The 70,627-nt window shown below is 36.7% G+C and overlaps 6 protein-coding genes and 1 long non-coding RNA gene across 13 annotated transcripts; 3 read left to right on the top strand and 4 right to left on the bottom strand.

The window, feature by feature from the left end:
- Positions 1 to 17,026: 17,026 nt before the first annotated feature.
- On the top strand, positions 17,027 to 21,016 carry LOC148691820 (uncharacterized). Its single transcript, XM_088682471.1, has 2 exons — positions 17,027 to 19,688; positions 19,764 to 21,016. Exon 1 carries the CDS (start codon positions 18,072 to 18,074, stop codon positions 19,113 to 19,115), a length of 1,044 nt encoding a protein of 347 aa, XP_088538597.1. The 5' UTR covers positions 17,027 to 18,071; the 3' UTR covers positions 19,116 to 19,688; positions 19,764 to 21,016.
- A 7,030-nt stretch (positions 21,017 to 28,046) lies between these two features.
- LOC148691819 (uncharacterized) lies at positions 28,047 to 29,194 on the bottom strand. The gene is made up of 4 exons (XM_088683426.1): positions 29,137 to 29,194; positions 28,960 to 28,995; positions 28,778 to 28,803; positions 28,047 to 28,136 (listed from the first exon to the last, which is right to left on the bottom strand). Exons 1-4 carry the CDS (start codon positions 29,192 to 29,194, stop codon positions 28,047 to 28,049), a joined length of 210 nt encoding a protein of 69 aa, XP_088539552.1.
- Positions 29,195 to 41,857: 12,663 nt separating this feature from the next.
- LOC137736070 (U-box domain-containing protein 35) lies at positions 41,858 to 49,352 on the top strand. 2 transcript variants are annotated; one of them, XM_088682469.1, is made up of 10 exons: positions 41,858 to 42,079; positions 44,836 to 44,909; positions 45,039 to 45,160; positions 45,486 to 45,697; positions 45,824 to 45,878; positions 46,281 to 46,605; positions 46,898 to 46,999; positions 47,091 to 47,516; positions 47,987 to 48,745; positions 48,956 to 49,352. In XM_088682469.1, the coding sequence occupies exons 1-10, from the start codon at positions 41,953 to 41,955 to the stop codon at positions 49,055 to 49,057; spliced, it is 2,304 nt and encodes a 767-aa protein (XP_088538595.1). In that variant the 5' UTR covers positions 41,858 to 41,952; the 3' UTR covers positions 49,058 to 49,352. The 2 variants fall into 2 exon arrangements, with proteins under 2 accessions (XP_088538595.1, XP_088538594.1); XM_088682468.1 differs by lacking the exon at positions 41,858 to 42,079 and adding an exon at positions 42,791 to 44,714.
- LOC137736657 (Pentatricopeptide repeat (PPR) superfamily protein) lies at positions 45,223 to 53,366 on the bottom strand. 4 transcript variants are annotated; one of them, XM_088682470.1, is made up of 7 exons: positions 53,355 to 53,366; positions 51,981 to 52,097; positions 50,370 to 51,698; positions 50,156 to 50,278; positions 46,263 to 46,764; positions 46,020 to 46,142; positions 45,223 to 45,901 (listed from the first exon to the last, which is right to left on the bottom strand). In XM_088682470.1, the coding sequence occupies exons 1-3, from the start codon at positions 53,355 to 53,357 to the stop codon at positions 50,541 to 50,543; spliced, it is 1,278 nt and encodes a 425-aa protein (XP_088538596.1). In that variant the 5' UTR covers positions 53,358 to 53,366; the 3' UTR covers positions 45,223 to 45,901; positions 46,020 to 46,142; positions 46,263 to 46,764; positions 50,156 to 50,278; positions 50,370 to 50,540. The 4 variants fall into 4 exon arrangements, 3 of the variants coding, with proteins under 3 accessions (XP_088538596.1, XP_068331993.2, XP_068331994.2); XM_068475892.2 differs by having other exon boundaries at positions 45,223 to 46,142; XM_068475893.2 differs by lacking the exon at positions 53,355 to 53,366 and having other exon boundaries at positions 51,981 to 52,400.
- Positions 53,367 to 56,840: 3,474 nt separating this feature from the next.
- On the top strand, positions 56,841 to 59,199 carry LOC137738268 (FCS-Like Zinc finger 14). Its single transcript, XM_068477897.2, has 2 exons — positions 56,841 to 57,674; positions 58,900 to 59,199. Exons 1-2 carry the CDS (start codon positions 57,184 to 57,186, stop codon positions 59,057 to 59,059), a joined length of 651 nt encoding a protein of 216 aa, XP_068333998.2. The 5' UTR covers positions 56,841 to 57,183; the 3' UTR covers positions 59,060 to 59,199.
- Positions 58,707 to 61,370, bottom strand: LOC137736069 (uncharacterized). Its single transcript, XR_015954609.1, has 3 exons — positions 61,125 to 61,370; positions 60,925 to 61,003; positions 58,707 to 59,073 (listed from the first exon to the last, which is right to left on the bottom strand). It is a non-coding gene; the product is annotated as an uncharacterized LOC137736069 (long non-coding RNA).
- Positions 61,371 to 62,200: 830 nt separating this feature from the next.
- CAC2 (acetyl Co-enzyme a carboxylase biotin carboxylase subunit) lies at positions 62,201 to 69,341 on the bottom strand. 3 transcript variants are annotated; one of them, XM_068476154.2, is made up of 17 exons: positions 69,044 to 69,248; positions 68,710 to 68,767; positions 68,389 to 68,450; positions 67,417 to 67,742; positions 66,545 to 66,686; positions 65,708 to 65,806; positions 65,548 to 65,604; positions 64,826 to 64,897; positions 64,477 to 64,566; positions 64,290 to 64,349; positions 63,931 to 64,116; positions 63,747 to 63,839; positions 63,587 to 63,668; positions 63,215 to 63,321; positions 63,042 to 63,117; positions 62,645 to 62,754; positions 62,201 to 62,543 (listed from the first exon to the last, which is right to left on the bottom strand). In XM_068476154.2, exons 3-17 carry the CDS (start codon positions 68,431 to 68,433, stop codon positions 62,505 to 62,507), a joined length of 1,584 nt encoding a protein of 527 aa, XP_068332255.2. In that variant the 5' UTR covers positions 68,434 to 68,450; positions 68,710 to 68,767; positions 69,044 to 69,248; the 3' UTR covers positions 62,201 to 62,504. The 3 variants fall into 3 exon arrangements, with proteins under 3 accessions (XP_068332255.2, XP_068332254.2, XP_068332256.2); XM_068476153.2 differs by lacking the exon at positions 68,710 to 68,767 and having other exon boundaries at positions 69,044 to 69,341; XM_068476155.2 differs by lacking the exon at positions 68,710 to 68,767 and having other exon boundaries at positions 69,049 to 69,336.
- Between the last annotated feature and the right edge of the window lie 1,286 nt (positions 69,342 to 70,627).

The following is a 70,627-nucleotide window of genomic DNA, read 5'->3' as shown; positions in this document are numbered from 1 at the left end:
TGTCATGTTAGAAAATAGACATAAAAAAAAGTAATGAAAAAAGACTAATGATAGAAAACCATCGAATATATTTTCATCGAATATATTTTCATTTCATCAAATATATTTTCATCAAAAACCATGGAGCTCCTTTCTTAACCTATTTGCTTCTCATATTCAATTTTATGATATCGGTGAGCTGCATCTGCAAGAACTTCATAGTAAATTCACTCATTCGAGATAAGGCGATCTTGAGGATCAAATTCTTTATAACCCACATTAGCACGACATAAACCATTAAGGGATGCCAGACAAGACACTAGTTCAAAACATGAGCAACATGAGAAACAACAGTTTCTTTGGTTTTACCCCAATTTTAAGTTTAAAACAAAGACTACTGGGGTAAGTGTGTTATATATGTCAGGTTTTGTCTATGTGCATATAAGTTGATATATTTCTGCTATATATATCAGTTCAATAGATGGTATATGTATGTTTCACGACCATACAGGAAATGATGGGGTAGTGGACGAGAGGTTATTTTCAAAGCACATTAAATTTGTTTACACAATTATAGGAAGCAAGTATTCCATGTATACAATGTGTATTATCAACATATATTTTAACCTTTATCACAACTAGTTTTATCCACGTAGGATTCTTGTAGATAATTCACTAGTAGTTGGCTCGATGGAGCACAAGAAACTCCCGAATCCACGATGGCAATTTGCGGTCTTACTGTATTTCTTTGCTCAATCAACGATAGCATTAAAAGAATGCGATGTTTTAGCTACACTCTTTATATGTCCTAACATCTAATGCACATCATATTGATCATGCGACCATGTTGTTCGTGTTGGAGGATTCTTAGAAATGCGTTTGAGTTTCTTTTCTTCGAGTTTAACTGTATACATAAAATTGGAACCAATTAGTATATTACATATACTATAAACATAGTCAAATAATAATCAATGGTAGTTAAAGATAAAGAAGTATTACTTTCACTGGAATATACCATAATCTTCAGCAACAATTAAGGCATCTGTCAAAACCACCAAAATATTAGTGGTTCCCCGCCCGTTCTGTATAATGTCCTTACCCTAAATGTGGTTTTCTTTGCATGTTACAATAATACAATTAAAAAAGATGAGCACACAATCAGATTATGTAATGTCATGTTAGAAAATAGATTTAAAAAAAAGTAATAAAAAAAGACTAATGATAGAAAACCATCGAATATATTTTCATCAAAAACCATGAAGCTCCTTTCTTAACTTATTTGCTTCTCATATTCAATTTTATGATATCGGTGAGCTGCATTTGCAAGAACTTCATAGTAAATTCACTCATTCGAGATAAGGCGATGTTGAGGATCAAATTCTTCATAAGCCACATTAGCACGACATAAACCAACAAGGGATGCCAGACAAGACGCTAGTTGAAAACATGAGAAACAAAATTTTCTGTGGTTTTACCCAATTTTAAGTTTACAACAAAGATTACTGGGGTAAGTGTGTTGTATATGTCAAGTTTTATCTATGTGCATATAAGTTGATATATTTCAGCTATATATATCAGTTCAATTGATGGTATATGTATTTTAACGACCATACAGGAAATGATGGGGTAGGGGACGAGTAGTTATTTTCAAAGCACATTGAATGTGTTTACACAATTATAGGAAGCAAGTATTCCATGTATACAATGTGTATTATAAACATATATGTTAACCTTTATCACAACTAGTTTTGTCTACGTAGGATTCTTAAAGATAATTCACTAGTAGCTGGCTCGATGGAGCACAAGAAACTTCCGAATCCACGATGGCAATTTGTGGTCTTAGTGTATTTCTTTGCTGAATCAACGATAGCATTAAAAGAATGCGATGTTGTACCTACACTCTTTATATGTCGTAACATCTAATGCACATCATATTGATAAGGCGACCATGTTGTTCTTGTTGGAGGATTCTTAGAAATGCGTTTGAGTTTCTTTTCTTCGAGTTTAACTGTATACATAAAATTGGAATCAATTAGTATATTACATATACTATAAACATAGTCAAATAAGAAGCAATGGTAGTTAAAGATAAACAAGTATTACTTTCACTGGAATATACCATAAGCTTCAGCAACAATTAAGGCATCTGGCAAAACCACCAAAATATTAGTGGTTCCCCGCCCGTTCTGTATAAAGTCCTTATCATAAATGCGGTTTTCTTTGCCTAGAAAGAAGTTGTTAATAATAGATTACCGAGAGAAATAGGTAAAAGAAATTTCCATCCAAGATTCAATAGTTGGTCCATTCTTAGCCTCGGTAAAATCCATGTTGTTGTGAGGATACAATTAAGAAAATGAGCACACAATCAGATTATGTAACGACATGTTTGAAAATTGATATAAAAAAAAGTAATGAAAAAAGACTAATGACAGAAAACCATCGAATATATTTTCATTCCATCGAATATATTTTCATCAAAAACCATGGAGCTCCTTTCTTAACCTATTTGCTTCTCATATTCAATTTTATGATATCGGTGAGCTGCATTTGCAAGAACTTCATAGTAAATTCACTCATTCGAGATAAGGCCATCTGGAGGATCAAATTCTTCATAAGCCACATTAGCACGACATAAACCAACAAGGGATGCCAGACAAGACGCTAGTTGAAAACATGAGAAACAAAATTTTCTGTGGTTTTACCCAATTTTAAGTTTACAACAAAGATTACTGGGGTAAGTGTGTTGTATATGTCAAGTTTTATCTATGTGCATATAAGTTGATATATTTCAGCTATATATATCAGTTCAATTGATGGTATATGTATTTTAACGACCATACAGGAAATGATGGGGTAGGGGACGAGTAGTTATTTTCAAAGCACATTGAATGTGCTTACACAATTATAGGAAGCAAGTATTCCATGTATACAATGTGTATTATAAACATATATGTTAACCTTTATCACAACTAGTTTTGTCTACGTAGGATTCTTAAAGATAATTCACTAGTAGCTGGCTCGATGGAGCACAAGAAACTTCCGAATCCACGATGGCAATTTGTGGTCTTAGTGTATTTCTTTGCTGAATCAACGATAGCATTAAAAGAATGCGATGCTGTAGCTACACTCTTTATATGTCGTAACATCTAAAGCACATCATATTGATCATGCGACCATGTTGTTCGTGTTGGAGGATTCTTAGAAATGCATTTGAGTTTCTTTTCTTCGATTTTAACTGTATACATAAAATTGGAACCAATTAGTATATTACATATACTATAAACATAGTCAAATAATAATCAATGGTAGTTAAAGATAAAGAAGTATTACTTTCACTGGAATATACCATAATCTTCAGCAACAATTAAGGCATCTGGCAAAACCACCAAAATATTAGTGGTTCCCCGCCCGTTCTGTATGAAGTCCTTACCATAAATGTGGTTTTCTTTGCATGTTACAATAATACAATTAAAAAAGATGAGCACACAATCAGATTATGTAATGTCATGTTAGAAAATAGATATAAAAAAAAGTAATGAAAAAATACTAATGATAGAAAACCATCGAATATATTTTCATCGAATATATATTCATTTCATCAAATATATTTTCATCAAAAACCATGGAGCTCCTTTCTTAACCTATTTGCTTCTCATATTCAATTTTATGATATCGGTGAGCTGCATCTGCAAGAACTTCACAGTAAATTCACTCATTCGAGATAAGGCGATCTTGAGGATCAAATTCTTCATAACCCACATTAGCACGACATAAACCATTAAGGGATGCCAGACAAGACACTAGTTTGAAACATGAGAAACAACATTTTCTGTGGTTTTACCCAATTTTAAGTTTACAACAAAGATTACTGGGGTAAGTGTGTTGTATATGTCAAGTTTTATCTATGTGCATATAAGTTGATATATTTCAGCTATATATATCAGTTCAATTGATGGTTTATGTATTTTAACTACCATACAGGAAATGATGGGGTAGTGGACGAGTAGTTATTTTCAAAGCACATTGAATGTGTTTACACAATTATAGGAAGCAAGTATTCCATGTATACAATGTGTATTATAAACATATATGTTAACCTTTATCACAACTAGTTTTGTCTACGTAGGATTCTTAAAGATAATTCACTAGTAGCTGGCTCGATGGAGCACAAGAAACTCCTGAATCCACGATGGCAATTTGTGGTCTTAGTGTATTTCTTTGCTGAATCAACGATAGCATTAAAAGAATGCGATGTTGTAGCTACACTCTTTATATGTCCTAACATCTAATGCACATCATATTGATCATGCGACCATGTTGTTCTTGTTGGAGGATTCTTAGAAATGCGTTTGACTTTCTTTTCTTCGAGTTTAACTGTATACATAAAATTGGAACCAATTAGTATATTACATATACTATAAACATAGTCAAATAATAATCAATGTTAGTTAAAGATAAAGAAGTATTACCTTCGCTGGAATATACCATAATCTCCTGCAACAATTAAGGCATTTGTCAAAATCACCAAAGTATTAGTGGTTCCCCGCCCGTTCTGTATAAAGTCCTTACCATAAATGTGGTTTTCTTTGCTTGGTACAATAATACAATTAAAAAAGATGAGCACACAATCAGATTATGTAATGGAATGTTAGAAAATTGATATAAAAAAAAGTAATGAAATAAGACTAATGGCAGAAAACCATCGAATATATTTTCATTAAAAACCATGGAGCTCCTTTCTTAACCTATTTGCTTCTCATATTCAATTTTATGATATCGGTGAGCTGCATCTGCAAGAACTTCATAGTGAATTCACTCATTCGAGATAAGAGGATCTTGAGAATCAAATTCTTCATAACCCACATTAACAAGACATAAACCATCAAGTGGTGCCAGACAAGACACTAGTTCAAAATATGTGAAACATGAGAAACAACATTTTCTTTGGTTTTATCCCAATTTTAAGTTTACAACAAAGACTACTAAGGTAAGTGTGTTGTATATGTCAAGTTTTATCTATATGCATATGAGTTGATATATTTCTGCTATATATATCAGTTCAATTGATGGTATATGTATGTTTAACGGCCATACAGGAAATGTTGGGGTAGTGGATGAGTAGTTATTTTCGAAGCACATTGAATGTGTTTACACAATTATAGGAAGCAAGTATTCCATGTATACAATGTGTATTATAAACATATATGTTAACCTTTATCACAACTAGTTTAGTCTACGTAGGATTCTTAAAGATAATTCACTAGTAGCTGGCTCGATGGAGCACAAGAAACTCCCGAATCCACGATGGTAATTTGTGGTCTTAGTGTATTTCTTTGCTGAATCAACGATAGCATTAAAAGAATGCGATGTTGTAGCTACACTCTTTATATGTCGTAACATCTAATGCACATCATATTGATTATGCGACCGTGTTGTTCTTGTTGGAGGATTCTTAGAAATGCGTTTGACTTTCTTTTCTTCGAGTTTAACTGTATACATAAAATTGGAACCAATTAGTGTATTACATATACTATAAACATAGTCAAATAATAATCAATGGTAGTTAAAGATAGAGAAGTATTTCCTTCGCTGGAATATACCATAATCTCCTGCAACAATTAAGACATTTGTCAAAATCACCAAAGTATTAGTGGTTCCCCGCCCATTATGTATAAAGTCCTTACCATAAATGTGGTTTTCTTTGCTTGGTACAATAATACAATTAAAAAAGATGAGCACACAATCAGATTATGTAATCGAATGTTAGAAAATTGATATAAAAAAAAGTAATGAAATAAGACTAATGGCAGAAAACCATCGAATATATTTTCATCAAAGACCATGGAGCTCCTTTCTTAACCTATTTACTTCTCATATTCAATTTTATGATATCGGTGAGCTGCATCTGCAAGAACTTCATAGTGAATTCACTCATTCGGGATAAGACGATCTTGAGAATCAAATTCTTCATAACCCACATTAACAAGACATAAACCATCAAGGGGTGCTAGACAAGACACTAGTTCAAAATATGAGAAACATGAGAAACAACATTTTCTTTGGTTTTACCCCAATTTTAAGTTTACAACAAAGACTACTAGGGTAAGTGTGTTGTATATGTCAAGTTTTATCTATGTGCATATAAGTTGATATATTTCTGCTATATATATCAGTTCAATTGATGGTATATGTATGTTTAACGACCATACAGGAAATGATGGGGTAGTGGATGAGTAGTTATTTTCAAAGCACATTGAATGTGTTTACACAATTATAGGAAGCAAGTATTCCATGTATACAATGTGTATTATCAACATATATCTTAACTGTTATCACAACTAGTTTTGTCCACGTAGGATTCTTATAGATAATTCACTAGTAGCTGGCTCGATGGAGCACAAGAAACTCCCGAATCCACGATTGCAATTTGAGGTCTTAGTGTATTTCTTTGCTAAATCAACGATAGCATTAAAAGAATGCGATGTTTTAGCTACACTCTTTATATGTCCTAACATCTAATGCACATCATATTGATCATGCGACCATGTTGTTCGTGTTGGAGGATTCTTAGAAATGTGTTTGACTTTCTTTTCTTCAGTTTAACTATATATGTAAAATTGGAACCAATTCGTATATTACATATATTATAAACATAGTCAAATAATAATCAATGGTAGTTAAAGATAAAGAAGTATTACCTTCACTGGAATATACCATAATCTCCAGCAACAATTAAGGCATCTGGCAAAACCACCAAAATATTAGTGGTTCCCCGCCCGTTCTGTATAAAGTCCTTACCATAAATGTGGTTTTCTTTGCCTGGTACAATAATACAATTAAAAAAGTTGAGCACACAATCAGATTATGTAATGGCATGTTAGAAAATAGATATAAAAAAAAGTAATGAAAAAAGACTAATGACAGAAAACCATCGAATATATTTTCATCAAAAACCATGGAGCTCCTTTCTTAACCTATTTGCTTCTCATATTCAATTTTATGATATCGGTGAACTGCATCTGCAAGAACTTCATAGTGAATTCACTCATTCAAGATAAGGCGATCTTGAGAATCAAATTCTTCATAACCCACATTAACAAGACATAAACCATCAAGGGGTGTCAGAGAAGACACTAGTTCAAAATATGAGAAACATGAGAAACAACATTTTCTTTGGTTTTACCCCAATTTTAAGTTTACAACAAAGACTACTAGGGTAAGTGTGTTGTATATGTCAAGTTTTATCTATGTGCATATAAGTTGATATATTTCCGCTATATATATCAGTTCAATTGATGGTATATATATGTTTAACGACCACATAATGGGTTGTGGTTTATATATAGCTTACAACATGAAGAATGGTTGCAACTTTATCTTTTGTTGAAAGGCATGATGATAAAGATAACTTAATAGCCCATCTCAAAGATCATTGAAACTAACAGTTTTTGCAGGAGCAATCATGATCAATTATTCTTGAACAAATGTTTATATTATTTTTCACCAAAGTGAGAATTATTAAGAAATTTTTTTAAGGAATTACATGGGACTAATCTTTCAAGAAGGACATAATGAATGGTTCAAACTGTGATTCAGGGTATGGTATATCATGAAATTATGAGACAACTTTATTCTTTTGTTTATAGATGTGATTTAAGTTAAGATTTTATTATTTGTGAAATAGCTATACAATAAGGATGCATGATAAATTTTACGCATACATAAGGAAATTTATGTTTCTTGCTCAAATGTGTTACATAAAACTTATGATTATATACTCGTTTCACAAGATATGAACTATGGTTTTGATTTCAGATCATGTATAATTAGATATACGTGGCGCATACTAATTAAAGTGCTAGACCGAATGTTTTTTCTGCAATTCGTGTATGTCATGTTCGATATTTGTTTTCATCGTCACCACTTTTCAAACTCAGACTTGGACCTTTATTTCAAAGTTCATGTTAACAGTTTCGGTTAAATTGATCAATGATAATATAACCATATATACTGCCGATTCTGTTGTCAGTTTGTAAGCAGAATGTTTTGTTTCATTGACTTGGATTTTCTTGATGGTTCGTGATACTGTACTTTGGTTAGTGTATGTTTAATTGGATCCCTGAAAGTTTAAATTGGTCATCAGATTAAGATTTACATGCATATTGGTGTCTTGTTTGTTGAATTGCATGAACAAATAATGGATATCATGCTTTAGTCAAATATGACAGCAACATGGACGTGTGGGAATGAATCTTGTGGATCCAACTTTGTACGTTTTGGCAACCTGGGTTAGAGTTTACAGGTGACATGTATAGTATTGCTGGTAGGTTTGAGTATTTACTAAACATGTATAAAGTGACTTATTTTGCCTCAATATTGCCCATGAGCTTGAGATGATCACATACATATATAAATATGTGTTATGGATTACTGAACTATGGAGGCGTCAACAACTTATCAAAACACACATGCTATACACTTGCTTCTCCTTAAATTAGAGTTAGTGTTGGAAGCTAAATAGTTTCTGAAGTCGAGGGATCGAAGGCAGCAAGGAACTCCCGAGCATGGATTAGGTCTGCATCGAAGAAGAAAGAAGAAAGGAAGGGTTTTTAGTCCCAACGGCTACTTTTTTTTTTTTTAAATGTATGTGTGAGTGTGAGAGTGACAAGTGTACACTTCAGATTAGATCACTTGAAACCCAAATGAAGGGCTAGGATTTAATCTAGAGTAGTAAGGATGAAATAGTTGCTAAAGTCTCTTGTCACCCACTCTCTTAAACAAGTATATGGGTCATGGCAATGCACCATACCCTACAAGATTTCCTCTACTTAAAGAGATTATGGCAATGCAACATACCCTACAAGATTTCCATTCTCTGCCATTCTAACCCTAAGAAACTAATCCAAACAATCAACCAAAAACAAACTTGATCAGTTAGTTGCTTTTCTGGCCATGAAATTGATCATCTGTGCTATGACATGTATGTATATATTATTAATATTGGCATACCATTTGTTCAGTACAACTATAACACACTGTAAGATGATTCCTGTATATATTATTGTCTATTTTTATTTGCCAACTAAAAGGCATATGATTATATATATGTCAATGTTCAGTTAAGAAATGGTGATTATATATTAAAAGGCATGCATATGGAACTAAAAGTTTATGCAATATTCAAAGCATGCGACTTAACTGATATGGTTTTCAAACTTGTACTTTGATTTGTTGTTTTTGGTATCAATTCTATTATGTTTGAAATATTAATGAATGATTTGCCCAAGTGGGAGAATTAGTGAAAGAAGATGTGGGCTTCTTACTCATTAACTTACCTTTTAATAGGATACGAGTTTCAAGTGGGAGAATTAGTGAAAGAAGATGTGGGCTTCTTACTCATTAACTTACCTTTTAATAGGATACGAGTTTCAAAAACCTGATAACTTTTAATAGAATTTGTAATGGAGATTGACAGAGGTAGTACTTTGACACACAAAAAAAAAAAAAAAAAAACGATTAACATTGTAATTTGATTAAGATTTGCATAAGAAAAATATCCATAGTCTTAGTGGAAGTTTTTTTATTTATTATTATTTTTATATTTTTATATTTTAAGGTCAAATTTATTTATTAAATAAAGCAATTAGAGCTATTGAGGAAATGTAACTAAGTTCATAGCATTTCATAAGAGCAGAAATGAACTCTCTTGCTATCCTAATCACGTTGATTTTGAAGAATTTTTTAGTATTGAGTTGACTTACACACACACACATATTTATCAAAGCATTATTTTATCTTTCATGAATATGTCGTTTAGTTGAGATTTTTTATACATATGCTTATATGCATTAATATGGTTGATAAACTTGGAATTTAACCGTGACTCAGAGAATGACAACATGTTTAAGTTGCACGAATATGTACTCGGTGTCTATGTGCATTTGTTAATCTTCTCCATTGCTTGTTGTCGTTTTCAGATGCCTTGATTGATTACTTGTTAATCTCTACAAAGGACTTTGAGGCTAATCAGGACCTGGAGTTAATTTGGGCTTATTAATTCGTATTAATGTTGTTTTCAAATTGTATGATTTCTTGTATCAATGGTGAATGCTTAAATGTTTCATCTTACTTTCCATTGAGGTGTTTTTCATGTTAAAGAAAGGTAAAAGAAAACAAATTTGTGGTGATATACAGTATGTAACTATGTAGTAAGTAACTGCTTGAGTAAGGTTGCTCCCAATATATGTTTCAAGCCTTGTTTAAAGTATTGTTCTGGAATTAAGTTATGCTAATTATTGGGAGTTTTTTGTTTGCACTATGTATGTATATTTATCTTTTTTCTGTTTAAGACCATTGTGTTATCAAATACTAATCCCACCAGAATTCATATAATCTAGAAGCTCACCGGAATACTAATCCAATCCTGCAACCGCAAAGATTAATTTCCTTTTCACCACTCAGTCCCCTATAATGTAATTGGGTGTAGGTAAACAGAATTTAGACAAAGGAAACGCACCCTGTTGGTTATTACCGTTTCTTCCCGCCTAAACCCTTCTCCCTCCGTCTGTTTGGTGGAGAGAGAGAGAGAGAGAGAGAAACGTGTCATTCTTTGTTCGATATTGGGAATTAATATTCCTAGTATCAATGAATAAATGGGACTAAGTTGCCTAAATTCTTCCGAGAGTTATCTGCTTTCTACCAATTGTATGCACAAATATGCATATAAAGTGTTGTATAGCCTTTGTACATCAGCTTGGAGTTGTTTAACAACTTTAGAAGAAGAACACATCTTTCGGGTGCAATGCAAAGTCACAACACTTTTAACGTTTCAGAACTAGGACGCTGTCCCCAATGGTTTTGTCCCAAATGCATGTAATAGACTATATTTGTTGGAGTTTTGAGCTCCTTTAAGTCCTATATCGGGGAACTCAAGGGAACTTGAAGTCCTTATATTACTTTAGTCTCCTTTATTAGTGATCTGGTGTTGGACCATTTGAAATGAGGATTGAGGCTTGGACCATTAATTGTGTGGACTAGACTTGATCATTATACCATAATATTAATATAAATTAATATTAATTAATCAAGACAAGGGCTTTGGGTCTTGGGGCACTTAGGGCCTAAGAATTAAAATTAATTTGATCAATTAGTTTTAATTTCAAATTAAGTTTTTAATTAAAATTAATTAAAAACGTTTTGATTAATAAACACAACTCTTTGGAAAGAGTTGTATAGCTTTAGATACATCCAAAAGGTATTTGAAGATGTATGAAAGAGCCTATATAACTGGAGTCCTCATTTCCATCGAAATCATTTTTTCTTCCTCCTTCACTTCCTTACAAACTTTCCAGAGAGTAAACACACAAAGCAAATTTGCTAGAATTCTATAATCCAGTGCGTGTTGTAGAATTAGGTAGTTGTATCTTGGTCGAGCAGATGCTGTAGAACCACAAGCACAAGAGTAAGAAGAAAATACTATTCGAAGAACATAGCTTCTGTGCTAGCCTCTACCTTTGATTCATTCAAGTTAGTATCATTATAATTTCTGTATTTATTGTGTAATTTCATTCTGTATTGCAAGTATTTTTTAGTAATAAAGTATAAGAATTTCAAGTTCTGTATTTCTGTTATTTTGTTTCTTCGAAAAGTATGGAACAATCAGGAACTAAACCTCATTCTGAAAAGCCTGAGAAATTTAAGGGCAAAGACTTCAAAAGATGGCAGCAGAAAATGCTGTTTTATTTGACAACCCTGAATTTGGCTAATGTTCTGCGCGATAGTGTACCTACTGCAGATGGAGAAAATATTTTTTCTGTAGAAACTTTGACGGCTATAGATGCCTAGAATCATAATGATTTTCTCTACAGAAACTATATTCTTAGTGCATTAGATTATTCGTTGTATGATGTCTACATGGTGTACAAAATAGCCAAGGAACTGTGGGAATCACTTGAGAAAAAAAAAATATAAAACAGAGGACACTGATTCAAAGAAATCTGTTGTGGGCAAATTTTTGGACTACAAAATGGTGGATTCCAAGTCTGTTGTCTCTCAAACTGAAGATCTCCAGAAAATCATCCATGACATTCATGTTGAAGGGATGGTGATCATTGAGTCTTTCTAAGTGGAGTCCTTTATAGGAAAACTGCCACCTTCTTGGAAAAAGTTCAAGAATTATCTCAAGTACAAACATAAGGAGATGACCCTTGAGGATCTCATTGGTAGGCTGAGAATTGAGGAAGACAACAGAAAGAATGAGAAGGGCCTAGTTTCAAGTATGGAAGTCAAGGCGAATGTTGTTGAAGGAAGTTCGTCAAAACAAAGGCCAAAATTCTAGAAAACTAAGAAGAAGGAAAAGAACTGTGCCCCTGGTGTGAAAGGCAATGACTTCAAGAAATTAAGGGAAGTTGCTGGGTTTGTGGAAAGCAAGGCAATATGGCTCGAGAATGTCGCCATCGAAGGGATCAAGGTCTTGGAAATCAAAGCAACAACAACCGCGCAAACTTGATTGAAAATAATGTGGATGTCATGGCTGCAATGATTTTTGAAATCAACCTTGTATTTGACCATGCTGATTGGTGGATAGATACCGGTGCCACTTGCCATGTATGTGGTGACAGAAATATGATCTCTTCATACTAGAAAATCTAGGAGAACGAGCAGCTGTTTATGGGAAATGCATCTGCATCTGTTGTGGCTGGAATAGGGAAATGTGTTCTTAAATTCACTTATGGAAAGGAATTAACCCTCCTTGATGTGTTGCATGTCCCCGATATTAGGAAGAATCTTGTTTCTGGTCCTATCCTTAGTAACAAGGGATTCAAACTAGTTTTTGAGTCCAATAAGTTTGATTTAACTAAAGGGGGAATGTTTGTAGGGAATGGTTACCTTGCTGATGGATTATTCAAACCAAATGTACTTGCTAATGCTATGAATGAAATAAATAATGCTTCTGCTTATATTGTTGATTCGTCTAATTTATGGCATTCTAGGCTAGGACATGTAAACTTTCGTTCTCTTTTTAGAATGCATAGTTTAGGTTTGCTGCCAAAACTTGATTATTTAGATAATGTTAAATGTGAGACTTGTACAGAATCGAAATTTGCAAGTCAAAGCTTTAAATCGGTGCATAAAAAATCCAATGATTTATTAGATTTAATTCATAGTGACTTGTGTGATTTTAGATCATATCCAACTCGTGGTGGAAAGAACTATTATGTAACATTTATAGATGATTTTAGTAAGTATTGTTATGTTTATTTACTTCATAGTAAAGATGAGACCTTGGATATGTTGAAGACATATAGGGCAGAAGTTGAGAATCAACTTAACAAAAAGATTAAAGTCTTAAGGTCCGATTGGAGAAGAGAACATAAGTCTTATGCCTTTGCTGAATTTTGTGCCACACATGGCATAATTCATCAAACAACAACCCCTTATACACCGCAACAAAATGGTCGAACAGAAAAATAGGACTTTTAAAGACATGATCAATTCTATCTTGAATAGCTCTGAGCTTCCACACAATTTGTGGGGTGAAGCTTTACTTACTGCAAATAAAATTTTGAATCGAATTCCACCTAAAACGAGAAATGAGTCACCATATAAATTATGGAAGGGAAGGACCCCAATGTTTAAATTGCTTAAAGTGTAGGGTTGCCTGGCAAAAGTACAAGTCCCATTGCCAAAGAGAACAAAATTAGGGCCTAAAACGATAGATTGTGTTTTTATTGGTTTTGCATCTAATAGTTCAGCTTATAGATTCTTAGTTTTTCATTCCAAAGTAAGTGATATACATGTCAATACTATTATAAAATCTATAAATGCAATATTTTTTTAGGATATATTTCCATACAAAATGGGCAACTCTAACTTCTTGAAAAAGAGGTTAATGATGAACCTAGAGAACATGATGATGGTTCATCCTCATCTAGAGTTCAAGAACAAGAAGAACTTGAACCTAGAAGGAGTAAAAACACAAAAATTCAAAAGGACTTTGGGCCAGATTTTGTGAATTTATTAACCGAGATAGAACCTCAATCATTCAAGGAGGCCATGTCCACTCCTGAAGCTCCAATTTGGAAGGATGTAGTTAACAGTGAAATAGATTCCATTATGCAAAATCATACATGGGAATTAGTCGATTTGCCCTTTGGCAATAAGCCAATTGGGTACAAATGGATCTTTAAGAAGAAATTAAAACCTAATGGTACAATTGACAAATATAAGGCTTGTTTGGTGGCTAAAGGACACCGTCAAAAACATGGTTTGGATTTCTCTAATACATACTCGCCTGTAACAAGAATTACGTCAATAAGGTTGTTTATTGCTATAGCTGCACTCCATAACATGGAAATACACCAAATGGATGTAAAGACTGCATTCTTAAATGGAGACTTAGATGAGGAAACATATATGGAACAACCCAAGGGGTTTGTGGTCACGAACACAAAGTTTGTAAACTTGTGAAATCGCTATATGGCCTTCAACAAGCTCCAAAGCAATGACATGAAAAATATGTCCATATTATGATCACACATGGTTTTAAGATAAATGAGTGTGATAAGCATGTAGATGATATGCTTATAATGGGAACTAACAAAGAGATAATAAATTGGACCAAGAAGATACTGAAATCAAGTTTCGATATGTTAGATCTTGGTCTAGCTAATGTGATTCTTGGAATAAAAATCCAAAGAAACCAAGACGGTTATATTCTTACACAATCCATTTATATAGAAGCTATACTTAGGAAGTATGGTCATTTGGAAAGTAAAGATGCAATTGCTCCTTTTGATGCCAATAGCAAACTAAAGAAAGATAGTGGTGATGCCATATCTCAACATGAATATTCACAAGTTATCGGAAGCCTTATGTACATTATGAACTATACAAGGCCTGATATAGCATACTCAGTGAGTAGGTTGAGTAGATATACATGCAATCATGGGCATGATCATTGGAAAGCTTTAATTCGAGTATTGAGATACTTAAAGCATACGATGAATTATGAGTTGCATTATATGAGGTATCCTCCTGTGCTTGAAGGATTTACTAATGCGAATTAGATATCTGATAGTACTGATACAAAATCCACAAGTGGATATGTATTTACTTTGGGAGGAGCAGCAATATCTTGGAATCTTCCAAACAAACGTGCATAGCCCGATCAACGATGGAATCAGAATTTATAGCTCTCAATAAGGCTAGAGAAGAAGCTGAGTGGCTAAGAGATTTTTTGGAAGATGTTCCCATATGGCCTAAACCTGTAACGGCAATATGTATACACTGTGATAGTTTAGTTGCACAACATCAAGCTAAAAATAGTATATACAATGGGAAGTCTAGACAAATTAGATGAAGGCATAATACTATAAAGCAATGGCTCTCTAGTGGTGTAATCTCTATTGACTATGTTAAGTCAAAAGATAAAATTGTGGATCCGCTTACTAAAGGTTTGTCTAGAGAGCAAGTTAAGCATACATCGAGGGGAATGAGTTTAAAGCCAATAGAGTAAAATGAATCTGCAAAATGGAAACCTAACCTAGTTGATTAGAGATCTCATGGTCTAGGTTCAATAGGCAAACTAGTTTGGTTAGATTCAAAGAAGAAACACACTTACATACCCATTCCTATGATGGAAGAAGTGTGGTGACTGCTGATGGGTGTAAGATACATTAGTTTAATGATATTGATACTTGTAAATCAAGTGGACTAGTAACAACCAATTCCTAATCAATATCACCTATATGAGAGTAAATGTGGGATCGCATTTATGAGAATTACATGGCTACATTCTCTAAAGCTCTCATGAATCCAGGATTTGTTCAGGACCAAAATTAACACAAACGTATGAATTTGCGATGTGTTGGTGTGACATATGTTTTGCTTATTATCTTGATTTACTGCGGAGATGAACAGTTCAAGATTTTATATTCATCGCGTCATCTAGTAAATCCGATAAGTATATACTAAGGTAGGTTTAGGTCCAAAAGACACCTCTCCTGATGTGTGTTACATTTATTGTTTACCCTCATTTTTCACCGTACCCTAAGACCTAATAGTCGGCTCAAAATGTGGGGTATTGTAGGAGTTTTGAGCTCATTTAAGTCCCACATCGAGGAACTCAATGGAACTTGAGGTACTTATATTACTTTAGTCTCCTTTATTAGTGCTTAGGTGTTTGACCATTTGGAATGAGAATTGAGGCTTGGACCACTATTTGTGTGGATTAGGCTTGATGATTATACCAAAATATTAATATAAATTAATATTAATTTATCAAGACAAGGACCTTGGGCCTTGGGGCCTAAGAATGAAAATTAATCTGATCAATTAGTTTTAATTTCGAATTAAGTTTTTAGTTAAAATTAATTAAAAATGTTTTTATTAATAAACGAAACTATTTGAAAAGAGTTGTATAGCTTTGTTGTATAGCTTTAGATACATCCAAAAGGTATTTGAAGAGGTATGAAAGAGCTTATATAACTGGAGTCTTCAGTTCCATCAAAATCATCTTTTCTTCCGCCTTCACTTCCGTACAAACTTTCCAGAGAGTAAACGCACAAGGCAAATTCGCTAGAATCTATAATCCAGTGCGGGTTGTAGAATTATGTAGTTGTATCCTGGTCAAGCACACGTTGTAGAATCACAAGCACAAGTGTGGGACGGAAATACTGTTCGAATGACATAACTTATGCGCTAGCCTCTACCTTGGATTCATTCAAGTTAGTATCATTATAATTTCTGTATCTATTGTGTAATTTCATTCAGTATTGCAAGTATTTTTTAGTAATAAAGTATAAGAATTTCAAGTTCTGTATTTCTGTTATTTTGTTTCTAAATTGTTATCCACAATATTTTCCGTTGCAAATCTCAATTTATGCCTATTGATTGTGATACGACTCTAAGCTATTAGGCTTCGGTTATGACTAGTTAGACCATCTATTGCCATTACTATCTATTATGCCCACTACTAGGTAATACTATTAGGCTCATCCATTCCTCAAACCCTAATTATCTTTGAGTATATTTAAAATCCTTTTACGACGTAAGAAGACTAAGAATGAAGATATGAATTTCCTTTGATTTCCTTCTCCTTTACCTGCGTTTCCTTTCTTGCAATTTTCCTTTTATTATGTCCGATCCTATCAATTGGTACCAGAGCCAGAGATCCATCATGGATCTATGGTTTGGACCCGTCGATCCCACACTTCCAACGCTATGGAAAAGTGTGACGGATGATTCCACTGATATGGTGTTCTATTGGAATCCAGAAACCAATGTTTCTCAGTATGAACATCCAAATCCGCCTCCGCCTCCGCCTCCACCACCTCATCCTCCTCCCGATCACTACCAGTTTCCATTCGAGTATAAACCCACCTTTATCTCCTCTGATCTTAACTATCAACCACCGGATTACCCAGCCTCGTATATGCCTGAGCTTCCCGTCGCTCCTTCATATACCAGCGCCATTTTCCTCCCGCACCCCGCACCACCTTCTGTTATGTATTCGGACTCCATAGACGACCCTCAAATCCCTCATTCCTATGCCACAAACCCTAAATTTCACAATCCCCAAATTTACTCTCCATCTTCGTCATACGAACGGAAATCCGTGGGTTTTCGATTCCGAGAACAATCAGATCTCTCCTGACGAACTTGACATGGGTCTCGATTTGACGGTCCACACATCTCCGAAAATCTCGCTTAAATCGGTTCGAGCAAAGCAGAAACTTGCAGGGGTTTCCCATGTGAGGATGAAGAGGAAAACTCCGTCTGTGAGCTTTAGCCAACGATGATACCGTAATCCCCTGATTCTGTCGTTCTACGCTACTCCATCGTTTTTGTCGGTACGTTCATCACAAGCACAAGAACCAAGTTCTCCAATGCACATGGGCGCACGCATGCCCATTGCACTTCAACGACGACGAGGCGCCGAAACAGTGGCCTTGGGAGATCCTACACCATCAGGTCAAGTCTTACTGCACAAGAAGAAGATGATGACGGTGTTAGGTCACAAGTGGGGCTGACAAGTTCAAGGTCTTAAGCCATTCTTCCATTTTCGGCAACGGCGTACAAAGTGGAAACTCATGTACACGGGTCGCTTATCCCGACAGAGCAATAAGGACATTCACAATTCTGATGTTGTCATTCTTGTTGGAGATCAACCTTGGGTTCTGCTTTCCAATTTACAAAGTAAAGTAGTGAAGGTGTTTGATGGAATGCCAAAAAGAAGCATTAAGGTCAGAATGCTTAATTTTCTCATCTTAATCCTTATGGAACTATTCGAGCCAGGTCTGGCTATTAATAAGTATATAAGCTGTGTTTTGAAAGCTTTAAGGGTGGTACGAATGTTGGGTTTTCCATTTGACGACGGAGGGGTTCTACGAGAACTCAAGATTGTTGGGGCTGTGTTTAACACAATGTTGACAGAAATTAGTATTGACATATATTATGGTTTGCATGATGCGCGTTACATTGGACAAGTATACTCTGTTCAAGTGATTACTTATAAGGTCCTTGCAGTCGCTACACTTGTAGCTCTGGTGACAGTCAAAGATGTTGTCCAAACAGGAAATTTTGATTCCGCTGACAGGCTCTCTAGCCATCCTAGGAGTATATATGGCGGCTGGAGTTTATATATTAAAAATAAATTAATGGTTGTTGTTGCTTCACATTATCAGGCCATTGTAAATGTTACTGATTTATCTGTTTGCATTAGCTTTGCCATTTTTGATAAACAGGGATGTTTTGTTGCTCCCACTTATTGCATTAATGTTGCCCCTTACATTGCTCGCTTTTTCATTGATGGGTTTGCGAATTGGAGTAACATTTCTGATAATCTATGGTCAACAATCAGTCTAAGACTAGTGTTAGTGACTTCAAGGGATACAAGGTTGGTCTGCCACATTTCCAGATACAAGTCCATGGTTGTTGCAGCTGCAAAAAAATTGGAGCATTATTATGATATAACTCTTTCATCAAGCAGTTCTCTTTTCAAGATTGTAATGCACAAATTTACTCAGGATCCGATGTGGCATGCTTGTCAGCATGAGCTAAATCATGGTTTTATTATTGGGGGTAATCTGTATGCAAAGTGTAAGATCCCACATCGCCCGAGGGAGAGGAGGTGATGTGCCTTATATGTACATGCCCACCTCCCTATAGTGAGACGTGTTTTGGGTGTAAACCCAAGAACAAATCCGTGAGGGCGTGGCCCAAAGCGGATAATATCCTACTATGTGGACTGGGATTTGACAATTTGGTATCAAAACCACTTTCCGGCCGGAAGTGTGCCAACGAGGGCATTGGCCCCCTAAGGGGGATGCATTGTAACATCCCACATCGCCCGGGAGAGAGGAGGTGATGTGCCTTATATGTATATGTCCACCTCCCTATAGTGAGATGCATTTTGGGTGGAAACCCAAGAACAAATCCGTAAGGGAGTGGCCCAAAGCGTACAATATCTTACTATGCGGTGGATTGTAGTATCCCACATCGGCGGGGTGAGGTCCCTGGCTTTATATGTACATGCCCTTCTCTTCCTAGCATGACGCGTTTTGGGTAGTGAGGTTCTCTTGCCCAGGAGCAAATTCGTGAGGGCATGGCCTAAAGCAGACAATATTGTGCTACAGCAGAGTCGAGATGTGGCACAAGGTGTGGTTTGACACTTATTGTCTTAGTCTCCTTATTGATATCAACAAGATGTGACACAGTGTAGTTTGACACTTATTGTCTTAGTCTCCTTATTGTCTTAGTCTCCTTATTGATATCAACAAGAGTTTTGAGAATATCTTGTGCATTCTTCGATATTTCTCATGAGAGTGGTAAATGGAAGGTTGCTTTTGAAATTATGGTGACACTACTGGAAGATCAAGTAAGATGCTCTCTACTATGCAAAAAAATTATTCATGATGACAGGCACATCTCTTTTATTCTATCTCACAATGAAGAGGTCATGCCTTTACTTCCTACTTCTTTGCTCGGTTTTAGCATGGACTTCATGAGCATGATTTTATGGTGTGGCATGAGATTACTTGCTGTAATAAATGATGCGCCTAACTTTTTTATGGTTAACTCACATTTTGACCATGCCAAGTTGCTTAAAGCACTAATTGGAATTAAGCTCTTGGATGAGAATTGGCAGGAAAAATCTGAGGCTACCCTTGGGAATACCACAGTCACAGGTACTGTATTCCCACTAAATGCATGCAGGATTTTGACCTTACCTCATGTCAAAAGAACATTGTCACCTGCTAGTTGGGATTGGGTGATGAAATTTTGCATAAGAGATGATTTTGTCGGAGTCCCACTTTCACGTGATTGGAAATATGCAGTTTTGGGATCATCTTCATGGAGTAAGGAGTGCGCAGCTGATAGGCAAAAATCTGTTGTGGTTGAGAGCTCATGTTTTGGTGCCTCCTCTAGTCTCCAAAGCTTGCTTCACCATGCACATAAAATAACAGAGGACAAATTTCCAAAGCTCACCATTGATTTTGAACTCTCTAGCTCTAAAATACATGCTGAGTTGTTGACCAGTAGTGCAATTGTATATCAGGGATCAACAGAGACGGAGGGAGTGAAAAATTATTCTTCACCTTAGCAATCCAGCATAGCGAGTCTGCAATACGGTTTTTCACGGATGATATTCTTGCTTTTCTGATACTTAATTCAGTGTCAGCTTGTTCAAGAAAGGTTTTGTTGATTGCCACATGGATTTGGACACCACGAGTTTTCATATGGAGAACAGTTTCAAAAGGAAGTTTTGTTACGCCTAATAATATGAGCATGATTTGTTCTATTGTTGTTTGCATATGCCAAAGCAGTGAAATTCCAATTCTATCGAGGAAGAGGGATTATACTGATGTGCATTTCCTAGAATGGATCCACCTTGGTGATAAGGATGCCGTGAATTTCAAATATATCCCAGTGGTGCCTTCTACAGTTCCTCATGATATATTGAGAATTACCGCAAGACCAACCAACCCAACTTGATGTGGCACGCTTTTGTTCTCATCTCCGCGTTCTCTGATAGGAGACCAAGGCAATCACAAGCATTGATACTTGGAATTACGGCCTCTCTCACTATACCACTGTATGGATTACTGGTGGGATCATATCGGCATATTGTTGATCTGCAATATCTGATTGGTTGCATCGCTCTTCTCAAGACTTGGTGGCAAGGGCAGTCCTTGAATTCTAAACTAATTCCACATACTTCTGAAATTCCAACGGCAAAATATCTGGGAAGAGTTGAGGTATATTCAATGGCTTTGTGAAGAGTTATTTTTCATACTATTTTTGGACCTCCAACCTACTTACTGAGCATGATGCGAAGGCTTTCAAAGATGATGAAGAAACTCGTATCTTACTTGCCCGTTCACCAAGGATGCTGCTTGCTATGAAATGGGTGATATTGTTGCAGCTTGCACTATCGATCTCTTGCCATCTTTAATGCAATCTATCTACCCCAGGAGTTGGTGGTTGGTGATGCAACAAAGCCGATTGTTCTCTTGCTCAATGCTGTCAAGCTTAGTGTGCTCCCACTCTTTTATCCCATCTCAAAGTATTTGGCAAAACTGCATGATTTCATTTTGGCAGGATATGAGTTAATGATCTTTGTTTTTTGGGTGAACACACTGAAGAAGTTTTGGAAGGACATGGTTCGTGATTTAAAAACCATACAAAAGCTAATACTGAATGAGTATGGTACACCATTGGACAACCTGGCTGGCCTCTTTCCGTGACTGCTGCATGCGTCTTTCTCAGTTTGAGAGGCTTGAGGACAAGCCTCACCTTAAGGGGGTGGGATTGATGCGACTATAAGTTGTTGGGCTTCGGTTATGACTAGTTAGACCACCTATTGCCATTACTATCTATTAGGCCCACTATTAGGTAATACTATTGCCCATCCATACCTCAAACCCTAACTATCTTTGGGTATATTTAAAGTCCTTTTATGATGTAAGGAGACTAGGAATGAAGATATAAATTTCCCTTGATTTCCTTTTCCTTTCCCTGCAATTACTTTCTTGCAATTTTCCTTTTATTATGTTCGATCCTATCAGATCGAGTGTCCTTGAATTGATTAATTGACGCCAGGACTGATTATGAGTTCCAATCTTCAACCGAGAGTCTTCACATGGCTGGTTTGGTATTGCTGTGCATTGAAAAAAAAATTGCTTCTGCTGTGTTGTCAGAATAAGCGGCTGTGAAATAAAGCAGTAAAGTGTTTGGTAAACATTTTTGTAAAAGTGCTTTTGAAAAAAAAAAAAAAAAAAAAAACAGTATTATAGTGTTTGTTAAACTTTTATGTAAAACAGATATGAAAAAAAACTGGTTTTTTAAAGTTGGGTTTTGTAGGTTTGTATTTTTGGCTTTTTTTCACCCAAAACTGTGAAAAAAAGTTGGAAGTTGAATGTAAAAAGGTCCTAGCTTTTTTTTATAGCTACTTTTTCTCAGAATCATCTCAATACCAAACTAGGGCTTATTTCCATGGAGAATCGGTGCCGGTGAAGTCGATAAGTTATATATCATCAGATCTGTAACGGCATGGAACGCTGAAGATTTCACGTCATATGTGAAATTCTGTTGTAAAACATGAAGCAGTGAAATTGAATATGGTACTAATACTGTTGCTTGTTAATCGCAGAAACTCTAGCGTAAGTTGATGGAAAACATCAACCATCGTGTACTCTTGGGCTGTTCATATCAGCATTTGTTTTTTCAACTTCAACTAAGTAGATCTCTAATTGATCAGTTAGCTTTTCGTATGTGCTATTATCATAGCTAGATTAGCAGTCATGTTTCTGTTGGTATTTGACAGTTTACTAACTCAATACCAAATGATGTGGGTGATAGGTTTACAAACTCTATCACACCTCTCACTTTCACTCTCAATAATATTGGACAAACGAAAGGGAATAACAAGCTTGGGGATAACAAACACTTTGAAATATTAGAAAGAGGTTTACAACTCTTTTGGAGCTTACAAGCTGAAATGGAAATGGGAATTGGATTTAATGTTTCGGATGATACCCTCTATCATTTAAAGCCTTACGAGAGGCTTATTTATACATTCCAAACAGCAAAGAACCACTCAAGTGCTTTAAATAAAAAAATACAACAACACATACAACCATTCAAACACATCAAATGAACTTAGAACAATCTGGCACACACACATGCAGCGACAGATGGTGATTACCATCTTTACACCCTTTCACATATGCACCAGCTGCTAGACACTTTTACACACATGCTCTGCATCATTCCTTGCTGTCTTTCAACACCTTTCGGCTAGCACATGGAGGAGACTTTGTTCTTTGTAGCTGGAAAGAAACAAACAGCTAGCAGCAATATTTTACAACCTGTTTTGATTTGAATTTCCAACAGTTTCCTAGACCTTGGGGTTTACGGAAATCGTGGCCACCCAACCATTTGATCTTTAATCCAACGGTAGGAAGGCCAAGTACTGATGGCACGGTACATTCTTCCAAAATTTTGAGCCTGCTAGAATGACTCGAATAGGCAGAAACCGTCGAAGTCTGAGAGTACCACAAAATTAGCATCAGGTTTTTCCAGCTTCTGTTTTAACGTCACTCTGCCACAGAAAGTAGCTAGTGAATGGAGCTGAAGCGCACAAGGAACGTGTACGATGCCAGCCTGCAAAGAAGAGGCGGGACTTGCATTGGAAGCAACTGTGGCAGCTATGGAGAAGGAAACAGCAAATTTTAAGCCTCAAGAGGCAACAATTTTGGCAGCTGACTAAGCGGTTGAGATCTTTTCTTAGATTAAGCTGCAACCATCCGTAAATGCAGATTTCGCATCTAACAATGCTCAGTTCATATCTTAGCTGCTGTTTTATTTATGATTTCTCTTGATTTTCTCTAATTTTTAGTTAACCTAGCTTGTTTCAACAAGATTTAGAACGGCCTTCTATTTGTTTTAATTTGTTTAAATTTTCGTGAAAGCTAGTTACTAGTTGGCCACCTCTTTAACATACATATAGTCGTTTGTATATGTATATATATGTACATCTATATATTTTATATAAATATATATATATATATATATATTGTTACCATTCGCTAACTTTTCTTCTGGAGACAAACGACGGAGACTCGTCTAGCTTTTTTTGGGGCATGTAAAGTTTGCTAATTCAGGAATAACAAGTAGGTGGAAGTTATAACTGCATGCTCCAATGCATCAAAGGAGTATTTGGAGAGGCATAAAGACAAGATGGTTAGGGAAGTTGGTTAACTATCGTTCCCTCCACACATTCTTATCTCCCCGGCTCTAGAATATTTAAGAGAGAGAGAGAGAGAGAGAGAGAGAGTTGATGAGAATATAGCACAGCTTCAGTGCCAAGGCGTTGCCAGGGAGAGCGTACGATGGTGGTTCTCCATTAGCGATTTGTTTCATTCAGAGCCGCCGGAGACATTTCTACGTACGCATGCAGGTTAGAGTTTGATGGAGAGTTGAAATAATTCATCGAAGGTGAGAAATGGGAAGAGGTCAAACACAAAAGAAGGCGGGGGAGGTGGTGGCTGTGGCAATAGACAACGACAGGGCAGCCAACATGCTCTCAAATAGACTATTGATAGTTTCGTCACCAGAGGTCAAGCACTCACGCTGCTCCATGTTAGACAAAGAACCGCAATTCCCACCCAAAAAACCGCAATTCCGATCTGATTCAGGGGGTGAATTTACAAGTTCTAATTTCAATTCTTTCTTGTTGCAACATGGTATTTTGCATCAATATTCCTGTCTTCACACACTAAAACAGAATGGCTGTGTAGAGAAGAAACACAGGCATCTCACAGAAACTACTCGAACTCTTCTCTGGTATTTTGCATCAATATTCCTGTCTTCACACACTGAAACAGAATGGTTGTGTAGAGAGGAAACACAAGCATCTCACAGAAACTACTCGGACTCTTCTCACTGCATCCAAGGTTCCACACCAATTTTGGGTTGAGGCATTCTCTACTGCCTTGTATCTGATAAATAGGCTTCGAATCTCTGGTCTTGGACAAATCTCCATGGGAATTAATCTTTCACAAGCCTCCAGATTATTCCAAGCTAAAGGTTTCTGGGTGTAGTTGCTACCTCTGGCTTAAACCCTATACTACTTCCAAGTTAGATGGGAAAAGCATTCACTGGGTTTTTCTGGGCTATAGTTTGTAGCTTAAAGGCTATCGCTGCTTAGATCCTCTTACATCTAGGATCTACTATAAGATCTCACATCGCCCATAGGTGAGGATCCTGTAAGCCTTATATGTATATTCTCATCTCTACTTAGCACGAGGCCTTTTGGGAGCTCACTAGCTTCGGGTTCCATCGGAACTCCGAAGTTAAGCGAGTTCGCGCAAGAGTAATCCCAGGATGGGTGACCTATTGGGAAGTTCTCGTGTGAGTTCCCAGAAACAAAACCGTGAAGGCGTGGTCGGGGCCCAAAACGGACAATATCGTGCTACGGCGGAGTCGAGCCTGGGATGTGGTGGGAGCCCAGGCCGGGATGTGACAATTTGGTATCAGAGTCAATCCCTGGCCGGAAGTGTGCCAACGAAGACGTCGGGGCCCTAAGGGGGGTGCATACATCACCCAGGGGTGAGGATCTTGTAAGCCTTATATGTATATTCCTATCTCTACCTAGCACGACGCCTTTTGGGAGCTCACTGGCTTCGGGTTCCATCGAAACTTCGAAGTTAAGCGAGTTCGCGCAAGAGCAATCCCAAGATGGGTGACCCACTGGGAAGTTCTCGTGTGAGTTCCTAGAAATAAAACCGTGAAGGCGTGGTGGGGGTCTAAAGCGAACAATATCGTGCTACGACAGAGTTGAACCCTAGATGTGGTAGGGGCCTGAGCTGGGATGTGACATCTATATCTTTCGCCATGTGCTTTTCAATGAGTCACATTTCCCATTTCATGAGTCTCAAGGTTCAATAATGCCAGTTTCTCAATTGTAGCACACCCAATACCTTTAATACCCTACATTTACCATTCCCTTTTCCATACCATGTACTACTCATTTATTCCCAACCCCATCAACCTCTTCCCTCCCTCACCCTTCCTCACATCCTATTTCCACTTCATCAGCAACAACTCATTTAATGCAACCTACATCCACTTCACCAATGCCAAATTCTCCAATACAACCTACCTCTCCAATCCTGTCTCAACCTCCCCCTTCCACCAATACTCATTCTATGATTACTAGATCCAAAGCTGGGATTTTTAAAACTGAAGCCTTAGCTACTACTAAACATCCCCTTAATACATTAAACTTTGTCTCAACAACTTACTTACAAGCTTCTAAGCATGATCACTAGATGAAAGTAATAATTGAGGAATTTCAAGCACTGCAATCCACAAGAACTTGGTCTTTTGTTCCCTCTACACCAAATCATAATATGGTAGGATGTAAATGGGTTTTTCATATTAAAAGAAAACGAAATGGCAATGTGGATAGTTACAAAACTCGATTAGTAGCAAAAGGCTTTCATCAATAAGAGGGTATTGACTTTCAAGAGATTTTTAGCCCAGTTGCCAAACCTGTCACTATCATGATACTTTTAACTTTAGTAGTACGATTTGATTGGTTTTTCAACCAATTGGACATAAGTAATGCATTTTTACATGGTACACTCAAGGAGGAGGTTTTTATGCAACAACCCCTTGGTTTTATTGATCAATCAAATCCCTTTTATGTATGCAAGCTCAACAAATCCTTGTATGGTCTCAAGCAAGCCCCAGGGCATGGTATGTTAAATTGTTTCAAACTTTGATCTCTCTGGGCTTCCACAACTCTCAATTTGATTGCTCTCTGTTTGTTACATTTGAGTCGACCCTTGTCATTGTACTAGTATGTGTTGATGACATATTAGTCACAGGACCTAGTGCTCAAGTTTACAAGGCCTTCATTCACAAGCTAAGTCAAATTTTTCCAATCAAAGACTTAGGCCCTTTACATTACTTCTTGGGTTTGGAGGTGCACAGAAACTCAAAAGGAATTTTTCTATCTCAACATAAATATGCCATGGATCTCTTTCTCAAGACACACATGGATGGTGGTAAACCATGTACTACACCCCTTGGTACTCAAAAGTTAGATCACAGTGGTACACTTCTCTCTAATCCACATGAATATAGATCAATTGTTGGGGCATTGCAATATTTGACTTGGACTCAACTTGACCTTTCTTTTGCTGTTAATCAACTCTGTCAATTTCTCCATTGTCCTTGAAATACTCATTTTCAATCTGTTAAAAGAGTATTACGTTTTCTCAAAGGAACTATTGATGAAGGACTTTGGTTCAAGAAAAGTTCACTCACTCTCATTGCCTTCTCGGATGCTAATTAGGCAGGATGTCTTTGATCGACACTCTACTAGTGGTTATTGTGTTTATCTTGGTAGCAATCTAATCAGTTGGAGTGCAAAGAAGCAACATACAATTGCTCGTTCATCCATTGAAGCTGAATATCGTTCTTTAGGTCACACCTCTACCGAGATCACTTGGATCTGCAAAATCTTCAGGGATAGAGGATTTCCATTATCCGAAGTTCCAGTTCTTTGGTGTGAAAATGTGTCTTCGATTTCCCTTGCATCAAATCCAGTTTTCCATCCTAGAACTAAGCATGATGAAATTGACTACCACTATATCAAGGAATTTGTCTTAGCCTATCTGCTCAGAGTTCGGTTTGTTCCCAGCCACAATCAGATTACAGATATTCACACAAAGTCTCTGTCAAAAGCTTGATTTCAGTTTCTCAGGTCCAAGCTTTCACTTGGCTCTCCGCCGTTCAACTTATCCTCAATCAAGTCAACAATGCCAGCTAGAATCCAAGTCATAAACTCAGTCAGCAATTACTTAGTCTATAAGTTCTCCTTGCTGTAACTGTTTTGTAGCTAATCATAGATTAAGATTAATTAGTTACATTAGTTGGTAACTAATCTTTATTAACTGTTATGTAAAAATACCCCAATGTAAATCAGTTTCAATTAATAAGAAATACATTTCTAATACGAACATCATACAGTGAATTGCACCTAAAGTAAAACATCAAGTATACCTCGAGGCGACATTAGATACGATCATTATCAAGTCTTCATCTTTCACACCAAGAGCACTCAGCATCTCATAATTCCTCATCTCTATACCATTATACATTTCTCTATTAATTAATTAGCTAACTAAATTTAAAATTAGCTTCCAAACCAAAAAAGAAAAACAATAAATCATGAATTAAATTAAACTTCTCACCTCCACCTCCAGCAGAGCTTTCACATTCTCAACATCTCACAAAAAGAAAAAAGAAAAAAATCAAATCAAATCAAATTCAAGTAAAAATAAAAAGAGAACTTGAATATAGCAACCCTACTCCCCCTCTTTCTCCCTCTCCCTTTGCAATTCACACGTGCACCCCCTCCCTCTGTAACCCTTCCCCCGTGAAACCCCTAAACCCCACGCGTCGGCCCTATATCTTGTGGCTGCAACCTCACAAATTGTCCCCATCACCTCGATCCCATCGAACCACAAATCATGTACAATTTATGAGAGTAATTGTAAAAATGGATAAAACACCTTAAATAAAAGTTTTATAGAAAAGTTTTTCAATCCAACACCATCCAAAACCATAAAAAAACAGAATAAAGACACCAAAATTTAAAAAAAATAAATAAAAAAATTTCCACAGATTCAACTTTAACAGTATAGAAAACACATCTTTCACGATATTAAAAAAAAAAAATTGTTAGAGAAAAGGTTCAAAAGAAAAATTCAAAATTAATTACCTTGAGCCTAAAGGGCTTTGAAAGATGTAGGGGTGTGATATCCACACACCCCATTTTATTTCTTACACACCTTTTCAATTTTCGACCGTCGGATCGGATGAATTGAAGAAGATCAATGGACATAAATTATCAAGGAGTGTATGAGAAGTAAAATGAGGTGTGTGGATAGCACACCCCAAGATATAGACAAAAGCCCCAAAAAACGAAGAGCAAAGTGACTTGAAATAAAAAAAATAAAAGAAAATCATACAACCAAAAGATCTAATGATATAAGCAAAATACCCAAAATTATAAAAACAAAATTACAAAAAATGAAGAACAAAGTGTTCTAAAACGAAAAACAGAAGAAAATCATATGCCCAAAATTATAACGGACGATTTCATATTTTGTAGATAAATGACACTCCCTTTTGTCATGTATGATAAATATTCAAAGTTATATCATCTATAAGGCAGTACACAAACATTTGGAGAGATGCCAGTGGACAGTCAAAAGCTGGGTCTCGTGTTGTGGCAACGACTCATGCTACTTAGTATTCATCGATCACTGCAAAAGAACGCAAAGTTCTATATTGCTATAGTACATATATTGAATCAATTCCAAAAGGTTATTTACAGTAAAAAAAAGAACCCTATATACCATTTCTTGGAATGGTAGCCCCATACTTCTTCGTAAAAACATTAACAGTAGCTATAGCCTGTAAAATAGAAAATCAACTGTTTATCTGCATCATCACAGAATGGCAGCCATAAAAATTACCGAGGTAAAAACTGAATGGAAAAATTACCTGTCTCATGCCCTTAGAAAGGCATGGGTTGTCGTCGGTGATGGGTATCAGATGATTCTTGAAGTTAGTGAAGGCATCCGCCACTTAACTCGCCTGAGGCTCCTAAGGCTCTGAAGGAATGCAAAGCTGAGAGTAAGAATCATCTTTATATATCGAAAAAAGTATGAATAATATTACAAGCTATTTGTAAGAGAAGTAAAGGAAACGGCAGACCTTGAAACCTTGAAAAATAAAGAGTGAAAACAATAGTATTTATATACATGGCTGCATTTGAAACCCTAGAAGAATATTCTTCTTGCTCATCCTTATCTTTGCACAATTGTCCAAGCCTTGCTGTCAATGTACCGTTGAGATGGTTCTAGGTGAGTGTTGGGTGTGTTGATCAATTGGACAAGTGTCTTGGCAAGGTGTAGCACCATGGGCTATGTTCACTGGACTATGGTTAATATCCCCCCTCAAGCTAAGCTGCGGGGATTGAGTAGTTAACTTGGAACTAAGCAACTTGAAACGAGCTTTGGGCAAGCTTTTAGTGAATATATCAGCGAGCTGATTGTGAGAGGTTACATATGATATGGCAACTAACTTGTTGATGACCAATTCACGAATGTAATGACAGTTGATCTCGAAATACTTCGTTCTTGCGTGAAAAATAGGATTGGCATCAAGAGCAAGACCACTTTGATTGTCACATAAGAGCAGCGCGGGATTATGGAGATAGAAGCGAAGGTCATGGAGAAGGTAGCAAATCCATGATACTTTAGCATCTGTTTAGGCTAGAGAATGGTACTCACTTTCCGTGGAAGACCGAGCAACGATTGGTTGCTTTTTGGCACTCCATGAAATGAGATTGTTGCCAAAGAATATGTAGAAGCCAGATGTAGAAGGTCGATCAATGGGACAACCAGCCCAGTCGGTGTCTGAAAAAGCAGTAATATTTGTAGAGCCTTTGGTGAGAAGAAGTCCATGATCTGGTGTTCCTTTGAGATAACGGAGAATCCACTTGACGGCTGTGAAATGAGTTGTTCTGGGATTCTAAAGATGTTGACAAACTTGATTAACAGAAAAGGCAATGTCAAGCCTTGTCCATGTAAAGTATTGCAAAGCACCAACCAATGATCTGTACATGGTAGGATCTTGAAGCAATTCACCATCGTAGGGAGCAAGTTTGGAAGCAGATGAAGGTGATGCACATGGTTTTGAATCAAGCATGTTGGCTTTTGTTAGGAGGTCCTAAACATACTTGGATTGACACAAGAAGAGCGTGTCGGCTGTTCGATGAGCTTGAATACCAAGAAAAAAAATGCAGTGGGCCAAGATTTTTCATAGCAAACTGAGTACTGAGCTTGTTGATCAAAGATTCACAATGAGAAGAAGAGTTTCCTATGATCAGAATATCATCAATATAAACAAGTATAAAAGTGAGTGAGTGATCAGCCTTGACAAAGAGAGAATGATCTGCTATAGATGAACGGAATCCAAGAGCTAGAAGACGACGATAGAGCTCCTCGTACCAAGCTCACAGAGCTTGTTGAGACCATATAAAGACTTGTTAAGTTTGCACACAAAATGAGGTTTATGAGTGTCAATAAAACCTTGAGGTTGTACCATGTACACATCTTCATGAAGTGTACCATAAAGGAAGGCATTGGAGACATCCAATTGAGTAATCTCCCAATTGAACTGGACAGCAAGTGATAAAATGAGTCTGATAGTTGTTGGTTTAGCTACCGGACTGAATGTTTCATGGTAGTCAATACCATGTTGTTGAAGAAACCCTTTAGCAACAAGGCGTGCTTTATATCGATCCAAACTACCATCGGCCTTGTATTTGACTCGATACACCCATTTAGATCCAATAATGTTGTGAGAATGAGGTAGTGGGACAAGCGTCCAGGTGCTTGTAGACTTGAGAGCTTCGATTTCTACAGCCATTGCTGCTTGCCAATGAGGATCCGAATAAGCTTGTTTAAAGGTGGTGGGAGTAGGTATTTGGAAAGTAGTGGATAAGGCACTAGAAAAGGGATGGCAAGTAGATAAAATTTTAGGTTTATATATACCAGACTTGGAACGGATTTGCATGGTATGAATGTTGGTAGTGGTTGGTGGAAGAGTGAGAGGTGATGGGTCAGGTGAAATATGAAGTGGTAAGGAAAGCTTTTGATCAGTGGAATTGGTAGTGGGTTTGGAAGGAGATTGAGGAGATGTGGAGCCACGGGTTGTATTTTGTGGTGATGTGGGTGAAGAGGAAGGTGAAAAGGTTATATTTGGCATGTGAGTGAGTGATGTTTGGTTAGGATTTGTGATAAGAGGGCTGTGAGGAGGTGAATATGATATTGGTGGGGACGACTATGAGGGTAATAAGGTTGTGGTTGATGGCATGTGAGGTGGAGGGTAGGGAGGATTAGGTGAAAAAGAAGGTAATTGTTGTATGTGGGATTCTTGAACAGGTGGTGAAGAGAAATGTAATTGTTGAAATGGAAAGCTTTCTTCATCAAATGTTACATTTTGGGAAATATAGACATTACCTGTGACAAAATCCAAGCATCTATATCCTTTGTGTTGAAGTCCATATCCAATAAATACACATTTTTTACTTCGAAAAGCAAACTTGTGTTTGGAGTAGGGTCTTAGCCATGGATAACAAGTGCAACCAACACCTTTAAGAATGAATAGTCAGGTGGGCAATGAAATAGTTTTTGAAGTGGTGATACAAATTTAAGAGTACAAGATGGTGTTCTATTGATAAGATACACCGAAGTTTGTACCACTTCTACCCAATATTTGAGAGGAAGATTTGATTGAGCAAATAAAGTTCTAGTAAGCTCAATAATGTCTCTATGCTTCCTGTCCGCTAAACCGTTTTGCTCAGGTGAGTGTGGGCAACAAAATTGCTATGTTATTCCATGAGATGTGAGAAAGGACTTAAAAGCATTGCTTGTATATTCCCTCCCCCCCCCCCCCCCCCAACCAATTACCACATCAAATAGCTTTGATCTTTTGATCAAATTGATTTTCAACTTGTAGTTTAAAATTCTAAAAAGCTTTAAAGGCATCAGATTTTAACTTTAAAGGATATAGCCAACAAAATCGAAACCAATCATCAATGAACATAATGTAATACTTGAAACCAGAAACCGAAGAGAGAGGAGCTGGACCCCAAATAACAGTGTGGATTAATTGTAGAGGAGAAGTTGAATTACATTGAGCTCTTGAAAAAGGTAACCTAGACTACTTGCCTAAGGGACAACTATTACAAAAGGAGAGATCTTTAATGCTGCCAACAATAGCAATATTTGAAGAGGAGACAATCCGTTGAAAAACTTGAAGGTTAGGGTGCCCGAGGCGCTTGTGCCAAAGATTTGGTGTTGCCTTGATGCTAAAATAAGTAGGAGATGAAGGCATTTTTGAGAAAGGAATTTTATAAAGGCAATCTTCAGTAGCGCCTTGAAAAAGGGTTTTCCATGTGACCATGTCCTTAATGATGCAAGAAAATGGGGTGAGTATCAAACAACAATTATTGTCATTGGTAAATTGATAAATGGACAGCAAATTATGAGTAGCTTAGGGTGTGTGAAGGATATTGTTAAATAGAAATTGGGAAAGAGTATAGAAGTAGGATTTACCAGAGTGATCAATGTCAAGAGACTAACCATTTGCTACATTAACTTTGTCTACTCCTATGTAGTCTGCGCGAATTGACAGATTTGAAAGGTCATTGGTAATATGATGTGTGGCCCCAGAGTCAGCATACCAAGTAGATGTGGAGGGAGAAACTTGATTCATGGAGGAGTAGGACGTAGATGGAGAAAATGATTGAGGCTGATAATAGTTTGGGGAAGGTGTAGCAAGTTTTGATGGTAGAAGGAAATCGTGAAAGCCCTGGTTTGGACGGTTACGGCATCTAGCAATAGTATGGCCATGGGTATTGCAGAATGTACAGAAAGGTCGGTTGTTGTTGGTGTTGTTACGGAAGAAGTTGGGGGAATTGTTGGAAAAGTTGGGTCGATTGAAGCGATTTGGTTAAAAGTGGAGTTTTTGTTGGGCCTAGAGGGGGAAAAAGGGGATTGAGAGTTGATGTTAAAAGGCTTGGAAGGTGCAGTGGTGTGGAAAGCTTGAAATAAGAGTTCTTGGAGGTTGGCAGTGCGACTCTCAATAGCTAGCGAGCAAGAGGCCTTGAAGTTCTTCAGGAGTTACAGGTTCTGAACGAACCCTAATCGAAGTAGCAAAGGCATTGTAGTCACTAGGAAGGCCATTGAGGGTGTATGCTACAAAATCAAGATCATCAAGTGGAGCACCAGCTGCAGCAAGGGCATTAATGGTCTGCTTAACAAGCTAAAGATAGTCAAAAACGGAGAGGGCTCCTTTTTTCAAATTTTGAAGCTTAGCTTTGAGTTGCAGCAAGTGGGATCTACTAATACCACCAATACAGTTCTCCAAGTTGATCCATAGAGTACGCACAGTGGTTGATCCAATGGTGTAAGGGAGAACTGCTTCAGAGAGGCTAGCATTTATCCAAATCTTATAGGTGCGGTCTTTCTTTATCTACTGGGCATAAGCAAAGTTTGGAATTGTGGATTTTGTACCAGAAGCATCAAGGAGAAATTATGGGGGGCAAGGCTCTGTTCCATCAATTAGGCCTAACATATCATAGTTTTCGAAAATAGAGATGAAAAGCTCTTTCCTCACAAGATAGTTATCACGTGTAAGTTTGGCAGGCAGGAAGGAGACAATGTGTTGAGCAGCAATTGGGGGCGTGTAGGACTGGGTTTGATGGGAAAGATCAGATGAGGAAGCATCAGAAAAAGGGTTAGTCATGTCTTGAATCGTTAAAGAGGCCGTGGGTTTGAAGGAGAGAGAACAATGTAACAACCGTTAGGTATTAATGGCTCTGGATACCATGAAGGAATGCAAAGTTGAGAGTAAGAATCATCTTTATATATCGAAAAGAGTATGAATAATATTAGAAGCTATTTGTAAGAGAAGTAAGGGAAACGGCAGACCTCGAAACCTTGAAAAATAAAGAGTGAAAACAATAGTATTTATATACATGGCTGCATTTGAAACCCTAGAAGAATATTCTTCTTGCTCATCCTTATCTTTGCACAGCTGTCCAAGCCTTGCTGTCAATGTACCGTTGAGATGGTTCTAGGTGAGTGTTGGATGTGTTGATCAATTGGACAGGTGTCTTGGGAAGGTGTAGCACCAAGGGCTATGTTCACTAGACTATGGTTAATAGGCTTCACCTGAGCTAACTGAATTGATAATCATTTATCAGTGCAAAATTGATTTGATAACATTTTGTAAAAAATTTAGAAAGTATAAAATAGATGAGAATTAAGGCTTAAATGGTGAAAATTTGTTTTCTTGCTTGTCATACCATTGAATTATTATTATGTTTGCAGATGATATGCAGGGGCAGTCAAAGCAAAAGATAAATTTTGTAAGAAAAATGAAAGGGATGTAACAGAACCTTAAAATCGAATCCTAATTTGAATATAATAAAAAAGTTAACAAAATATGTAAAATTTTGGTTGAAGTGAAGTTGACATGAAAGAGAAATGCAAAATCATGAAACTTATCTTTCTTTTTGCCAATTATTCTGAAGAAAATATTTACTGCAAAAAACTAAAGGGAATTTTAACAAAAAGGGCTTGGCACTATTCATTCTTAATCAAAAGAATATTTTGTGTATGAAAAGTCCATAATAGATCAAGCTCTTTTCTTTATTTACTCTTATGCCATTTTTATTATTATTGCAGGGTCCACAATGATGTTGACATTTCTGTCTGGAAATACATTATTTTATATGATGCTATTTAACTTGTGCTAATTTGCTACCAGCTCTTCATGCTTCCATCATGTTGTCGATGTTATGCAGCTCTTCTTTTGTCAAATTATTCCAGTACTGTTCATCGTCTTCTACTAGCTCTGCATCTCTTTCTCTATCTTCTTTTACTTTGTAGTACATTTCTGCTGTTTCTTCTTTGAAATTTTGAGGCTTCCAATAGGGTTGATGGCTGATCCTTGTCTTATTGTAAATATACATTTCTTCTTCTTCTACCATATCATACCTAAAATCTTCAAACTCATCTAAGGCTAGCATTTGGATCCCTCGAAATTTTAGAATATTTTTGTATGAAGGAGTCCACCTATGTGAGGAGATAGGGGATAATTTAAAAGACTCTTCATTAATCATGTCTATATGCCTAGCTTTCTCTTTATGCATATGTACATACCAATCTGGATGACTACTAATAAAACTTATGCAAATTTCTTTCCATCTTTCTAGATAATTTTCTGCTACTTTTAAAAGCTTTTCAGGAAATAATTCTAGTTGGGAGACACGGTTGATAAATATTTTGTCAAGATAGCCAACTTCTAAGGCTGGGGTAACTTCTACCACTTTATGCTTTTCTTGATACTCATAACTAAAATGTCATGGTCTATAATCTCTCATATTAATCTTGGCCACAGTTATGCTAACCTCCGGTTTACAAATACAACTCTCTGTACTATCACAAAGACATGGTGGATACATCTTTGTAATAATATTCATCCCTAGTTTTGGATCAAAGATGGACTGATACAAAGCACATTGTAATTGTAATTGTAACTCTTTTATGGACTGTGATGCTCTACTCAAGATTTCATTTTGCATATCTAGTGGTATTATCCTTAATGTTGCTTTGAAGTTTCTTTTAATAAGATATCATCTATCATTAAGTCTAAAGATATATTCCTAAGAAAACTTTCATATCTTTCTTTGTCACTCAGATGCTGATGCTGCTCATTATTTTGATGCTGCTCCATTTTAATGTCTTCATCTAAGAGCTCAATCCTAATCTCTTTTATGGGCTCATTACCCTCTTGTTCTATGAGTTCAATAACCTCTTTTTCTTTATTTTTATGCTAATCAATTTCTAAAACTATTTTCAATTCTCTTTTCAGAATGTCATTTGCCTTTTGCTGCATTCTAAGAGATTGAAGTTCTTGGTTCATTTTGTTAAACTTACTGAGTAATGGCTCATGGTCTCTAGAACTGGCTTGAAGTTTGTGTTCAAGAGAATGAATAAGTTGTTGGCTTTGAAGGAAATTAAAATTAAAGCTATCAAACTCTTGTTCCAATGCTCTAATTAATTTTTCATGACCTAATCTCATACTTGGTTGTTTGATTTGGATATTTCAAAAATTATCTAAGAGAACCTGTTGCCTATTAGAAAGCCCTAGTACCCTTGACCTATACCTCAGAGTAGGATTTCTAATTCCTTCAACAATATTGCCATTAAAGTTGAAAGTGGGTACTGGTGGTGATGCTGGTCTACTTATGCTATTTTGGAATTCACTAAATGGTAGAGTTCGATGGTGCATCATCATGCTACTGAAAGGTGCTCTTTTGCCTTGTGGTCTTGTGCGATTTGAGGATAATGGTCCACGATATTCCATTCCTGTTCAACAAATTAATCTTGATAAGATATTGGCTAATGTATTGTCATTACCTTTTATATATTCAAAAATTGGTTTAAAACCATTTCCTGTAATTGAATCAACAAAATTAACCCATTTTCGAGCTGTCTATTTATTAACATGTATCTTGTTATAATGAGAAACTATATTTTGACAATCTATTCTAATCGTAAAAACTTCATTATTTAAAAACAAAGAGAATGTTTCAAGTAAGTTAATTATTCCTAAAATTTCTACATCTGTTGATGGTAATCTTGACTATACATCACTAAATTTTCCTGATGAATATCTACAGACTTGTTCATCGGACTTTAGAGACTCCTTATGCTTTTTCTGGTATAGTATACTTGCCCATCCTAATGATGAAGCATCTGTTTCGACTACTTTATAACTATCATCTAATGGTAATGTTAATGGCTTAAGTTTAGTAATTTCTTCCTTTATATTTTGAACTAATTTAATATCTTCACTATTAAAATACTTTTGTTCTGTTTTGTTAGTTTTGCTATGTAATACTACTATTTTTCTTCCTAAAACAGGGATAAAATTTCCTGCATAATTTAACAATCCTAGAAATGCTTGTAACTGTTTCTTATCTTCTAACTTATCTGGAAATTCTAAGACCTTTTTAGCTATATGTTCTTGTAATTGTATTGTACCCGACTTAATATACATTCCTAAAAATTCTATATTTTGCTTTTCTAATGCTATTCTATTTTTATTATGTACTAAAATATCATCTACATAAACACTACAAAAATTATCATATTTCTTGAAAATTTGATCTATCTTTCTTTGAAAGATTGACGGAGCATTTTTAAGTCCAAATGGCATAGCAAGCCACTCAAAATGTCCTTCTAGACAAGTAAAAGTTGTCCACTCAATTGATTCTTCTGCTAATTGTATTTGCCAAAATCTTGATTTATAATCAAATTTACTAAAATATTTACTCTCTTAATTTTATTTATAAGCTCATCTTTATTTGATAACTTATAACTATCTTCATATATGTTATCATTTAATCTCTTGTAATTATAAACTATTCTAGCCTTACCTCTCTTTAGTTCTGAATGTTTTCTTACTATAAATGATGTTGATCTATGTCTAGACTTAGAGGGTCTAATTACTTTTAAATTTAATAACTCTTTTATTTGTTGCTCAAACTCTTGTTTATCTATTAAACTACAAGGCATATCAGCTATCTTAATGGTTAAATTTGGGTTAATTATATCTAATTTTGCTAATATTTTGTTTTTATTCCAATGTAATTGTGGGTCTTCTCCTATAATTCTAGTTTGTTTTGCTAATTGTAACAATTCTTCTAAACTCTTTGGTTTGTTTAACTGTAATATTTCTATACGATTTCCTTCTTCTATAATTGGATATTCATGTTCAAATATTTCTTCATCAAACTCTTTTATGTTATTATGCTTATCATTTTCTTTTGAGTTTTCTAAATAATAATTATCTTGGCCACTAAACTCTTATATACTTATACTTTTGTATGCTTCTACAGCATTACTTTGGTCAATTATTGTAATACCTCTTTTGAAAAATGTTATCTAGGATTCATAAATAAAAAACCTTGTAAACTTTTCAAATAATTTAAACCTAAAATGAATGGGTATGATCCTACTGGTGAAACAAATGTTAACGGTAAATTAAATTATTGTTTTTCTACTTTAATAGACTCATTATTAATGCAATGTGTTAAGTAAACTGGTCTCTCATCAAATTGTGTTATTCTCACAGGTTTTGCTAATTTTTGTCTATATTTTTCTGGTACTAACTCTTCTCTTATGGCACTCTTTGTACTCCATGTATCTATCATAGTTGTTGTTTGTATCTTACGTTCTTTTGCTAATTCTATTTTACAATTTATGGTAATTAAAGAACTATTTTTTGGCTTTTCTATTCTATAAACAATATTACCTAATATTTTAGTATTTTCTTATGATTCTGCTGAATTAATTTCTAATAACTTATTATTATAACACTTTTCTTGAATATGTATTATAGTACTTATTTGCAACTAACTTACTACACTTATGACATTTTTGTGGCCAACCTAAATTAATGTATTTATATTCTTCTTCATGTTGCTTTTCTATGAATGCACAAATAGACTCTTCTAAATCACTATTTGTACTACTTGAATCTTCCGAGTCTGAATCTATCATATTTATACTTTCTATACTATAAATACTTTCATTATCACTTAAATCATCTAGTTATATATTGACCGTATATCTTCATCTTCTTCTAACTTAAACAACTCCATTAAATGTATATTTTCTCTTGGCTGTTTACCTAATTTTGGACATTTAGGTCTAATATGTCCAACTTCTCCACATGAATAATGTCACATCCCGGCCCGGGGCGAACCACTTCTAGGGCCCGCTCCACCACCGTAGCACGATATTGTCCGCTTTGGGCCCCCAACACACCATCACGGTTTTGTTTTTGGGAACTCACACGAGAACTTCCCTATGGATCACCCATCCTGGGAGTGCTCTCGCGCGCTACTCGCTTAACTTCGGAGTTCCTACGGAACCCGAAGCCAGTGAGCTCCCAAAAGGCCTCGTGCTAGGTAGAGATGGGAATATACATATAAGGATCACTCTCCTGTGCGATGTGGGATGTCACAATCCACCCCCCTTAGGGGCCCGACGTCCTCGTCGGCACACACACGGCCAGGGTTAGGCTCTGATACCAAATTGTCACATCCCGGCCCGGGGCGAACCACTTCCCGGGCCCGCTCCACCACCGTAGCACGATATTGTCCGCTTTGGGCCCCCAACACACCCTCACGGTTTTGTTTTTGGGAACTCACACGAGAACTTCCCGATGGATCACCCATCCTGGGAGTGCTCTCACGCGCTACTCGCTTAACTTCGGAGTTCTTACGGAACCCGAAGCCAGTGAGCTCCCAAAAGGCCTCGTGCTAGGTAGAGATGGGAATATACATATAAGGATCACTCCCCTGTGCGATGTGGGATGTCACAAATAACATTTACAACTACTCTTATCTTTTGGTGCCTTATATTTTCTAATCCAATGTTTGCTACTTCTTTTCCTAAATTGTTTTGGAATATATTTTCTCTTCCTATATGTTCTTGAAGGTTTTATGCTGAAATTTTTATTCTGTTTGTATGGTTTGTATGACATATATTTCTTTTTGTATATTTTCTTATGCTTATTCTTCTTATGACAACCATACTGTTGTGATAAGTCTATATTTTTACAACTCATGTAAAATTATTTTCTAATTTGTCTCTTAGCTTTTATTTGGCTACATTCTTGTCTAAGTATATCATATACACGAGATCGGTGAAAGCATTCGGCATACTCTGAGCTATGCTCTGGAGATCTAATATACGATGCACTTCAGGTTCAGACTGAGCAGTGCAGGGAGTGGTATCCTCCTGAAAATCAAAAACCTCCATCTTTGTGGTTTCCAGTTCGTCAAATTGCATGAAGTTTGATTCAAACTTCTTACAACAAGAATGATATTCATCTACAACCTTCTTGAGAGCTCGGAAAACACGGCACCAATGGTCCTTTGAACCACAGCGATAGCACATGTCTGCATCCATGGTTTTAGGTACTTTGCCCTTATTCTTGAAGTTCGGGACCTTGGGGGCAAGGTTTGGATGCTTCTGGGCTTTGTTTCCTCCCTTAGATGGGCCTTGACTCTATTGACCTTGGTAGGATGGCTTATGGCCGCCCCTACCACGCCTCTTTTGGCATTTTGGGGACTTGATGCAAGCTACAGGCCTGGCGAGGGAATGGGCTGGGCCATCACAAGTTGCTGGCCTGGTGGCTTGCAACCTTGCATGGTGTAAGTGCATAGGTTCGAAGAACCCTAGGTTTCCCGATTCCAGTTTTTTTTTCTTTTTTTTTATCAATCCAATCATATGCATATAAATAATTTAATGTAATTCATGTATAATTTAATTGATGCATATATATATATATATATATATTTGATGCAATTCATAACCAATATCAAATTCACTTAATTCAATAATTATGATTATGAGGCATACACAATTCATGTAGAATCTAAAATTCGTAAAACGTAAAGTTGGGTCATGCATTATGGTAAATGTTCATGCTTAGGGCTGCAAAAATATCGAGATAAAAACCGTTGTTTTGAAAGAACCTGATTGTGTGATGATATGGATGAATTGGTTTGATGCAGAAAAATTCTTCAACGTTAGATTCCTAAGCGCAGCGATAGAAGCGTACTGATAACTTGTGTGGTCTATTTTGTCTGACAAGGAGAGAAGGGGCCGGCGGCAAGGAGAAGAGAAAGAGATGTGTATGTAGAATTGTAGGGAATGTGTGTGTTGTTATCCCTCCTACCTTGTACCTTTATTTATAGTAGTAAAAGAGAGAAGATATTCCTTCTTCCCCAAGGAATACAAGATACAATAGGAAAGGATAACTAGAATCAAATCTAATCTAAGATTTACACAATCATACTTAAACTAGGAATGTTTACAACATTAAATAATTTAAATATATATTTCGGTTTGTGACCGATCCCTTTGAGTTCGGGTCGGTTTTTGTATTTCGATTTGGTTTTTTATTTGGTTCAATTTTTTTCGAATTAAGTTTGATCTCCCATTCGAATTTTTTTTATTTTTGGATAATGCTAAGTAGACCAAATTTTTTAAACTAAATGATGTGGTTGTTAATGATTATATTCTTACTTAAACATTGATTAACTGTTTGATTTTTCAATTTTGGTGTCTCTAACATTATCCTTGTTTTATATGAAGAGCAGGACGGTTAAATGACGTGGAATAAGTTGGTGTGTATAAGGGTAATTTCATTGTTTTGTCAAAAGCGTAACCCTAAAAGGTAAATCTCCACACTAGTGCAATCTCTCTGAGTCTCTCTCGCACAGACGAAGCCATGATCCGGGTACCCAGAGACGACGCCAAGCGCGGAGGTGGAGGCAGAGGCAGAGGAAGGGCCAATTGGCTCGCGCGATTAGATTCCGGGCGGGGGAAGAATCCAGCCCAACCGGCGGAGCTCCGAGGTGAGATCCGGATTTGTCTTGGTGTATATATATATGCGTTTGGTTTCTGTTTTAGGGTTTGTAAATTCTGCATATTAACCAAAAACATTGCAGCTTAATTGCTGTTAAACCCAAAATACAAGGGTGCCCTGCTCCCTTAATTTGACCTGTTAATTAGCTGAGTAAATATATCTAGTATTAATTAATTTATGTGCAACAAACAGATGAGAAGAAAGAAACAAAAGCTGTCGAAAGCTCTATGAGCAAACTCCAACTTGGTGATGATACTCCTACTTCAAAGAAGAAACGTTACCGTGAGTCAAAGAAGAAACGTTACCGTGAGTCTAAGAAATGCCATTCTCAGAATCAGCATTGTGCAGTTTACCTTAAGGACGGCCACCTCCAACATCTGTGTCCCTACCGGAAACGTGTCCCGTTGAGCGTAACTGAAGTTGGAAAGGGCTATATACTAATTTGTAGGACTTGTGGTTTAGTGGGTAACGTCTGCGGTCATGGCCGCTCTTATGCTCGTTTCTATAGGCGTGCTGCGGCTCTGCCACATCAGTACCCAACCGACGAGGAAGTGGAGCAATTCATGGCAAGACAGAGAGAAATGGCTGAAATGTCCAGGGCACGAGTGGAGAGAGGTGAACCATCCTTATGGGATGATACTGATTCCAATTCCCCTTCTGATACCTCTTCCGATTCCTCTTCTGATTCCTCTTCCGAGATATAATCGTAATGAAGCTTAGGATTGGAACATGCGGTGGCTGCAGCTGTTGGATTGCCTTTTCTGTTCATTCATGGCGGATAGATACTACTTTGTTGATTGTTTTCTCTTGTGTTTAATTACGTTCTTGGAATAGCTAGTTGCTCATGTTGGTCAGATTTCCTTTGCTTGTAGGCTTGTACTGCTTGTCTTGGAATAACTATGAAACGAATCAACCGCTATCAAATACTAATCTCACCAGAATTGTTCAGTTAGTTTTTCGTACGTACTATTATTATAGCCAGTACACGTTCCTTGTGCGCTTCAGCTCCATTCACTAGCTACTTTCTGTGGCAGAGTGACGTTAAAACGGAAGCTGGAAAAACCCGATGCTAATTTTGTGGTACTCTCAGACTTGGAGGGTTTCTCCTATTCGAGTCACCCTAGCAGGCTCAAAATTTTGGAAGAAAGAATGTACTGTGCCATCAGTACTTGGCCTTACTACCGTTGGATTAAGATCAAATTGTGGGTGGCCATGATTTCTGTAAACCCGAGGTCTACGAGAACATGACTGCTAATCTAGCTATAATAATAGTACGTACGAAAAACTAACTGAACAATTCTGGTGAGATTAGTATTTGATAGCGGTTGATTCGTTTCATAGTTATTCCAAGACAAGCAGTACAAGCCTACAAGCAAAGGAAATCCGACCAACATGAGCAACTAGCTATTCCAAGAACGTAATTAAACACAAGAGAAAACAATCAACAAAGTAGTATCTATCCGCCATGAATGAACAGAAAAGGCAATCCAACAGCTGCAGCCACCGCATGTTCCAATCCTAAGCTTCATTACGATTATATCTCGGAAGAGGAATCAGAAGAGGTATCAGAAGGGGAATTGGAATCGGTATCATCCCATAAGGATGGTTCACCTCTCTCCACTCGTGCCCTGGACATTTCAGCCAACCCTATATCCTAGAAGAGGCGGGACTTGCATTGGAAGCAACTGTGGCAGCTATGGAGAAGGAAACAGCAAATTTTAAGCCTCAAGAGGCAACAATTTTGGCAGCTGACGAAGCAGTTGAAATGTTTGCTTAGATTAAGCTGCAACCATCCGTAAATGCAGATTTCGCATCCAACAATGCTCAGTTCATATCTTAGCTGCTGTTATATTTATGATTTCTCTTGCTTTTCTCTAATTTTTAGTTAACCTAGCTTGTTTCAACAAGATTTAGAACGGCCTTCTATTTGTTTAAATTTTCGTGAAAGCTAGTTTCTAGCTGGCCACCTCTTTAGCATATATATATAGTCGTTTGTATATGTACATCTATATATATGTGCGTGTGTGTGTGTGTTGTTACGATTCGCTAACTTTTCTTCTGGAGACAAACGACTGAGACTCGTCTAGATTTTTTTGGGGCATGTAAATTTTGCTAATTTAGGAATAACAAGTAGGTGGAAGTTACAACTGAATGCTCCAATGCAACAAAGGAGTATTTGGAGAGGCACAAAGACAAGATGGTTAGGGAATTTGGTTATACTATCGTTCCCTCCACACATTCTTATCTCCCTAGCTCTAGAATATTTAAGAGAGAGAGAGAGAGAGAGAGAGAGAGAGAGAGTTGATGAGAATATAGCACAGCTTCAGTGCCAAGGAGAGCGTACGACGGTGGTTCTCCGTCTGGGATTTGTTTCATTCAGAGTAGGAGACATTTCTACGTACGCATGCAGGTTAGAGTTTGATGGAGAGTTAAATTAATTCACGGAAGGTGAGAAATGGGAAGAGGTCAAACACAAAAGAAGGCGGGGGAGGTGGTGGCTGTGGCAATAGACAATGACAAGGGCAGCCAACATGCTCTCAAATGGACGATTGATAGTCTTGTCACCAGAGGTCAAGCTCTCACGCTGCTCCATGTTAGACAAAGAACCGCAATTCCCACGCAAAGTACATTCACTCTCTCTCTCTCTCTCTCTCTCTCTCTGTATATGTGTGTGTGTGTGTGTAAATGCATGAATGCATAAGATGATGATGATGATGATCGTAATGTACTAATGTATGTCACCAGCCACAGAGGAGGTTGAAAAGGCTCAAGCCAAAGAGTTGTTTCTACCATTCCGCTGCTTTTGCACGAAAAAACTTGTGAGTAATTCTTCTTCCCTTCATAAAAGTGATCCTGTATTGCCTATCCCGCTCCATGAACAGTTGAGCGGAATCCCTCGTTTCACAACGTGATTTGTAGTTGTACTGCTGATTTGATTTTTGCAACAGCTAAAATGCAATGAAGTCATAATCGAGGATAAAAACATAGCAAAAGCACTGGTAAACTATGTTGTCAATAATTCAATTGACATTTTGGTACTTGGTGCGCCGTCGAGAAGCGGCCTTCTCAGGTACTGATTTCTTCTCCAAGTTATATCATCAGAAAAATAGTATCAAAGAGAACAAGCATCAATCGTAAAATGTATAAATCATTCATTTATTTGAATGGAACTATAATTGTAGGTAGTTAAGTATTACATCTTTAGAATCCAATGAACTGAGAAAACTTTCATAGATCTGACTCAACTAATACCAGCTTACATACGCCAAAAATTTGATGGTCTGAGAAATCATTTATTCAAGATCTGTTTCCGCACGTTGTAGTCTTACCTCAGTTTTTGCTTGTCGGAAGTCATCAATTACGCATGCATCATAATTATATCAATCTCGTCACAGATTCAAAACAACAGACGTTCCAAACACTGTCTCAAAAGAGGCACCGAGTTTCTGCACTGTGTATGTCATTGGCAAGGGAAAGATATCATATATGCGAGCTGCTACCACTTCACTGTCCCAGAAAGCTTACTTGCCTGATCAAAAACAGCACCAAACAAACAAAGCTTCTGACACAAATGATACGCAATTCAGCCACAACCAGCAACCCAGAGGTTGGGCAGATTCGGTTTTTTCATTTTTTTAGGTCGAAAGTTCAGATTATGTTCTAGCATCTGTTATTTCCCACCTCACGTCTGGTTTTTTGTCATTACTCAATCAAGTTTCTTTTACCAATACAGCATGGGAGAGGACGCAGTATCCACAACAAAGCCAGCAAGATGAAATTCAAATCAAGTAAGCTCTGGTACATTTATTGTCTGGGGAACAAAAGGCATAGACAATGATGCTTCAAACAATTAACTATGGAAGAGGTGTAGATACCGATTAGTTAATTCAGCTCCTTATTTTGGTTGTACCTAGTAAGTATGTACGTACCTCCATTTAAGCAGTATTAAAATGATTAGCTTATAGGTAAGTGGCCTTTCACTAAGAAATTTTTGCCGATGCTTTCATTCAACCGCTATCTGCATTTCCAGGCAAAGCACACCTGAGCATTCCCTAGATGAAGTTTCATTTAACATGTTAGAAGGCTTCCAAATGAATAGCCTGGATATTTATGTAGAACAACTTTATTACTGAAATAGAGCATGTGAATACTCAACTGAGGAGAGGACTAACCTAATAAATATGATGCAGGTCACCATTCACAAGAGGAGGAGCTTCAGCTAACAAGTCATATGAGCTCTCGTCGGATACTGACATATCATTTGTGAGTAGTGGAAGGCCGAGTGTGGATCACATGTTTCCTTCTTTCTACGATGATCTGGACTCAGGACCTCGGCTTTCAATCAGCCCAGAGATTGATAGCAGAAGCTCTACATCATCTTACTCGTCCGGGATAAACAACAGGAGCTCCACCTCATCTTACTCTGGACATAAGTTCATTGACATGAGCTCTTCACCATACGACTTCTCATCATCCTCAATTGAAAGTGGAAACTCATGTTCACAACTGAATTTTGTAAGACAATTTTTCTGCATAGTAAACTTGAAGCACAACCAAGCTACAAGCTTTGAAGCATGCCTCCAACTACAAACTTGACAGCAGAAACTAATATACCACAAATGATTATCCAAGCCAGTTCTGGTGTCCCAATATCATTCCTTCAATAATTGATACCTAAATTTACCAAAAAAATGCTGTTAGTTTTGAGTGGTTTTAGTTCCACAATCCAAAAGAAGCTTTATTTTTATAAAGCATACGTGCAGGTATAGTTCAGAGTATTAACACGTAATTTTCTTGAAAATAATAGGATGCAATGGAAGCTGAGATGAGGAGGCTCAGGCTAGAGCTCAAGCAAACAATAAACATGTACAGTACAGCCTGCAAGGAGGCACTCACAGCAAAACAGAAGGTATTGATGCAAAACCTTTTCTTTGATGAAATATAAATCTTGGGTTTAGAACAACTATTTAAGCATAAATTCTAATAATACATCATCGCAGGCAACCGAACTACACCGGTGGAAATTGGAAGAGGAACAGAGATTAGAACAGGTACGACTAGCTCAGGAAGCTGCATTGGCACTTGCAGAGAATGAGAAATTGAAATGTATGGCAGCCATGGAGGCTGCAGAAGCAGCTCAAAGGATCGCAGTAATGGAAGCACAGAAAAGGAGGAATGCAGAAATGAAAGCCTTCAAAGAAGCTGAGGAGAAGAAGAAGGCAATAGAAGCAAAAACATATGATTTCATGTTCAGGAAATACACAATTGAGGAGATTGAAGCAGCAACAAATAATTTTTCAAGCGTTCACAAGATTGGGGAAGGAGGCTATGGGCCGGTATACAGAGGTGAACTAGACCACACACCAGTGGCAATAAAAGTTCTACGTCCGGATGCAGCTCAAGGACAATCACAGTTCCAGCAAGAGGTTAGCGACACTGCCAATAGGAAACTTTATCTATCTTATAAATTACATACTTTCGTCAGATATTTAGCACATAAATGAAATAACCAAGGAAAAGGACTATTATTAGGCACTTCACATCTTGAATTTGATCATGAAGGAATTGAAGATTGAACTTTCACTTTGTTTCCAAATCTGGTAACATGTTGTTCGAAAACAGCAGCAGCCACATCAATACTAAAGAGGAACACGAGTATAAGGAATTGCTCATGCATCAAACAAAGATTTTAATCAATATATTCATCAAGTGATATTCATGCATCCAAAAAAAGTTTATACTTTACACCAATCTGCCAATCCTCTCAAGTCCGGATAGTTCAAATAGAAATGCTAGGATTATTGATTTTTCTTACTCTTAGAGCTATTGTGCTTCTATATTTATAAGCCATTTTATTGGTTGTGTATTATATATCGGGAAACTCTTAATTATCCAGGTTCAAGTATTGTGTTGTATCCGCCATCCAAACATGGTTCTCCTTCTGGGAGCATGTGCCGAGTATGGTTGCCTAGTCTATGAATACATGGCTAATGGAAGCTTAGAAGACCGTCTCCTACAGCGAGGTAACACCCCAGTTATTCCTTGGCAGCTAAGGTTCCAAATAGCTGCAGAAATTGGCACTGGACTTTTGTTCCTTCATCAGACCAAGCCAGAACCCATTGTACACCGTGACCTGAAACCGGCAAACATTTTGCTAGACCATAACTACGTGAGCAAGATTAGTGATGTAGGTTTGGCCAGGCTTGTCCCTCCATCGGTAGCAGATTCTGTCACTCAATATCATATGACATCAACAGCTGGGACACTTTGTTACATAGACCCAGAGTACCAACAAACTGGGATGCTTGGAGTAAAATCTGATATCTACTCACTTGGCGTCATGTTTCTACAACTAATAACGGCCAAGCCACCAATGGGTTTGACTCATCACGTTCAGAGGGCTATTGAGAAAGGGACTTTTGCTGAGATGCTTGACCCTGCTGTTCCTGACTGGCCGGTTGAGGAAGCTCTAAAGTTTGCCAAGCTAGCTTTACAATGTGCTGAACTGCGACGAAAAGATAGACCAGATCTTGGTAAAGTTGTGCTACCTGAGCTTAACAGATTAAGAGCACTAGCCAAAGATAGGACAAACAGTGTCTTCCTTGGTGGTGGTGGAGAATGTTCACCAAGACAAAGCTCAACTCCCACAATACAAGTGAGTTGCACAACATGGTCCTGCCATTGCTCTTGCCTCTTATATAGCATGCTAAAATATTCATGCTAGAATTCTGTTTAATCATATATTTCATACAATGTACAGCTAATATAACCTGTGAATGCTTCACAATTGTTGGTTCTCTTTTACTTTTGCATATATAATCAACACTAACTTATTTGTTAATTTTTTGGTCTTTTCTTTTTTCAGGATGTAATCAGTGACGGCAATCTATCACAGCCTGGTTATGAAAGTTCAAGGAGTCGCTCAAGCACATCATCTTATCCTGAAAGAAAAATCTTTTTGGACTAGAAATGTTTAAAAAGTGTAGCAAAATTGAATTCTTCTTGTAATATTGCTCAGCCCGCCTCCCTGTAACCTTTGCAAGTCCATCTCTGTTTTCTCTAATAATTTCAGGTAGGGACTGCAAAAGAGTTGCTTAAGTCTGCGTAGTTGTGTAAACTGGGAAATCCCGAATGTATGTTTAGAAAACCCATATGATACTGTGTGATGCGCTTGTGGGGCTTGTTTTCACTTGTCTTTGAGGTTTTCTTTCTGTCTACATATGTTGTACTGTTTTGCTGTCTATTGAAGATTTATCATTAAACTCCCTTTTTCTTAAAAACATAAAATCTCCTCTGGCAAAGGCATTCTGCACTCGAGAGTCGAGACATAAATGCTGATAGCACTTTTCTAAATACATAAGTGGCATTCTTTGGAAGGACATGCGGTTAAATTTTTTGCAAGGTTCATACTTACAATATCATGCTCTGAGACCACATTGGATTTGCGGGGCTACCACTATTCTCAAAAGCTTAAACTATTACGGTATGAAGATTAATTACTGCATTTTGTACCACATATATTTATAACAACTAGGAGCTTTCTCTTTCATTACGAAGGGACAAAGTACAGATGTATTCATAGTTCATACCCTTAGCTGTTCTATACCTTGCAGCACAAGAATTCAAGTAGCTGGTCGGGATAGCAGCATTGCCAACTAATTAGTACAAGACTCCCCAGCGGGATATTATGCTCACATATATTAATGTAGAGTTGATGTTTAAATAGTCTTAAGGCTCCACAACAAAAGGATGTTTTTGCCAGAAGTTATATACTGAGGAAATTATTTATATGTACGTATCATCAACCTCCCAACAATTTAGGCCTTCTTGTGAAAGTAGAAAAGCTAACAGTTTCATCTGTTAATTTAAGAAGGTACTTTTCAAGCCAATGAAACTATAAAGAAAAAATCAATTTGTGATATGAAGGTTTCATAGCAGGTTTATGAAGCATAGAAGGGAAACTGCAGTAAACAGAAAACGAAAGAGACTTGGAGGAATTAGTTTTGACTGCAGATCAGTTTCAGTATGTGGGATTCAGAAGGAATAGTAATTGGACTGCTCTTACCTTTATTTCACACTCCTCGGAGTTTTCTTTGAATCTGAATGAATGTAGCATTTTCATTTTAGCTTTTGATAAGTTCATAACATTGGCAAGTCATCCATCAGCAATATCCAACTTCATCTCAGCCTGAACACGGAGAACCAACACAAGATCCATGAGACTAGGAATGCATTTTGCTTACCTAAAATGAACATAATAAGAAAGTTCAGATACGTACCCATTCCACAATGCAGGACGATACATATCTGAGCTGTATTTATCACGTTGTTACATACATGCACTAATTGAACCAATAGAATGTAAACTGGAACTGATAGACATAGTATTATCAGCGACAATAATCCTTTCCTAACAATCAGTCAAACATGCACAATATGCAGGTCGCTAGTCAGTAATTCCAAAAGATCTGATTCCTCCGGTATGTTTTTTTCAAATATACTGAAATTAACTTCCTATAAGTCCATTCCCTTTGCCTCTGGAACTCCAAAAATGCCTCTGAGCTTGCATGAAAGTCTCCTTTTCCCAAAACTTCAAACACAAATGGATCCGTTAATACCAATGGGGAATCATCCAAATTCATTTTATTGAGGGCAAAATACAAATTCCGTCCTAGTCTTCTATCCAAGTATGCATCAACAACACAGCCGCAAGTCACAAGATCGGGAACAACTTTCTCATGTTTCATGTGTTCAAGGCTAAGATGGAGATCCCACAGTAGAGACATCTTTGAAAAGGTGAGAGCACGAATATTAAATGTAGTAAGATCAGGGTGGAAACCAGCTTCCACCATTCTCAAAAATTCTCTTTGTAAGCTTTTCATCTTAAAATTCGCAGCATAGGATAACAACAAAAGGTTCCACAGAAGATTTCCCAAGTTTCTTCTACCTAGACCTACATCCTTCAGGAACTCAGCTAATTCATAAAACTTGCTGCGCTTCAGATACGCAAATGACATTGCCCGGATTCCCTCTTCCTCTATCAGAAACCTAGACCTTTTAAGGCGGCCATAAGCGGTCTCCATCTCAGTCAGGGAACCAAAAATGCTATAGTATCTGATAAAGGCATTTCCAGTGGCAGAGTCCACCGGGAAACCCATTGAAATCATTTCTTTCAATGCACCTTCCATCAATTCAAGCTGGCCTCCCTTCCCAAAACAAGAGATAGCTAGCAAGTAAACCTCCGGAAACAAACTCAAATACCTAGCCCTTATCTGGCCCAAAATTTCATTCACTTTTTCAAAACATCCCGCATTTCCATAAACATCAAATAACTGCGAAACAACCTGAATACTAGGCACAAAAGAAGAATATAACATTTCGTTCCACACTGCTTCCGCTTGAGGAAAAAGGCCATTGTTGGCATGGCATAGCATCAAAGCAGATAGAGTGGAGTTGCTGGGCAAAAGACCATCCGATTTCATTTCGAGTAAAAGCTCCTGAGCTACGTGAGGCAACCTTTGTTCACTTAAACTCCGAATTATCCGCACGCAATCTACGTAAGTAGCTTGGCCATTAAAACACTCATCCCGCTTCCATTTCCGGATTATCTGTTGTAAGCACAGCCCAAATAAAAGGATATCCTTGAAGAAATCTAAAGCAATATCGTAATCTTCAACTCATTTTACACAAAGCATGGGTAATTAAAGAGTTCAAGACACTAATCAAACTCTAGATCAAGAAATTCATAAACCTGCTAAAACAAATTACGGGCATTTGTTGAATCGAAATTTGATTAAAAAATACAAGTCCCAATTCTACAAATACAGTAAAATGTTCATGAGAGAGAGAGAGAGAGAGAGAGAGAGAGAGAGGGAGGGAGGGAGACCGACCTTGCGTGCGAAGGCTCGATTTTGTGAATGGGATTGATGGCAGAAAATAGAAAGGCGTTTTGGGTTGAGAGAAGCTGAAACACGTATTGGGCTCAGAAGAACCGTGACCTCCATTTCCTGACACAGCTGAGTGTTGGAATGATAACACAAATTTCAACCCTCCGTTTAATGCATTTAGATATTAATACTACATTTGGAAATGTTCCATTGAAATGTTTTTTTCCCCATAATTTTTAAATAAAGATTTAAAACTTAAATAGTTTCATGTATAACACTTGCACGCTGAAAATACTTTATTCAATATTAATTGACGCATAAACTCATATATTTATTATTCGTTAATTGTTTAGATATAAAATGAATGAGAGTTCGCACAAACACGAACAGGATCTTATCCGGATCTGTTCATCACTCCTCTTATCAAGATCTTCCGGTCGGAATTTTTTTTTTTTTTTTTTATTTAGAATTTAATACAAACAGTACATAACAAAAGCTGATCGCACGATACACGATAATCAGCTAAGTGAATTGATCCCCAAGATCCTCACAAAGTGGATCCGGAGAGGATCCTCATCTCATAAACACCAACTAAACTATTAGGAGCAAGGGTGCAACTTAGGTTGTGTCAACCTGAATCCACCTATGTCCAACCTGATTTCAAACCTGATTGAGCCAATTAGAATGAAGTTAAAATCCACCCAAAACCGACCCAACCTCAACCCGATTATTTATTGGGTTGGGTTGGGTTGGGTTAATACTTTGCTTGTCTATGTCAATCCAAACCCAACTCGATTTCTAACCCGAATTGTTCATGCCATATTACATGTCCCACTTCATATTATATGAGCTAGACACAAGTTTGGGGGAGCTATATTTGAAGTTTCTTGTTTGCTTTTCATTTGAAAATGAACGATAATGTTGCTTTTACATTTCTTTCGGTTACAATGTTGGTATTGTTTTGTCATTTAATTTCAACTTTGCATGGTTGAAACTTGAAAAGTGCATCTCACACTTCATGTTTTTCTTTTTCTTTTTTTTTATGAATCTGAAACCAACCCAAACTCAAATTAGGAATGTTAGGTTAGGATTGGATTGATTATCTAACTGGGCCAACCCGTCCGAGTTGCACCCTAATTAAGAGTGTGCATTTTCTACTTAAACTAACAGTTTTGTTTTCCAATTACCGCTTAGACTTCAATTTTGGTGCCAATGGGCAACCTTTGATGATTTCAGTTAAAATTTCTGTTAAAGCACCTTCTTCATGAATGTGGGGTCTAGTTTTATTTTTTTAATCTATTAAAACTCAAACTAAATGAAAATTTCAAAAATAATGAAATAAAACGTTAAAAAGGAAGAAGAAAGACATGGGTTTACCATCTTTGACTTAGTGACATGTTACTTGCATTGATTGACATTATCTGGGTTACGTACATTTTTATGTGGAGGCATTCAACATGGTATATTTCTGAACATGTTTTCGATATATGTGTATATTCTATTTTCTGGGAAACTATACAGGTTTTACTGTGAGGGGTTAGAACTTTTGATAATGAAATGATTTTGAAAAGCTTTGTTTTTGCCCACTCACACTTTTTGTTTTGCGCCCCTCAGGTTCTAGTTAGAAGCAGCTTTGGTGGTTCACGAGGACTTGACGGTGGTTCTGATAGAACATCACAAATGTAGGATCACCTTGGGGTGTTGTGTAATTAGTATTCGTTCTTCTGGACTGCACTTAGGCTTTTTGTGCTCTGATTATGTTTATCACACTTAGTCTTGCACTAGTGTGTTACCTTAACTAGTTTATTTAGTAGTTTGGTTTTTATTTATTCGTACTTTTATTATTATCTTTTGCTTCCGCACTATGCACATGGCTACGTCACCCTCACATGATGGCCAGCACGCCCTGATTTCGGTCGAGGTGTGTCAGAAATAGGCAAACCACCTTTAAACTTAACTGCATAGTTGGTAGAACATAACACAAGTATAAATTTAGCTTAAATAAGGGCTGATTGGTTGGCAAAGTTACTTTAACGCATTGTTTACTAAGTGATGGTCTTATGGTTTTATGGCTTTTTAGTCAAAATAGTTTCTGAGATTGGCATAACTACTTGTTTTGGTTCCTAAGATTCAAAATCAATGTAAGTGGTCCTAAATTTGTCCACCGTTAATTATTTTGGTCATTCGATAAAAAATCTCCGTTAAATTAGAACAAAAATAACAAAAATACCCTCACTTTTGGTCAAAATTTTCAACCCATTATTTCTTAAATTAAGTATATTTTTGTCATCTAGATCCTTATTAAAACATGGACTTTTCATGTATGTATCCAACACACAATAGCCACTTAATACTATAGTCTAATTGTATTCCTATTAACTTATAAGTGAGAGGTATTAGGTTCAATTATAGACAAAGGTGAATTTGAACAATATTGTTGCTAGCTCATTGTGAAGACTAAGCTCACAATTCTCCCTCTTAGTGTAGATAATACCGTTTGTTAAAAAAAATGCACAATTCTATTAGTTTCTTCTCCAATTGTGATTGGTTGAAACAGAACGGATAGAGGGGGAGGGAGGAAATCAGGAGTAATGGCCACATAATATTTTGGGTACATGAGAGAATATCTCGGCATTAAAATCTTTAATTTGATTTGATACGTTTTCTTCTAAACATAGAAGGCCATCCAAACTAAAAGTTTTCTTAGAATAAAAAATAACGCTTATTAAGTCAAGTTATCAAACTTATCATTCATAAAAGTCATGAGTGGTATACCAATAGGGAAATTTAAAATTTAGAAGTCATTAATTGTTACAAAGATAAGAAGAGTCAAGAAAAAAAAAAGAAAAAAAAAGCAACATTTGTTTTTCTCTCTTTTTAGAGTATCGGTTCTCGAATGATAAGTGAACTTAGATTTGGTCAATTAACCAAAAATTTATCAAATTTGGAATTTAAATTCGACAAAATGTGAAGCATTAGTCAATCTATCTATTTGGACCTAAAATTATTGGGTTGGGCCGAGTATGGAGTTGTTCTCGGCCCAGAAGCTCTGTTCGAGGATTTCTACAAACCAGCCGGTTCATGGGCCGCCTAACTAAAAGTCGGCCAAGCCCTATTTGGAAAAGAATATTCCAGATGAATAGGAAGTAGGTGGGCCCTATTGCGAAGCAAATGAATGAAGTGGTTAAGTCTTGATGTAGTAAGGATTCTCGGCCAGATAAGGATACCGGAAAGTGGAAGTGAATGTGGCCTAGTAAGAGGTTGAATTCAAAATCCTAATAGAAGTGGGATTGGTTGAGATAAGATGGATTGGGGTAAGGAGTCCTAGTTCAAGTATGGTTAGGATTGGGTTTTGCTGCTATAAATAGAGAAAAGAGGGTGCAATTCAGGGACCTCCAATTCAGCACACAATTGCCTTGCGCAAACCTCTCAAACAGCTTGAGATTTTTTTTATTTCCTTTTTTCGTCGACACACTTTCAGTTTGGATAAACAGCACTGTGAAGGCAATCGGCAAATATCTTCAGTTTGGATAAACAGCACTGTTGCCGTATAATCAACCGATCGAGGAGCACCTTCAGTTTGGATAAATAGCACTGCGTCGAGGCCGATTGGTTATCTATCCAAGTCTCGGTCGAGAAGGATTTTCGAATCCTTATTGGCAGATGTCATCTCATTAGCCTTCTCTGCAAAGTGAGGTGTTACGAGTTACGACATTCGGCGCATTAAACGCTGATTAGTTTTATGATTGGATACTCCCAAGTGAGTTTCAGAGTTCGGCATTCTGAGGGCCGAACCACATTTACCATCAAGACGCACATTGCTTTTGAATACTTATGTCCATATAGTCTGATTTCGATTCGACGTGCTTATACTCTCACAAATATAATCACCGTGACTAAATTCGACGCCGACGATTCATGAACTTCGCAGAACTAGCAGCCTTGTCTTCAGGCTTGAGAATCCAAAGGCCGAGATTTGTTCATTCCTCGGCCGCAGTCGCAAGATGAAGAAGTTAGCAACGTGCTCAACAGAACATCAACAAATTTTACTCCTTGGCCGAGCTCAGTCGACGAGTTGGCACATCTCGCATTCAATCGAATGACGTAGTTAGCTTATTAGTTACTCGGCCTGTGCGCCACGTAGACTTTATAATTTTTAGAGTCAACACTATCATAATGTTGTGAGATATTTAAGAGAACAAGAGTCGTACTCTTAATAGTTAAATATTCTTTTGAAGGAAAGATCATTGCTTTGAATATAAACAAAACTTTTTTTTATTTTTATTTTTTATCAAATCTTAATTTAGTGAGACAATTTTTTGTGAACAAGTTACGAAATAAAACGAAACTTATTTTTGAAGGAACTCACTCGCAAATATTATGGTCTTTTTGCTAGCCATCAAAATATACAAGGAGTTTTTTTAAATTTTTTTTATGGACACAAATATGAAAGATGTAAAAGAATCTAACAACTCAACGGCCATGATTTATTAACCAAAACATGGAGGGGCCAATATGCGAAAAAGAAAGAATAAGGAAAGTGACAACCACCAATTATTACAAAATAAAATGAAAAATTATTGTTTCTGTATTTTTATTGCAAGAATAATAATTTAATAAAAAATTTAATTAAAAAAAATAGTGCATTTATATAGATTAGGATTCTCTTCACTCCTCTTGCAGTCTCGTTCTATCTTCCCTTTTCACATTCTCTACTTTATCTTTCTTTTATTATAAAAAATTAATATAAAATGTTGATATGATTTAATTGTGATCGTTCAAATAGAAGGACAATGAAATATAGGGAAAAAGAAGGGAGAATCCTACTCCTATTTATATTGCCCTTTCCTCTCATATCTCAGAGGCGTTGGAGAAGGCCAGACAGAAGAGACCTGAAAGGTGGTCTGCCTCTGCATCTCTCTCTCTCTAGGAGGTTTCTCTCTCTAGAAATACTCAAGCTTTATAGATTTTAGAGAGAGAAAGACGGGGTACTTCTCTCAGAGCTGCACTGAAGTTAGCAAAAAATAATATCTCCAATACTTCATGGTTTCCTATAAAGAGTCAAGAAAGCCCTTTTCTCTATTACCTCAGTCTTCCTCTGCTTTGGCAATCCTCCTTTAAATCAGCTAAAACAAAATCACCAACCATTCAATTTAGCAAAAGTACGAGAATCTGAACAAAACCCAGTTGCAGACTTTCCCGGAAGATGGAATATTTTTCCAAGTCAATTTCCTCTGACAAGTTCCCCAAGTCAATCAAATCCCCAAGAAATTTCCAAGATGGGGTTGTTGGGCTTGGAATAGTGGCTGCCATGACTGGTTTGGGCAGCCCCAATGAAGCGGCTTTGTCTGAAAAGTCACCAAGGTCGAGCCCAATCCCCATAGTCTCTGCAGCTAATTTCAGAGGTGGGTTTTGCGTGGAGAGGGCTGGGGCTGTGGTGGATGAATTGTCTGAGAGCTATACGTGTGTGATATCGCATTTCGGAAACAATTTGACATCGAAGCGGGTTTATTTCGATGATAAGCTGAGTTGGGTTGTGGATGATCCTAATGCTGGTATGGTGGTGGCCCCTGGGGTGTTCTCTACTTCTCCATGGAGTATTGGTGAAGTGGGAAGAGAGTTTTGGGCTTCCGATTTTCTCAGTTGTTGTTATCTTTGCAAGAAGCAGCTTCATGGACTGGACATTTTCATGTACAGGTAAAAACAAAAGTTATATATACATACATATATACACACACAGAGACATGTATATATGTTCTCTTGATGTATAGTTACGAGTTAATCACTTTTGATGATTGATTTTGGTGAAGCGTGATTTAGGAAATCGTGGATTTTGAACCACGTTGTTGATTTTGTATATGGGATTAGTGTTTGCTTATTGATTATGTTGTGTAATGTGGGAGATTGTGAAGAGCAAGATACAAGCTTGACAGACAAAGTAAAACTTGAGTACTCTAGCATCAATAAGTAGCTTGTCGATTGGTTTTCACACGTAAATCCTTAACTTAGGTTCTCATTTGATTGCATCGAAGCCGGTTGTTTCAAAGAAAATCAAGCAAAATCCATTAGTGACATTTTGTGTTGATTTATGTATATATCACCATAAAATTATATGCCAGGCTGTACACCAATCATTAGTTTGACAATAGTGTCATTAGACTGTTGCATGCTTAAGAAGTAATGTCAGTTTTGTTTTATCTTCGGACTCAATGGAACATGCATCTTTGGAAACTTAGGATAGATGCCAGCTCCCAGCTGTTTACTTATTATTACTTTCTTACCAAGTTACTAGTACTCCTTTGAGAAAGTGTTCATTTCTTTGGGATAAAAAATTGCTCACTTTTTTTACCATGGTGTAGCATCGCCACTCTACTCAATGCATCCACCTGTTATACAAGTCCCGTTCTCTTAGACCCCATGGTCCAAGAAAATTGCGGTCACCAATAGTTCGATCTTGTTCCAATGGTGGAGGAGAAAATACAACAACAAAAGTTAAAAGGACCACAACTGTTGGATTAAGATCAAATAGTGGGTGACCACTATTTCCTTGGACATGGGGTCTTGGAGAACAAGTCTACCCGGTATACATCGTATATGGGTTTATTTTTTGTACCTTAATCGAAGGTACTGAGCAAAGTTGTTCTCTCTTGTTTATCTTCTTAGCAAAAGTTGAGCTTTCCGAATGGTTGTAAACTCCATGGTGGTGAGATATTTTGATACAATTATTGATGGAGAAAATTCCAGCTGGTTTTGTTTTGTTCCAATATCTCTTGTTGACTGTTTTTTCGAATGGTAGGGCTATGAAGTAGCCAATTTGGAAAAGGGGAATGGGTCTTTGCATATATACTTGGCATCTTTTATATCCTCTCATCTAACTTTAGATTCTTCACTAACAAAGCATTCAATTCCCCCTTGTTTGCAGAGGTGAGAAAGCATTTTGCAGCGCTGAGTGCCGTGACAAGCACATGCGCAGCGACGATCACAAGGGCAAGTGCAGATCCGAAGCATTAAAATCACTTGATTACTCAGCGTCGCCATGCTCCAGTCCGCTCGTCTTCTTGGCCGGGGTTGAGGTGGTATGAAAGTTTTCGTATACCTATATAGTAAATAATAGAAAAAGGGAATTTTTTTTTATTAGATTGGAGAAGTTGTACTGACAAATTGGGAAATTATATAATCCGCGGTAGAGACATATATACAATAATGTTACTGCTTTCCATAAGTTTCAGTTATACAATGGTAACTTGGATTGGAGCAAGTCAGTTATAATATTTTGGTAGCGAACTCGCCATCCAATAGTGTCCCTGACAAATGAAATATCTTGATTTTTATGTATGAATCAAGTTCAACTTGGCATCAGAAGCCAACGAAATTCAATATCAAGTTCAACTTAGCATCAGAAAACAAGGAAATTCAATAATTTCGTCCAAGTAAAAATGTAGTGACCCTCAACCCGCCAAATACAAGTCAAATGCAATCACTGAATCAGTTGTTCAAAAACTAACAATAATGGACTAGAAGATGGATGTGAATAACCATCTTGGTTAAGACGCTGTCAAGTGCCAATTGGTGATCATGTTGCAAGTGTTGGCAGCAGCAATCCAACTTATGCTTGCTTCCCCTTTGACTAAATTATCGGCCTTTCCAAACCCACAAGGCTGTCAGCAGGACACGGCTCATATACTAAGGGCTGGTTTGGTATTGCTGTGCTTTGAAAAAAAAATGTTTCTACTGTGCTGTGAGAATAAGCAGCTGTGAAATAAAACAGCAGAGTGTTTGGTAAACTTTTTTGTTAAAAGTGCTTTTGAAAAAAAAAAAAAAGCAGTATTATAGTGTTTGATAAACTTTTATGTAAAACATATGTGAAAAAAAGCTGGTTTTTCAAAGCTGGGTTTTGCAGCTTTGTGTTTTGGCTTTTTTTTCACCCAAAACTGTAAAAAAAAGCTAAAGCTGAATGTTTACCAAACATAAAAAAGCTCCCAGCTTTTCTTGATAGCCACTTTTTTCAAAAACACCTCAGTACCAAACTAAGGCTAACTCTGATAGAGGTCTAACTTGACATAACCTCATTTCTTTGACACGAAATAAATTCATCCAATATCATGGAAGCTAAACCGGACGTGACTGAGTTTTTATCCTGATATTAGTTTTTCCCTGCTTCTAGTGTCGACTATTTCTTCAAACTTGAGACATCTACTGAGCACATGAACGGAATTATCCTTGTAACGTGTTTATTTCTTTTCTTTGATTTGACTCTCTAACTACACTCTGAATTCAGATGGCATCTAATGTATTCCATCTATTAACTTTCCCGCAAAAGCTCCTCTTAGAAAATCTACTTTATGGCTCCATTAGGTTCCAATCGACTTACTCATTGACACAGATAACACACACACACACACACACGCACCCCATTATAAACAATTATATCTACGAACCAAGGAAAACATCCTTTCTATGCCGGGAAAAGGCTTGAAAAGGGTTGAGGTTCCACCCTAAAATCAATTGGCAATAGGCAGAGTAGCCCCACTCCTTAAAAGACCATGCAAAGGTCCCTCAACATTTCGTTCTAGGAAAACACTCCACATCCTTGCCAAGATCATTACAATGAACAATCTACATTAGTTTTTCAATTATTCCCATTTAGTAACAGACCCAAGTAACGTGACGTTGTGCAGCAATTGACTGCTGAAATTCATGTCAGAAAAATATGCAATTATAACCAAAACCCAAATAGAATATCATTGGCATTGTTAAAACTCACACATAATAACCATCAAATGCTAATCATTTGTCCTAATTTTGAGATTATTAAGATGGGTAATGATTAGTTCTGAAAAAAAAATGATGAATTGGTCGGGGGCTACTGCATAAAACTATCAGAAATTCAACCAAATCACAAATCCAATCATAAGAATAAAAAAAACAAAAACAAAAATAATAATACCTGAGCGGGATGATGATTCGGGTCTGGTGATAAAGAAGTTCACAAGTCTACCTTCAAGAGCATCAAACTTTTGCTTCACCTACAAAATCCCCCACAACAAAGAAAATGAAAATTTGAAATCATATGTACGAGTGTATGTGTGTATGTGTATAAAGAGAGAGAGAGAGAGAAAGAGGTGAGAAAGTTGATGGGTTACATACATCGGAGGAAAGAGCGAAGCGGTGGACGAGAAGATCTTTCCAGACGAGGTGAGAGATTGCAGCTCCAGTCAGCGAAAACCCAACACCGAACCAAACCAAACGAGTTCTTATAATCTTTCTTTTTGGTTTTCCTGTTTGGGGTTTTGAGAATCACAGAAATCTTAGAAGCACAATGTGCTGCTGCTGCTGCCACCGCCGATGGAATGAAACACAGCAACGACAATCACAGTTCTCTTTTCCTATACAATTTATTCTTTTTAATTAATAACTAGCATTTTCCTACCCACTTTATGTATGAACATATTTTTTTTTTTTTACAAAAATAAGGAGAGAGGGCTAGGGCCTAGAGGCTAGGCGGGCACCTATATAGACTAGATAGATTTAAGTAAATCTATTATATTTCGTATAAATAAGTGTATGATTCTACTTAAAAAAATATATAATTTCATCATAAACTACAAAATAGAATGACATATACATTATCAAATATTGAAACACAATGAAAACATGGGAAATAAGGATATAATGTGTGTTCATTTAAGTATGCAACAAGTATTTTACAATTTATTGAAAAAAAAATATGCAAAATGAAAATTATTTATTTTCTATCTAAGTGTGTCACTACCTAGACAAGTGCCTAGGCAAGCTAGGCGATTTAGGCGGTTTAGGTGGACACCCCAGCAGATCTAGGAACCCTTTCTTAATTTTCAAATACCTAGACATTAATCGAACTAATGACCAATCTCCTAACGCCTACATGAGGCATAGGTAGAGATTTTTAGAATAGTGGATGGGATGGGAAGGGCAGGATACGAATGATATTCTAATTCCAAACCCAAACACGCGCTGCCTACTAGAATAAGATTTTTCTCCAAGACACAACAAAACTAGACAATAATTTGCACGAACTGTAGAAATAATGATGTACCAAGTAAAGTTAAAAACTAAAAGCAATGTTGAATAGTTTTCTAAATTTGTTTAGATTTAGTTTTGTGATTACCGGCTCATGTTCTGGGTACATCGAAAAAACATCTCCAACCTAAGAACGAAATTCAGCAGAAAGTCAAACCCCGAAATGATATTAGGATTAAACCTAAATTATGAAACAAGGATCTTGCTAAATATAAATAGTTTGCAAATACACATAGGGTGAGCAATACAAGTTTGTACACCCAACTGAAACACATGAACATGTCAAAATTTCAATGAAATACTCAAATGCAAGGCATGTGAATAATATTATTAGTTCTAATAAGTATAAAAAGGACACGAATTATATAACTCGTACAAAAAAGCGAAAGATTTGCCGTTTAAATGTGGTCGACTAGACCAGATACATAGTGGCAATTAGAGAGCCATCCATGTAAGCAGATGCACCAGCTAGTTCTTGGCAGCGGCCGCGGGCACCAAATGTTGGGGCTGTAGGCACATGAAAGAGAAATTAGTAAATATGAGAACCCAGAATGGAAAATCGAAGGCTCGCCGGTAAATTTATGTTCAGGGTTAGACTAGTTTCTTACCGCTTGTAGCTCCTCTTCATGCTTTGGAATAAAAGCAGTATCAACCTTGCCATTTTTGAAATCCTCTATGTCAAGGATAAGTTTATGGTATTCAATGGTTGTGGGAACCCCTGTGGAACAAAGGCAATAACTACATCAACCACCATTAACAACGAAAAAGGAGTGTTCCAGATTTACATCATGAATTAAAGCAACCTGAAACTCTCAATAAAACTTTGACCAACAAAGAAAAAAAAAAAAAAAAAAAAAAAAAACACTTGCCCCTTCGGTTCTATTCACAGCACTGCTTAAATTCAAATGGCTCACACGAAGTTTCTTCTACATAAAGTCCAATTATGCTAACATAAAAATTAAATAAAACTGAGTGATTCCACCAATGAACTATATTATTATTTACCTGTTATAACAGTGTCGTCAAGAGCCCTCTTCATTCGCTCAATCGCCTTTTCTCTTGTTGGTGCCCAAACAATAAGCTACATCAAGAGAGCAATATTGCCAAAGTGATTAAAATTTAGAACAATAAACCTGAAAGCTATAATATTATATTGGTGATGTATATGGGTCACAAACCTTTCCAAGAAGGGAATCATAGTTTGGAGGAACCACATAATCAGGATAAACATGGCTATCCATTCGAACAAAGGGACCTCCAGATGGTAAGTAGGCTGTTATTCTTCCTGTTAAAAAACGCAGAAGATTATGTATTAAAAACAGAGTGAATACATAATGTCATTGTTAAACCAGTACATGCGCAACCCTAGTAAAATAAATGGAATTCTTGGAGTGCTGAACTAACTTAGAACCCTATATCGTCAGTGTTGGCTGCATCACATAGTACAATACAGAATAACAGAATAACAGAAAAAGACCAAATGTTGCGTAAGTGTCATGCTGTACTAAGCAATTAACCTAGGGAACCAGAATATAACTATGTATACATACCTGGCCCAGGTCGGAATCCTTTAAAAGCATCTTCTGCATTGATACGGCATTCAATTGAATGTCCTCTGAGCACTATATCTTCCTGTAGATGGAGCTACCTCCGTCAGACATTGGACAGAAAGCGTCAAATATATCTCAAAAACTACACTACTGTAATTACCTGCGTGTATCGGAGTTTTTCACCCATAGCCACACGAATTTGTTCTTCAATCAAGTCAACAGAGGAAATCATTTCTGTCACAGGATGCTCAACCTGTCGTTCCATTGGCAAAAAGATTATAGTTTAGCATAATTAAGCAAATTTTTAATACCAGTCAAAGCCATCCTCAAAAGATTAGTTTAACCTGAATCCGAGTGTTCATTTCCATGAAGTAAAAGGAACCTCTTTCGTCCAAAAGGAATTCAATGGTTCCAACACCAATGTAGCCAATAGATGCTGCTGCTGCAACTGCTGCATCACCCATAGCTTTCCGCAGTTCTGGGGTCAATGCAGGGGAAGGTGCTTCTTCCAGAAGCTTTTGGTTCCTTCTCTGTGAACGTTACATTCAACAAATGAAAACAATTTGGCAGGGGTCATTGGGTTTTGCATTTCTTAGAAATGACTAGAGGATAAATGAATAATAACTTGAAGACAGGTGTAATCTAATAACTAGAAATAAACTTTCACAGTGATTCGTGCAACTAATAAGGCCAGTTAAAGTACCTGGATGCTGCAATCCCGCTCTCCAAAGTGAATAACATTACCAAATTTATCTGCAAGAACCTGTTTTTACAAGGGATAAATCAAGAGATTGCAGGTTTGTGTCAAATGTCAAAATGAATACTACTAATAATTCAAAACATACAATATACACCATAAAAATCATCAGGAACTTTTACAAGCACATTACCTGAAACTCAATGTGTCTAGGATTTTGGATGTACTTTTCCAAATAAACTCCATCATTTCCAAAAGCAGCTGCAGCCTCACTCTTTGCTTGCTGCAAACAATCAAATTGAGGCAAAAAAATAAACCGATGGAAACAGCAATGTAATACAAAAATATAATGCTCATTTAAGGATAACAAGACCAACTAAACTAAGAGCCCAACCATACAAATTTATAGTGACATTTATCTGACACAAAACTTAAACAATATCTCCAAAAATGATCAACGAAACACTTTTGGAGAAGACAAACAATAAAAGAAGGCATCAGCAAAGCAACAAAATAAGAATACAATGCATTGGGTACAGTACCTGCAACAACTTCACAAACTCCTCAGGTTCTTTAGCAAGACGCATGCCACGTCCTCCACCTCCTGCTGTGGCCTTCAATAGCAAAACATGCTTATCATTTAACAGAAACAATAACAGACAAAAATCCATATTGGCTTTCCTTAACTCAGTGTTTGAAAAAAAATATTCGAGTTTATATGTAACACAATTATAATTGAAATCGTTTAGAATTGTTTCTGCCAAATGATGAAACGGACTCATCCAAAGATCAGAGATAACAGTTTATAGTTAGTAGTTACTAGGAACTAAGCTGCAAACTTAAATTTCTGTAAGGAACTGCATGCTTGACTGAAACTCAAAATTCAAACCTACAAAACTTTTATTATAGCTTCATTGAGTTGGTACATCTTCATAGTTTAACATTATAGCAAGGAAATTGGGTAGCGTACTAGCGTCAAACAGATACAATTCATGAGCAGCTATTCTATGCAATTGGCATGTGTTCCTCTAAATTAATCAGTTAACAATTGAAAAGAAGTTAATAAATAATTCTATTATATTAAATCATTAATTTCCTTTTTTTTTTTTTATAAAAAGGGAAAAGAAATTTGGTACATTAGGAATACGTTTAACTTTTTAATTTTCTATGTTAACACTAAAAGGTCTGCACTGTAAATTCTAGGACATAGCGGGGTATAATGAGTTTTAATTATCATGAGACATAATAAGACAAGATACTTTACCTTGATCATTACAGGAAAACCAATCTCATCTGCAAGCCTGATTCCTTCCTCTGTGCTCTGTAAAGGATAAAAAGAGAGTACAATCAAGGAAATATTAATTTTTATGACCATCTAGTTCAGGAGGCTTGAAACTTATAATACCTAAGGTTAAAGTACATACCTGTAGTAATCCATCACTTCCAGGTACAGTTGGGACACCTGCTTTCTTCATTGTGTCTCTGGCAGTTGATTTATCACCCATAACACGGATGCTCTCCGGCTGCAAATTGTAATCAGAATTTCAAACATTTGTCCAACATGAGAACATGAATTAACTAATAAGTAACTAAATATAGAACCAAGTGCTTCATTACCATTCACTCTAAGATGTATGGAACAAGTGCAATATAATGTATAAAACCAAATAAAATACAACTAAAGAAAAAAAAAATATAAGTGTGTATATATATATATATATCATTTCTGTCTAAGGGACAAAATAATTTTTTCCAAGTTGAAATATTATATTCATTAATCACCAAAAAGCTAGCTAATAAATCAATCTAATATCTCGCATGAACTTATCACAGAAATGTTCTCTTGGTCACTAACCCTTGGAATTGATATCAAGGGTTGAGATTAAAACATTAAAAGCACATCCAATTTATTATCCACCCTTGATATATAGTCCATTGGTAGGTGACCATAAATTCTTCGTCACCAGGTTAGCAAGAGAATTGGACTCTAGCTTACCATGTTCACATGGCACGAACCCAGGACTTCACAATGCAGTGAGCTGAGCCTTGGAACTAAATAAGAGAATGGAAGAGAGAGGGCTGAAATGAGAGGCAAAACGGAAAAGAAATTTCCTTGAAATGGGATGGGACTATCACACACTCAAGCCACCACCTTTGACCGTGCCTCGTTTACATCTAAAAATTAGAACTAAGAGAATAGCAAAAAACTTCCTAGCTTGAAGTTTTTAAAGTGTTATTTTTATTTTAATTGAAGTACTTACCTTAGGCCCAATAAAATTGATTCCATGTTCTTTGCACATTTCAACAAATGATGCATTCTCAGAAAGGAAACCATATCCTGGATGCAACATTGTACATTTCCGACTGATGGCAGCAGATAAAACATTTGGAACAACTAAGTACCTGCAGAAAGACATATCAAAATGGCCAAGCTTAATCATTATCATCTGTAACAGAAGTTGGGACAAAAATTTATTATCATATTAACATAAAGAATGTAGTTCACAGGTAGAGTAGAAAAACAAGGCAGGCCAGCTTGAGCATGGCACAATTCAAATGGGCATGGAAGGGCTAGGTCACATCCTATGTTGTGCCATGCCAAGTAAAAGGCATGAGGCATTTAAAACCATTAGTCCATTACCGCTACAATCTTTGTTTTCAGTTTCTTTATTTCACATCTTTACAAACAATGATTATCTATCCGTGATGTTATTATGTGTTTTACTTTCACATCTTTATAAACAATGATTATCTATCCGTGATGTTATTATGTGTTTTACTTTCATCCTCGACTTCTTTCCAACAGAAAAATACTAATAATCACATATTTGTAATCTTGCCAGCCACATCTTAGTAATTAAGATAACTTTATAATTGTTACTAAGTGAGATACAAAAAGAATTGTAATGAATGATCAGATCACTCTTCCGTAATTACTGTACGTTGAATAATTAAAAAAAGATATCATGGTTCCTTTCGGATTCCTAACTCATAAACTTAAATGGTTTTCAGAAAAGATTCATTTGTTGGTTTTTTTTTTTGTTTTTGTTTTGGGGGGGGGGGGGGGGGGGGGTATGTGGGGGTGTTGTGGGGACAGTGGGACAAAGAACAATGTAAATGATCAAGCACTTACGATTGACTGCTTGCTGCTTCACCAATACAAACTGATTCGTCAGCCAATTTCACATGAAGTGCATCCTTATCTATTGTTGAGTAAACAGCCACACAAGGTATTCCCATCTCATGGGCTGTTCGAATAACGCGAACAGCAATTTCCCCTCTATTTGCCACCAGAATTTTTTCAGCACGACATGTAGCATGAAGAGCTCCCCCATGCTTTCTGGATTTAACACTAACTTGAGCACCCTGAACTCTCTGCCTTAAAAAGTTGACTTTATTTCCCACCATAAAGCTACACTGAGAACTACGGATCTCCCTAGTTCTCCCAAAAAATAAGCCCTTTCGTTGACAGAAGAAAACGAAAACCAAAGGTAAAGGAAAATGTGAATAAACAACAAATTAAGTATGGAGATTATAACAGAAGCATTAAGGTACAGGATTCTGAAGACATAAAACAAGCAGACCTTTGTTTTGTAATGCTATTTATCTAGGAATTCCAATACGTTACCCTAATTAGTCTTAATATCTGTTTTACTGCATCGAATAAACAAAGGTAAAGTTTTGAGCTTTTCTACAAAACTGAAGATATAAAAGGTAACCAAGACATGTTCTTCAGTCCATATAAGAACCTAGACCAAACCTCAAGCTAAGTAAAACACATTTGAAAAGTCGATCCGTTTCAACATAGTGAATTGTTATTGGCATCCCAAAAATCTCATTCTACACTCCAAACTTTCTATATTAGGAAAGAAAAATACACTTGTGAGGAGTGTAGAATGAGATTTTTGGAGTGCCAGTAACACTTCCCTCAACATATAGAAAGCTTGCATCAACCTTGAATAATTCACTATCACACCGATCATATAGGGATTAAGATCAATTGATTAGCCACTCTAATTCCAACAAATTAGAACACCACATGGCATATGAAACCCAGACCCAATTCAAAAAAATGAAATAAGCAAAGGGTAACAGCGGAACTCACCGGAGTTGGCGTGACAGTCTTGCAGATGGGCATTATGGCGTCCATTTTCGAAACAAACCGACCTGAGTTACACCAAATAAACAAAACCAAATATCTCAGTCACCGCCATTACAGAACAACAACAAAAAACAGTGTAATTTGTTAGAAATTGTAAAACTCTTTCGACAAAATCAAGCAGAAGCTAAGGAGGAATCAACCATTCGCAATTTCGCATGATTGTAATTCTATCACAGAAAGAGACCACAACCCAAAAAATGGGAAGTTGCTGCCATTTCGAAACGATTCAAATGCTAAAAATTTGAAACTGGTACAGGGAAATACCTTTCTGTATTGGCCCAGATCAAGATCAGATTGAATGAAGAAGAAGAAAAGGAAGAATCTTTGGTACCCCAAGAGGTCGAGAGAGAGAGAGAGAGAGAGAGAGATGAGAACGTGGGAAGGTCCGACGGTAGATATAAAGAGAGTAGAGTTGTCGATAAAAACGAGGGGAGCGAGTGATTGAAATCTCCGCCCACAAGGAAATGGGAAAAGTACCGCCAGCCCTGACAGCCGCCGCCCTCCCCCTTCCCCGGCGGCCACTCCACTCTCTATCCATAATCCTCAAAACGAGATATAAAACGAAAAGCAAAACATTAAATCGAATTCACAGACTAACCTTACAATGAGTTTAGGTTACTAATGTTGCTGTTGACAATGCCAAATTGCCAATGAAGAAGAAGGAGGAGTGTGGGCCGAGCTGGGCGGTGAAGGGAGGAAGAGAAGTGGAGGACGGCTGACGGAGGAGAGCTAGTTAGATTGCACGGCTACTACACAGCCACTGCGGCGGCGGTGTTCCAGTGCACTTAAAACACTCGCTAGTAAGTCCTCACAACAATCACTAACACGTGGATTAGCAAGTCGTGTGTAATGTGTTACGATATAAGTAAATATAAATGAACGACATGTGTCGCAATGTAAAATGGGCATGTAGAGTATATATTATATTGACAAAACAAAATTATTATATTCACAATAGAACGTAAGACATTTTGAGTTGAAGAATAATTTAATAAAAACCAAAGCAAAATCGGGAGTAGTTTAACCATATGGTTGATACCGTATACATCTAGAATAACACGATACATTTTATCTTAATCATTTTGTTTTCATCTGACAAGACATTATTCCAAATGAATCTAATTTAGATGGACAAAGAATTTTAATTTTGATGCAAGAGGGCAGTCTTACATGAAGGAGACAAAGAAAGTAAGTATGAAAGAAATAAAATTGCTTTTGTCACAAGCATTTTAGATTTCACCTGGATACACTATATTCTGAAGATAACCAACAATCTGGGAGGAAATAGGGTAGGCTTAAGAAGTTTCAACACCCAAGTTCAACACTTGATTCCGATCACCCTCTTGTTCCAAGTATTAATCTTCCGGTTCATGAGGTGAGAAAAAAGTTACTGAAATTACAAATAATCAAATGATAGTATTCCATCATTCAAATAATTATGTTTTCATTGTCCAATTTTTTAGCTTGAAACTGTACCAAATGCATCACAATTCTATTACTATTCAGTTCATGCTAAGTCAATCCAACAAAGATAGTTTGTGGTAACAAATGAGCCATAAGGCCATCTCTAATGAAGTGAGCTAAATATCCAAAAGTAAAAAAGTAGCTTGATTTGTTTAAAATCTCATCTCCAACCAATGGTTGGACTATAATTTTATAGAGTCCACAAGGCCATTATTTGGCCAAAGGGGAATCAGAGTGGTCAAATGTAGTCCCCCTTGTAGCCAATTTTTTTGGGGTCCAACTTTTACTTTGCAATAATTTATTCATATTCAACAGTTAAATTTTAAAACATCCGACGGTAGTTTAATTAAATTCACAAATAAATTTAACGGTGCTTTAATGAAAAGGGTTTGAACTAAGTTTAATTTAATTAAAAACACACCTTATTGTTGTAGGCATAATTTACTGAACAATTATGGAGGCCATAGAAATAGAGAAAGGTGCGGCAATAGTAGAGAGAATAGAGATATGTAATTGTGGGTGTGTGTTATTCCACCCCATTGTGCCTTTATTTATAGTAGTAGGGAAGATTAATTCCTTACCCTTTAGAATTACAACATTTAATAGGTAATCTACTCTTAATAGGAATATGAGAGATATTCCAAGATATACTAGGATTTGCACAATCACATTCCTAATCTAATAGGATTGCAACACTCCCCCTTGAGTGTATAAATAG

This window comes from Pyrus communis, chromosome 13 (genome assembly GCF_041283825.1).
Source record: "Pyrus communis isolate YQ-2024b chromosome 13, ASM4128382v1, whole genome shotgun sequence".
Taxonomy (NCBI): domain Eukaryota; kingdom Viridiplantae; phylum Streptophyta; class Magnoliopsida; order Rosales; family Rosaceae; genus Pyrus; species Pyrus communis.
Note: the sequence above shows the minus strand (reverse complement) of the source record. Positions and strands in the feature narration are given on the sequence as shown.

What these genes read in the sequence shown, in the direction of transcription:
- LOC148691820 (XM_088682471.1), top strand. Translation starts at nt 18,072, where the DNA reads ATGTACACGGGTCGCTTATCCCGACAGAGCAATAAGGACATTCACAAT.
- LOC148691819 (XM_088683426.1), bottom strand. Translation starts at nt 29,194, where the DNA reads ATGACAAAAGGGAGTGTCATTTATCTACAAAATATGAAATCGTCCGTT. An exon ending in ATCGTCCGTTATAATTTTGG is followed by an intron (nt 28,996 to 29,136) that starts GCATATGATTTT and finishes TTTTATTTCAAG; the next exon opens with TCACTTTGCTCTTCGTTTTT. An exon ending in TTTTTGGGGCTTTTGTCTAT is followed by an intron (nt 28,804 to 28,959) that starts ATCTTGGGGTGT and finishes TCACACCCCTAC; the next exon opens with ATCTTTCAAAGCCCTTTAGG.
- LOC137736070 (XM_088682468.1), top strand. Translation starts at nt 44,546, where the DNA reads ATGGGAAGAGGTCAAACACAAAAGAAGGCGGGGGAGGTGGTGGCTGTG. An exon ending in GCTTTTGCACGAAAAAACTT is followed by an intron (nt 44,910 to 45,038) that starts GTGAGTAATTCT and finishes TTTTTGCAACAG; the next exon opens with CTAAAATGCAATGAAGTCAT. An exon ending in AATCACAGTTCCAGCAAGAG is followed by an intron (nt 47,517 to 47,986) that starts GTTAGCGACACT and finishes TTAATTATCCAG; the next exon opens with GTTCAAGTATTGTGTTGTAT.
- LOC137736657 (XM_068475892.2), bottom strand. An exon ending in ATCGAGCCTTCGCACGCAAG is followed by an intron (nt 51,699 to 51,980) that starts GTCGGTCTCCCT and finishes TGCTTACAACAG; the next exon opens with ATAATCCGGAAATGGAAGCG.
- LOC137738268 (XM_068477897.2), top strand. Translation starts at nt 57,184, where the DNA reads ATGGAATATTTTTCCAAGTCAATTTCCTCTGACAAGTTCCCCAAGTCA. An exon ending in CTGGACATTTTCATGTACAG is followed by an intron (nt 57,675 to 58,899) that starts GTAAAAACAAAA and finishes CCTTGTTTGCAG; the next exon opens with AGGTGAGAAAGCATTTTGCA.
- CAC2 (XM_068476153.2), bottom strand. Translation starts at nt 68,433, where the DNA reads ATGGACGCCATAATGCCCATCTGCAAGACTGTCACGCCAACTCCG. An exon ending in GAAGTGATGGATTACTACAG is followed by an intron (nt 65,605 to 65,707) that starts GTATGTACTTTA and finishes TATCCTTTACAG; the next exon opens with AGCACAGAGGAAGGAATCAG. An exon ending in ATGATTCCCTTCTTGGAAAG is followed by an intron (nt 63,118 to 63,214) that starts GTTTGTGACCCA and finishes CTCTTGATGTAG; the next exon opens with CTTATTGTTTGGGCACCAAC.